This window comes from Amphibalanus amphitrite, unplaced genomic scaffold, assembly GCF_019059575.1.
Source record: "Amphibalanus amphitrite isolate SeventyFive unplaced genomic scaffold, NRLGWU_Aamphi_draft 000004F_arrow, whole genome shotgun sequence".
Taxonomy (NCBI): domain Eukaryota; kingdom Metazoa; phylum Arthropoda; class Thecostraca; order Balanomorpha; family Balanidae; genus Amphibalanus; species Amphibalanus amphitrite.
Window position 1 is genome coordinate 350,315 of NW_024881501.1, and position 71,631 is coordinate 421,945.

Here is a 71,631-nt window from a genome sequence, read left to right on the forward strand (position 1 = left end):
GGACCTAGAGTAAATGGTTTTTACTCCAGAGGGCAAAAACTTTAAAAATTTGACGTTTTGCGGATAGTTTTTCTGTAATAACCTATGGCGTCATGCTTTTATTACGTTGATTTAACCGGAATCGCGTTTCTTTCGTGAAGACGCGTCAAATGAACCATACATTGAAATTTAATTTACAAAAATGATCTCAGGTCAAGCTCATAGAAAAGGTCATGTTGTGCCTATCATTCGATTCCTATCATTGAGCTGAACGCATCGGTGTTTTTCAGCCGTTCTATCATGTGTTATCTAAAGACATTGTCAAAAACTGTTAACCCTCGCCGGCACAGGCCATTTTGCGTCCTTCGACGGCACAAGGGGAGGGGGGGGGGGGGTACAACCCCACTCGCGTTTCGCCCCTGATCAAGCCAGAGCTTTATGGAAAAAACAAACGTGTTGCCCGTCACGAGAGGAAACCGATTATATCCCATTTTTAACCCTCGCATGTGTGAGGCGTTTGCCAGCTTCTAAAGTGTAGGGGGGGGGGGTCGGCTGGACCCCCCTTGCCGTTTGGCCCCTGATCGAGCTACAGCGTCGCTTAACCCTATTAGTGGCAGGGGGGTTGTTTTTATCCACCCCTCAGGTTTTTCGGGAATATCTCCGAAACCGCTGAAGCTACGATGCTGAAATTTTCTGACTGTTCCTAAAACTAAATTGGGCACATTCCCTGAAAATTTCAAGTTCATAACTTTACCAGGGGCGGCTCCAGAGCACTGGGAATTGGGGGGTCCTATTCGTGAAGCGAGTCATTTGGGCGAAGATCACGATGCTGCACCAGTTTTACGAACAGTGAATGAAAGGTATCATGTGATAACATATATACAAAGTTATTGTGCATCCTCTTTTGACACGTTTTTGCTATAATAGGCGGATCCAGGCGTCCAAAAAGGGGGGTTATTTTTTACCTCCCAACATAGGTGCCCTGACACCGCCTATGCATGACCAATACAATTTTAGTCGTTCTCTCATAAGAAAATTGTAACATAACAAGACCATTGCCACCCTTTTTAGAAACAGTACCAACAAAAACCTTATTTACTATACTTTTTGTGTACCCCCAATCTCAATGATCTGTATCCGCCTATGATTTTTCAAAATGCATATTTTTAGGATCCATGTGAATTTCTGGTTCATTCTCTATCGATCGGCAAAAGTTGCGTTAAGATTGGTTCAGAAACCTGGCCGTGATAAACAGTCTAAAATGTATCTGCAATTTGCCCGTTTTTACCCCCCTCTACCCCCCTATTGACATTTTTTAATTTTATTTTTTTTTAGAAATGTAGATCTCGTTGAGCGAAATCGAATGCCGTTTGAATTTTGAAAATCGGCCCGTTAGATCTCGAGATATCAAGGGGGGTCGTAAACAGCCCCCCCCCCCCCTGCCACTAATAGGGGTAGCCAGGAGCCTGCCACTAATAGGGTTAAAAAACGAGCGTGTTGCCCGTGACGAGAGAAAGCCGATGATGCTCAATTTTAAGGCTCTAGGTCATTGGTTTAGTGTCGCTGCTATGTTTTTTTTTTGAGGGGGGGATGCTGATCACGAATATCGTGTTACTTTTGATCACAGATGATGTCTTTAAGCATTTAGACCAGGTCAGGTCAGGTCAGGTCAGGTCAACCAGTAGGGGTCGTGACGGATATTCGTAGTACCTGTCAACCGCCTCTGACAACTTCGTAACATGTTACGAAGGCACCAAAACTACTTCGTAAATGTTCAAATGCTTTCTAAATTCGAATTCATCTCCAAAATCCAGCATAGAAACATGTAAAACTCGAAAAAGTGAACCGAGGTCACCAAAGATCAATGATCTGACCTGGCCTGACCTTCAGGTGACCTTGCCATCCACCCTATTGCATGGGAGCAACACCAAATCACATGTATGAACGTTTGAAACCACGAAAAGCTTGCAAACGCGCGGCTAATGCGAGCCGACATACGCCGAATCGCGCTTTCGGCCAAACATGGCCTCGGAAAGTAGGTCACATGTCAACGGTCATTTTGGTCAGGGTCATGAAATTTTCAGGGTAGATGTGAAATTGATCAATGCGAGGGTACTGAAAGCTTTGTCGCAATCGGCTGCTTTTTACGCGAGTTATTCGCTTGAAGCCTTGGGTGGGGGGGGGGGGTGGGGGGGGGGGGGTGGCGGGTGCATCAACTTCCCCCCGTGCCGGCGAGGGTTACGGAGACGTATCATGATGTGAGATGACTTCAGGGGCATAAAATGGGTCAAGAGTGGAATTTTGTGATTCGGTGTGCCATTATTCACCTGTATCCGGGTGCCATCGCTAAAAAGAGGAGCATTTTGACCTGACTTTATGATGTGACCAGGTGTCAACAATTCCAGACACGATACGAAATTCATAAGTTGTGCCAAGTTTTGCGTCGCTGTGCGCCGCAGTTTCCGTTACAGACACACACAAACATTGGCAAGTGTGGCCAAACACCCCCCCCCCCACCCCACCCCACCCGGGAGAAAATAAACGATATAAATTGCTATAACTAATCTCACTGAGCTAAATGCGATCGTGACCACTTACAAGCATCATATTCGAGTCGACACAGAAAGACCAGCGATTCGCAGCAGGCCCCCTAGCCACAGATACGTGACTGTGAGCGATAAGGCAACCAGCGCGGCGCGTCCCTGACCCGGTCAAACGCGTCTGTAGCGAGTGTGAGGCCAGAGAGATATACTGTGCCGCTGAGCCTGGGTGTGAGGCGGCACAGTCTACCGTTGAGGCCAGAGGGATGTGCTGTGCCGCTGAGCCTGGGTGTGAGACGGCGCAGTCTACCGCTCCAGTCAAACGCTGGGCCGTCGGGGGGCGAACATCACTTAGTAGGTGAGTGTACGTGCAGGGCGAGGCCTGAGGGGCGGCCGGTGAGGCCATGGCGCCGGCTTCAGGGTCCTCGGCAGTGCGTTTGGGAGCGGGTGGCACGGAGCGTGCCGGTGGTGAGGCCACCTTCTGGGTCGCTTTTGGGGCCGGTAGGGGCGGCCAGTCGTCCTCGGTGAGAGGGGCGGCGGCGGTGTCGGTCGGGCGGGCGGTGGCGGTGGCGGCGGGCGGGCGGCGGTCGGGCGGGCGGGCGGCGACAGCGGTGATCTGGGCCAGCGCGGAGCGAGTGGGAGGGGACCCGGTGTCCGACGGCGGGTGAGGGGCGGGAGCAGCCCGTCGGGCCGCTCCTCCCGGAACCACGTGGCTCCGTTGGGCCGACCGTAGCCTTGGGCCCGGTGCTCCGCGCGGCGGTTCTTTACCTCCGCGCGGTGCCACTGCCTGGCGTCCTCCGCTATTGGGCACCGGGGGTCCCACGCCGGGTGAGGACCGCCGCAGCTGGGGCACTTATCGGGACCGCTACACTTTTCGGGGTCGTGTGGCCCGCCGCAGCGGCCACACTTGGGCTCACGCCGACGGCAGGCGCGCTTGGAGTGCCCATAGGCCCAGCACTTTGTGCAGGGGCGCGGGGCCGGGACCCAGGGGTCCACGGGCACGGACAGGTATCCGCGCCGGATCGCCTGCGGGAGGGTGCGGCCACTGAAAGTTAGGCGGATGGTGGGGTTTGGTCCAAGATTTTTAAGGTCGCGGGAGCGGAGACGCTGGACCCGGACGACGCCCTGGGTCTGGAGCTCTTGAAGAAGCTCCCTGTTCGATACCTCTGTGAGGGCGTCGGACGGTCCAATATATGTGTCAATGGACCGGCGGAGAGAGTTGAGGCGGAGAGAGTTGTACTCGACTTGAGTATGTTATTTACTTTACGTTATGTTTTGTTTTCTGGTTTTGTTTGTTCGTAATTGGTAATTGATGTTACTGGCAACTTAAGCTAATGTATTTAAAACTTCTTCAACGGACAGCTAATTAATGAGCGGGCGGGCCGGTGTACCGGTTGCCGCGGAGGCTCCCGACAACACTTTGTATCTAGTATCTCCAAAAATGTAGGAGCTGGAAACAAGTGTCAATGTTCGAACACAACAAATGACAAAGTCGGAGAACTCTGTTTGTATTATCACAGCAACATAACGAGCAACATCAACAACAAAAACATCAACGAGCTAATAAATTACCTTCCGGATACCCAGCAAGGGCCGACGGCGGAGGTCCTCGCCCCGGCTCCATCGCTTGCTGACCACTCAAGTTGGCGCCCTCAACGCCAGGAGCTGAAAATAAGTACCAATGTTAGAACTCAAAAGATCACAATGTTTTCGAACTCGGTATGTATTATCACAGCTACATAAGGACAACAAAATCAGCGACAAAAACATCAAACGAGCTAATAACTTACCTTCCGGATACCCAGCAACGGCCGACGGCGGAGGTCCTCGCCCCGGCTCCATCGCTTGCTGACCACTCAAGTTGGCGCCCTCAACGCCAGGAGCTGAAAATAAGTACCAATGTTAGAACACAAGACTTCACCAAGTTTTCGAACTCGGTATGTATTATCACAGCTACATAAGGAGCAACAAAAACATCAAACGAGCTAATACCAGCATCTGCGATGCTGGGCTCCGCATCGCGGGACCGCAGGTTGTTTGAGCCCACTCAACCGTAAACGCCGCAAAAACGCCCACCGCCAAACGAGAGGACGAGCCTTGCACGTGCAGACCGGAGTGGGTGTGCTATAAACTGACGTGCACAACACTCTACTAACCGCTCTCTAGCGTTGTGCCAAATTTGAGTGCAATCAGCCCGGCCGTTTTCGAGATCTGGAAGCGGCACCCTGCACGTGCGCACGTGCAAGCTGGGTTACAATTGCCTTGTGCACGGCATCCTATTTGCCGGTCAAACGAGCTAATAAATTACCTTCCGGATACCCAGCAAGGGCCGAAGACGGAGGTCCTCGCCACGGCTCCATCGCTTGCTGACCACTCAAGTTGGCACCCTCAACGCCAGGAGCTGAAAATAAGTACCAATGTTAGAACACAAAAGATCACAATGTTTTCGAACTCGGTATGTATTATCACAGCTACATAAGGACAACAAAATCAGCGACAAAAACATCAAACGAGCTAATAACTTACCTTCCGGATACCCAGCAAGGGCTGACGGCGGAGGTCCTCGCCCCGGCTCCATCGCTTGCTGACCACTCAAGTTGGCGTCCTCAACGCCAGGAGCTGAAAATAAGTACCAATGTTAGAACTGAAAAGATCACAATGTTTTCGAACTCGGTATGTATCACCACAGCTACATAAGGAGCAACAAAATCAGCAACAAAAAATCAAATGAGCTAACCGGTGGGTTAGACGGCGGAGGTCCTCGCCCCGGCTCCATCGCTCGCTGGCCACTCAAGTTGGCGCCATCGGAGGCAGAAGCTGGAAATAAGTGTCAATGTTAGAACACAACAGATGAGGTTTTCGAACTCGATATGTATTCTCACAGCTACAAAACGAGCAACAAAATCAGCAACAAAAACATCAAACAAGCTAATAAATTACCTTCCGGATAACCAGCAAGGGCCGACGGCGGAGGTCCTCGCCACGGCTCCATCGCTTGCTGGCCACTCAAGTTGGCGCCCTCAACGCCAGGAGCTGAAAATAAGTGTCAATGTTAGAACACATCAGATCACGTCGATGAACTCGGTTTAGCTTTTTCTAGGATAGTCCATCACCCATGATCAGGTAACTTCCACGTAGCAATGAGTGTCCCACCCACAGTGCCAACGACTACACAGAGCAGTTATGCTTACCTTGTTCAGGAAGTTGCATCTCCAGAAACTTTAGGAAACCTAGGAAAACAAAGACAATATAGTAAATAATTACCAACTGATATTGCTATCAAAATGCCGGGTGTTATCCTAAAGCATATGGTTTATAATAAGGACATTGTAGGGAAAAAAGTGCATGCCTTTAACACACGGTAATTGACTAACGAGTTAGGTAAATGATAAAGCGCAGCAAAAAAAGTTTCCATATGTTCAGCGTTTTGTGGTTTAAGAGAAAGGGTTGCATTACATTTGTCTTGAACTCACAGTCACGACGTCAAGATATACGCAGTAGATACGATGATGCCATAGTTGCAAGTAGTATGTTGCATGTTGTAGGTAACAGAGCCAAATAAAAGAAGCCGGATGATGAGTAGTTGAGATATGGGAGTAGGTGGTAAAACAAAGCATCAAACTTACTGAAACCATGAATGGTGGACAAGTCGATGCAATCCAGCTCCCCTCCTCCATCTATGAATCTCTGATCACCAGGAGCAGAGAGGGATTCTGAAAACACATCCTACGATTAGCAAAAAACGAAGGTGTGCTCAAAAGCCATAACATTGTCATATAAGGTTAAGAATTAGAAAGCCAAGAGACCGTGGCAGCAGACAGGCTGGAGACTACCTTCTGGATATCCCCCTGGGCCCGGCGTTGGCTCGCGTGAATGCGGCAGAGGTCCCCGCCACGGCTCCTCCGCTCGCTGGCCACTCAAGTTGGCGCCCTCAACGCCAGGAGCTGAAAATAAGTACCAATGTAAGAACACAAAAGATCAATAAGTTTTCAAACTCGGTATGTATTATCACAGCTACATAAGGAGCAACAAAATCAGCGACAAAAACATCAAACGAGCTAATAAATTACCTTCCGGATACCCAGCAAGGGCCGACGGCGGAGGTCCTCGCCACGGCTCCATCGCTTGCTGGCCACTCAAGTTGGCGTCCTCAACGCCAGGAGCTGAAAATAAGTACCAATGTTAGAACTCAAAAGATCACAATCGGTATGTATTATCACAGCTACATAAGGACAACAAAATCAGCAACAAAAACATCAAACGAGCTAATAAATTACGGGTGAGACTAAATACTTACTTCGAAATCTAAGCTGTGTTGCGGCATTGGCGGTTATGTGCGGCGTGTATGCCGCATGATTAGTAAGCGGCGACCACTAAATTAAAGACTTAAACGCTCCAACCTGTTTTCAATGAATAACACTGCATACCAAAAATGCCAATCGCTCTCGTCATAAGATATTTAGATTTAAATAACTAAGTTATCTGCATCATCATTTTGAACCAAATTATTGCTTTCAACTGAGTACTCACTCATTCCTTCCTTCGTTGGCTCCAAACAGTCTTTCGATTGTCTGGAAATCGTATGCCAAATCCCGCACCTGTATACGACTGGTGCATATAAAGGCCGATGTAAGAATTTCAATAGGCTCTCGCATGCGATTTCCTGGCTACCCAAAAAGTCTGTTTCAGTCATGCTATCAAAACATGGTGTCAGCCCTGTCACCAGCTTATGACTGCTCTGCTTGTAGTGCCCCTGACCGTCACCGACTCCCTTCCCTCCTTAAAAGCCTAGTTTCCCTCCATCATCTCTACTAGATTTAGGTGATGCTCCGACAAATTCACAAACAAGACCGAACTTGTTCGGAGTTCGGACTGTGAGTTAACCCTCGCCCTTTAAGGGGGGGGGGGGGTCGAACGGACTCCCCTCGGTTTTTCGCGAATAACTCGCGTAAAAAGCGGCCGATCACGACGTAACTTTTAGTACCCTCGCGTTGATCAATTTTACACTTACCCTTAAATTTCATGACCCGGACGCAAATAACCTTTGACCTGTGACCTACTTTTCGAGACCATGTTTGGCCGGAACCGCGATTCAGCGTATGTCGGCTCGCATTAGCAGCGCGTTTGCAGTCTTTTCGTGGTTTCAAGCGTTCAAACATGTGATATGATCTTGCCCCCATGCATCAGGGTGGGTGTCAGGGTCACCTGAAGGTCAGGTCAGGTCATTGACCTTTGGTGACCTCGGTTCACTTTTTCGAGTTTGACATGTTTCTAGGCCAGTTTTTCGACCTGAATTCGAATTTAGCAACCACATGAACGTTTACAAAGTAGTTTTGGTGCCTTCGTAACATGTTACGAGGCTGTCAGAGGCGGTTGACACCTACTACAAATACCCGGCAGGACCTCTACTGGTTGACCTGACCTGACCTGACCCGACCTGGCCTAAATGAATGAAGACATCATCTGTGATCAAAACTAGCATGATATTCGTGATTAGCACCCCGAAAAACCCCATGGCAGCCACACTACGACGTTCTAACAGGTCCTGATTTTCCCGTTTTTTGGGTCATTGACCTGACCTGGAAGTTCAACCGATGACCTAGGACCTTAACATTGGGTATCATCGGCTTCCTCTCGTCACGGGCAACACGCTCGTTTTTTCCGCGAAGCTCTAGCTTGATCAGGAGCGAAACGGCAAGGGGTTATACCTTATACGTTCGCGGCTGGAAAAACACCAATACGGGCGAGGGTCAAGTTGAAAGTATTAACCCTCGCCGGACCTATTGGTTTTCTACATACGCGCCGGCCGAGGGGGGGGGGGGGCGGGTACGACCCCCCCATCGCCGTTTCGCCCCTGGTGGAGCTAGCGCGTCGCGGAAAAAACGAGCGTGTGCGCCGTTACGAGACGCAGAGATTGGTACCCGATTTTAAGGTCCTAGGTCAACCGGTGACCTCTGAGGTCAGGTCAAGTGCCCCAAGGTACGGTTCAGTTTTTGGTGAATAACTTCGCAAAAAACGGCCGCAGAGCGCCGATTTTGGCAGCATCGTGTTCGCCTCGCTCAGGCGCGTCGAATGATATACTTTTTGTTCGGGTCAGGTCAACTTGGGGTGTTGACCTCAGGTCAAGGTCAGGTCAGCACCCCCAGGTCACGAAGTTGGTCGAAAGAGGTCATGTCGCATATCATTCGATTCGGCAGGCCTTCCTGAGTCCATTGGTGGCTTTCCCGACTCGCTAACTCAATTTGATCAAGAGTTATTGACGAAAAACTAATATGACCTTGATGACGTCATCAATGACGTCACGCAAGGTCAACATTGCAAAAGTGACGTATCTAACCTTGCAAGGAGTGCATCAAATCACGATTCTGTGTGCTTGAGATAGTTGGAGATCGTTCCCGGCGCCAGAATAGCAGTTTTCATTTTTCCCCATTGACTTATAATGGTGAGGTCACGAAAATGACCTGACCTCATATGACCTTTAGGAAAAATCCGAGATATACAAGTTGTGGGACTCATAATGGATACTAGATCCTGCAAGTTTCATTTACCTGTGACATCTACTCTGGCAGTGAGGGCGTTGCGAAGTTGCGACATCTGAAGACCGTGCAGAGGTTCACTTATGACGTCATAGGTCAGTGACCTGACCTGACCCAAAAATGCGGTTGGTGTCAAAAGATGCGGCTTGGATCAAAGGTCAGGTATGCCAAGTTTCAGCTCTCTATCGCCAGCGTGTTCGGAGCTATCGCGAAAAAACCCTATGGGGGGGCGGCACCCGCCCCCCCCCCCCCTCGGCCGGCGAGGGTTAATTTGGTTCAAAACGATGATGTAGATAAGTTAGTTATTTAAATCTAAATATCCTATGACGAGAGCGATGGACATTTTTGGTATGCAGTGTTATCCATTGAAAACAGGTCAAAGCTATTGAGTTTTTAATTTAGTGGTCGCCGCTTGCTAAGCATGCGGCATACACGCCGCACATAACCGCCAATGCCGCAACGCAGCTTAGATTTCGAAGTAAGCATTTAGTCTCACCCATAAATTACCTTCCGGATACCCAGCAAGGGCCGACGGCGGAGGTCCTCGCCACGGCTCCATCACTTGCTGACCACTCAAGTTGGCGCCCTCAACGCCAGGAGCTGAAAATAAGTACCAATGTTAGAACTCAAAAGATCACAATGTTTTCGAACTCGGTATGTATTATCACAGCTACATAAGGACAACAAAATCTGCGACAAAAACATCAAACGAGCTAATAAATTACCTTCCGGATACCCAGCAAGGGCCGACGGCGGAGGTCCTCGCCACGGCTCCATCGCTTGCTGACCACTCAAGTTGGCGCCCTCAACGCCAGGAGCTGAAAATAAGTACCAATGTTAGAACTCAAAAGATCACAATGTTTTCGAACTCGGTATGTATTATCACAGCTACATAAGGACAACAAAATCAGCGACAAAAACATCAAACGAGCTAATAAATTACCTTCCGGATACCCAGCAAGGGCCGACGGCGGAGGTCCTCGCCACGGCTCCATCGCTTGCTGGCCACTCAAGTTGGCGCCCTCAACGCCAGGAGCTGAAAATAAGAGTACCAATGTTAGAACTCAAAAGATCACAATCGGTATGTATTATCACAGCTACATAAGGACAACAAAATCAGCAACAAAAACATCAAACGAGCTAATAAATTACCTTCCGGATACCCAGCAAGGGCTGACGGCGGAGGTCCTCGCCCCGGCTCCATCGCTTGCTGGCCACTCAAGTTGGCGCCCTCGGAGGCAGAAGCTGGAAATAAGTGTCAACGTTAAAACACAACAGATGACGTTTTCGAACTCGGTATGTATTCTCACAGCTACATAAGGAGCAACAAAATCAGCAACAAAAAATCAAATGAGCTAATAAAATACCTTCCGGTGGGTTAGACGGCGGAGGTCCTCGCCCCGGCTCCATCGCTTGCTGGCCACTCAAGTTGGCGCCCTCGGAGGCAGAAGCTGGAAATAAGTGTCAACGTTAGAACATAACAGCTGACGTTTTCGAACTCGATAGGTATTATCACAGCTACATAACCAAAATCAGCAACAAAACATCAAACGAGCTAATAAATTACCTTCCGGATACCCAGCAAGGGCCGACGGCGGAGGTCCTCGCCCCGGCTCCATCGCTCGCTGGCCACTCAAGTTGGCGCCCTCGGAGGCAGAAGCTGGAAATAAGTGTCAATGTGAGAACACAATAGATGACGTTTTCGAGCTCGGTATGTATTCTCACAGCTTCATAACGAGCAATAAAATCATCAGCAAAAACATCAAAAGAGGTTATAAATTACCTTCCGGATACCCCGACGACGGGGGCCCCCGCCACTGCTGCTTCGTTGCCGAGTCAACTGAGCTGTTGTTCGCGGCTGCCAGAAGTACCTTCTTCATGTCCTGTGAATATGTTCACATAATATAATGCACGCATTTTTTCGACCGCTGTTGATTTACCGGCATTCAGACAGTAGTAAATTCGTTATTCCGTGCGGCGTATGTATGCACTATGAATAACACCTATCCCGCACATAACTGATTGAGCATGGAGAAGCCATTGATTCCACTATGAATAAGTAAACAAATGAAAAGAAATCGTGAGGGAAATTATCGAAAACGATTGTGGCTCTTTACAAATCACGCGGCGTTGCCAAATTCCCGTTGCTTAAGTTAGTAAATGTGTATACAACTAGGGCACCAAAAAAGTTAGGGCAACTATGGCACCAAAGGCGATAAGTTAATATATTCATTCTTTATTTGGACAGGTGTTCTACTTCTGACCCAAAAGAAGTTACGTAATTACCATGGAAAACGCAAATGTAGTGTACGCACACTCTACATGAAAAGATATATACATTTCGCTATGGTGAAGGAAAATGAAGCCAAATGGATTGCTGTATATATCATAGCCTATATCATATTAACAATCCCTCATTGCCGGCCTTTGTTGGTTGAGTTCTTGGTACCTAGTTGTGATTTATGGACAGAAATTTCAAGAATCCTGTAAAAGTATACATATTATACATCAGATATTAATTGTCCGGATCAAACAGTTTTAAACACAAAATCAGTGAACAGATGCAGGGTGGATATTGGGTAGGAAGGGCGACGACTTCCCAGCACAGTCAATAGCATTAACTGGTACGCTAACGCTGCGAAGGATGGGAGAAAGAAACTCACCTTCAGAAGCTGGGAAGAAGGATCAATTCTCACTGGAAATGAGAATGAACACACTGTAAATGGTTTTAGCCAAGTTCATCAAGCATCATCATCAAGCATAGTGCGACTGTAGGATATCAATCAGCACCACAACAAAATAATGCATTTGCCCCAAGCAACTTCTCTGGCGATGGAAGACGCCATGACCACACAGAAGATCAAGCACACAGGCTCAAGGACCCAGCCACCACACCTTAAAATCACACCTTAAAATCACACCGCATGGTCTCTTTGCTTATCTTTGCTAGAGGAATCCATACTGGAATTCTGAAACGAACAAAACCAACATTGTACATCATGCCAATTCCACTTGAATACTGCAAAAATAGAGATCCTTGAGACGATTCATAAAAATAGTACGCAGTACTCTAGCGAGGAACATCTTGATATATGTATTTATAATTTGAAATGATTTTTTCCCCTCTATAATTAATTAAAAATGCAATAAAAAGCAAAAATATTATATTGTTTGGCAAATTTTCGAACAACAGTTCATTCTCAAGCCACATGAAACAACTGACAACGAAGTTTTTTAACTGCCAGCAAACTTGCAAGCACAAGAACTGGCGCTCCTCTCCAAGGGACCTAACTTCGCAATCACACAACAGATATCCAGCAATATTCTATTGGAGGTGGAAAAGGGGGTCGACCGTTTAGCGTACGCCAAACGCTAGCAAGATGAGATTCAACGGACGAATTCAATAATGCGAAACGACACAACGACGCACCGACCAGCCTCGAACGGACCTCCAGCGACCGGTCAGCCTGCCGAACGGCCTCCTACGATCGGTCAGTCTGCTGACCGACCTCCAGCGACCGGTCAGTCTGCTGACTTGAGGGTGCGCAAAAAGTTCTGGCCCTCTTACAGTAAGCGCTACTACGCGAACTGCGGTTGCTTTTCGGGAAGCCAATAGCCGCACGCAATATCTTCAATGATCCTGCTACAGAGCCAGATGTCGAACAAAGCAGACCATTAACGGCCAGTCATGGAGGCAGGCTAAACGTTACATTGTCGTTGGATACCCGCGCGCGGCGAGGCCGAATCGGGCATGACTGTTGAGCAGGTTGCGATGAAATTTGGAGCCCCCTGCGAAAAATTACGCGTATCAAAGCCAAATACCAATAGGGGAGATCCTGGAATATGCCCCCAGGTCAGACCCGTCACGTCCAGTCAAAACTCTGAGAATGTGACTGCCGTGTCTCAGGCCATCCAGGACAGCCCCACGGCTCGGGCGGCAAAAAGTGCCCAACCGTCTTCATTAACGCCAATTAGAAGATAAATGGGACGATGTATGAGCGTCTGCTTGACAGTGACGTCATCCCATGGATCCTGAAGACGTATCGAAAAATCGATTTCGTTTTCCAGCAGGATACTACACCCGCAAACAACGCAAGTTCCATCCAGCACAAGCAAACAGAGGAGCTCGGGGGAGAAGCCCATTGTTGTCTTAATGACATATTGCCCCCTCAGTCACCCGACCTGAACCCCTTGACTAAAGCATCTAAAGCGTTTTGCAGGATGAGGTCCAGGGAAAGTCCCATCCCAATTTGGAGGCCCTGAAGGCACACATCGTGAAGATGTGGGAGACGAAGGACCCCACCTACATAATCAAGACATGCAAGTCTTTCCGCCTACTTGTGGAGAAGGTCATTGCCGATAAGAGGGTTATATCGCGCATGAGGTGAGTGAACGTATCTGGTTTGGTAATGCAATCCAATATTTGGTGTTAGCATTGATAATATTCACTCCGATTGCATTCGTTTATCGAAGTACAGAAATGGGCCAGAACTTTTTGCGCACCCTGCACTGCTGACCAGCCTCCAGGAATGACGGCAAATGGTATGCCAAGGTTAAAGGCAGGTCTGTCTTTCAGATTCCCTGACACGGACAAAAGGTTCCCTCCACCTTCAGCTATGGAAGTTGAATGTAAGCTAAAAAAGCTAAAAAAATGATTCAGTGAAGTGTTACAAAAAGCATAATGGGTCTAAGAGTAACGTAACTGAGAGTGAAATGCAGTTTTTGGACGAGCTACAGAAAAACGACAACGTAGCTATAAAACAGAGTGACAAGTGCAAAGGTCTTATTATCATGGATAGGACGGAGTATGTCAACAAATCTCATGCTATTTTAGACGATCGGAGCAACTATGAAGCTATTGACAAGAATCCAGTACCTAAAGTCGAGGCAGAATGTAAAAGGATATTCAAGAATGTTCCTAGAGATATAAGTTTCCAGATGGCACGATTAAGGAGTTGATCCCGAATCACAGCAGGACAACGGTTTTCTACGGTGTTCCGAAGGATCATAAGGTCCCACTCAGACCTGTTATTTCAGCTTGCGGTGGTCCTACTGAAAAGATGCCATGTCTTTTAGAGCGCGTCCTGAAACAGCTCCAGCAGGAGAGGTGTTCCCCTAAAGTGGAGCGACCCCCCAGTGAAAGGAGAGGGGCGCACCATCGCAAGCAGAAGAGGGGCGCCCTGGCAGCAGATTGGCGCCCCTCCCCCCAACAAACAAGATGAGCCCCATGAAAATAAAAGGAATGCCCCTGACAGAAAAAAGGGCGTCTCCGGCAGAGGAAGGGGCCCCAGCGCAAAAGAGAGTCGACCCAGCAACAAATGGGCGCCCCATCAACCGTTGGGTGCCCCCAGTAGAAGAGGAGCACCTTATCACAAAAGGAAAATGGGTATATTCTGCATGAGAGGGGCACCCCAGGCAGCGTGAAGGCAACCCCAGCAGAAAGGCGGCGCCCTAGTGAAAGAATAAGTACGCACAATTCCCAGCAAAAGAGGGGCGCCCCAGCAACAAATGGGCGCTCCGGTAACAGATCGGCGCCCCCGGCAAATAAGAGGAGCCCCATCAGAAGAAAAGGAGTGCCCCTGGCAGAAGATCAGCGCCCCCCAGAAGAATAGAGGCGCCTCCATCAGCCCCTCCCCCCCCCCCGTCTAACTTCGGAACGGAACAAATGATCGTAGATACCATCGACAACCATCGGTTGGGCGAGAGTAAAAGGTGGTCGTGTGACATGACATCATTAAAACGTCATTAAAAAAAATCAGACAAATTTCACTCACATTTTCAGGGAGCGTGTCAAATTGATGTATGATAAGGTAGAGAAAGTTTAACGTCGATGGCCTAATGCGTTAGAAGCTGTTAGCGAAAAACGGGAGGGGGCAGTTTCTGCCCCCCCCCCACACACACACCGGGGCGCGGGTTAATGAGTATAACATTTTTGTAACAAAATAATAACATTACTGTATGGTTGATGGCTGTGATTGAAAAATAAACATTTGGGAAATAACAATTTACTAAGTAAATATCACCAACATGTTAAATTATAGATGACAATATAAAAACATTCATTTTTCTAGACCGCGAAATAGCAAATTATGACCTCTCTCCAAAGTGAGGTGTTTCTTTACCATATTTCACACACTAACTTTATTTTTAAACTCACCTTGTTCGTCCCATGGCAACCCTGGCCTGTCCCCTTGAAAAGCTTATTTCAAAGAACTGCCTAGGTTGTTCCATCCTGAAAAAAAGAAAAAATTATTAAGTAGCACAAAGCAACATATAAAAGAATAGTGCATATTGGTAAACTCAATAGTCAATACACATCCATAGACCCTAGGACAAATTATTTTTACCTAAGGTGTGTGACAAAGGCAATTAAGGGAAAGACACAGCATCAACCGGCATTCCTAGTGCCAAAATAACAGTTTCCATATTTCCCCATTGACTTATAATGGTGAAGTCACGAGAGTCCGTGACTGACCTGACGTCCTGACCTTTAGGACAAAATTCGAGATAAACAAGTTGTTTGACTAATAGCAGGGCGGACAGGGCGGGCATGGTTTGGAATGTAGGTACTGTTTGCGTGTATGTGGAAAGGTGTGAGGTGCATGCATGGTTGTTATGTATGTGTATGCAAATAAAAAACGTGAAAAAGGTTGTAAGACCCCTGGAGGATACTACCTCCTGTAAGTTTCATCTGCCTGTGAAAGTTCCTCTGGTAATGAGGGCGTTGCGAAGTGGCGAGTTGCACTGGCGGATCCAGGGTTTCAGCGCGGGGGGGGGCATACCAGGTCACGGAGCCAAACCTAGGGTACCCCCAAATCCTGTTTTCTCATCGGATTTAGGCCACTTATTTTTCGTCATAGCCCTGGCACGAGTTTTTTCTTTAAAAAAAAAAATAAAAAAATAGTAGGACACCTGACCCCATTGGCAGATCCAGGAGGAGGAGGCTTTTGGGACAAATACCCGGGCAGCGCCAGAAATCGACGAGAATTGGTGGGGCCGGTGGGGCCCTCAGAATGACTGGTGTGTAGAGCCGACCCAAGGGCCGCTGGTGTGGAACCTTAAGAGGTACTCGCGTGGGACCATCAAAGGTATCGGTGTGGGTTCCCCAGAGGCAGTGGTGTGGGGCCCTCAGAGGCACTGGTGCAGAAACCACAAAGGACTCACATGGACGCCGTTGTGGTGCCTCAGACACTGGTGTGGCGCTAAGCCCACACCATTTACAGATGGCTGTGTGTGGGGCCCTTGGAGTTGTTGGTGCGAAATGCGAATGCTAAATAACCCAGTAGGGCCTCTCAGAGACCGACAAAGGGCCCTCAGAGGCCGGTGACGGGCCGTATGATGCCAACAATGGGCCTTCACAGGCCGGCAAGTGAGGGCCTGCAGTATCTTCAGGAGCCCTGTGGAGTCCTTAGAGATCGGCATGGTACTCTCAGATGCCGGTGGGGCCCTCGGAGTCACCGGTGTAGGACCTACAGAGTTACCGGTGGCTGGCTGCCAGAGACACTGGTGTGGGGCCCCAGAGGCGCCGGTGTGGGACGCTCAGAGTCGCCGATGTGGGGCCTCAGGAGACACTGGTGTCTCAGAGGTGGCGTTGTAGGGCCCTCAGACGTGTCTGTGTGGTGCCCTCACAGTCGCCGGTGAAGACTTTCAAAGGCATCGTTGTGGGAGTCCTCACTTCTCAGAGACACAGGCATGGGGGCAAAGGGTCTTCGAGAGGCCAGCAAGGGGTGGATGGAGGCCTTCAGGAGCACTGTGGGATCCTGGAGACCGGCGTGGTACTCTCAGGCGTCGCTGGGAGCCCTCAGAGTCACCAGTGTGGGGCCCGCAGAGTTGCAGGTAGGTAGCCGTCAGATGCGCTTGTGTAAGACCTTCAGAGGCGCCAGTGTGGGGCCCTCAGAGCCGCCGCCGATGTAGGACCTTAAGAAACATTGGTGTTTAGGCTGGGGGGATCCGTGCTATCGTAAGTTATATCGGACGTGGCTGCGAAACTTCTCTCGGTACGAAACTTCTCTTGATCGGAAGAAAATCGGAGGGATGAAAAAGAAAGAGCGGCCCATCGGAGCTACGTTGTACGTAAGTTGTTTCGCAGCGTTTAAATGCCAGTTTTACTACGATTTAAATGCCAAGCAGATCAGCTGACCTCGTAGTACCATGTCGATAAGGTCGAATTCCCCATACGTCTATAGTGTAAAAGTGACCCCTATTGCAAATGGGCTGTCAGGGACATCTCCTCCTCTGTAAATTTGGATGGATCATGTGTCGGCATTCCCACGTTCGTTTCGGAGTCCATCTGTTCCATTTGGAGCCCGTCAGTTGGCGTCATGAGTTGGCGCAGCGAGCGCCCCGAAGACTGCGTCTGCGCACGAGGCTTCGCGATGGAGGAGTATTTTGACGAAATCGCCCTCGCTGCAGAAGAAATAGAGGAACTTGTTGAGAAAGAGGAGGCCGCAGTGTGCCGACGACTTTAAACTGTACGCCAACGCCAAGACCAAGGCAATCAGGGGGCGCTCAGATGATCGGGAGGTTTCAATTGATCAGGGACCCACCAGATGACCAGGGAACCCTCTGATAACCAGGGGCCCTTCCAGTAACCAGGGACTCCTTCAATAACCAGGGGCCCCTCAGTAAACGTGGGCCACCCAGGTTACTGCAAGAGACAGGAGTCCCTTATAACCAGGGACCGGCAAGGTCTCTCAGGTCCGTTTTTGACAAAGCTGTTATTGACGTCATATGCGAGCCCTTTGCCACCAGCAGAGGGCCCTTTCAAGCCTTTTTAGGGCCGTTTAACGTCTCTTGAGTTTCCTTTGAGGCTAAGGGCCTCTTCAGCAGCCGAGGGGTCTTTGAGGCCTTTTTGAGGGCCTCTTAACGTCAGCTGAGGACCGTTGGACGCCATCTGAGGACCGTTTGGGGCCTTCTGATGGCCAGTAGATGCCAACTGAGTGCTCTCTGACACCAGCTGAGGGCACGCTGACACCAACTGGGGGCCTCCTGACACCAGCTAAGGGCGCTTTTATATTTGACACGAGCTCAGGGCCCTTTGACGCCCTTTGAGACCTTCTGAGGTCCGTTAGACGCCAGCAGAGGACCCTTTGGGGTCATATGAGGGCCCTTTGCTGCCTTCTAAGCGGCCTTTGAGGCTTTTTGAGGGCCGCTTGACGCCACCTGAGGACCGTTGCGGTTGGACTCCAGTTACGGACCGTTTGAGGCCTTCTGATGGCCATTTTGCGCCAACTGAGGGCCCTCTGACACTAGCTGGGGGCCCTCTGACACCAGATAAGGGCCCTTTAAGGCCTCTGAAGTCCGGTTAACGCTAGCGGAGGGCCCTTTGAGGGCCAAATGAGGGCCCTTTAAGACCTTATAAGGGCTCCTTGAGGCTTTTGAGGGCCGCGTGACGGCATCTGAGGACCGTTGTACTCCAGCTGACGACCGTTTAAGGCCTTCAGATGGACTTTTGGAGCCAGCTGAGGAGGGCTCACTGACACCAGCTGGGGGCCCTCTGACACAAGCTAAGGACTATTTAAGGCCTTCGGAGGGTCGTTTGACGCGAGCTCAGTGCCCTCTGACGCAGGTTTAGGGCCCTTTGACGCCCTTTAAGGTCTTCTGAGGTAGGTTTAACGTTGGCTGAGAGCCCTTTGAACCCATCTGAGGGCCCTTTGAGGCCATCTTGTGGCCCTTCATTTGGTCATCTGAGGGCCCTTCGACACCAGATGAGGGCCATTTGACGCTAACCGAGGGCCCTTCGAGACCATCTGAGGACCCGGTGACCCCATCTGTGGGCCCTTTGAGGTTTTTTGAGGGCCATTGAAATTTCACAATACCCCTGGCTGCGCTACTGGGCATTTATGGACTCGTATGGGCCTGCTGGGGAACGAGATGGGCCCTCCCGGTCTTTTCAATCATTATTTCAGTTCATTTTACATGGTCTTCGGCGGTCTAAAGATTAGGGGCCCCAACTCGAATGGGGGGGGGGGAGGCCCGTGTGCCCTCTCCTGTGTGCGGCCTTGCCGACACTACACCGCTTCCCCTCCCTCCGCCATAAACGCACCGCTGCACTGTTAGGCGCCGACAAATACGGACCGGCGCCGCAACCGGCTCCCCAGTGGCCTGCCTCGGGTTGACATAGCCCTTCCCGAACACCAGTGTAACCCCCACGCGGCCTAGGTATCGCCGCGCCCACCTGTCCGCGGCGCGGCCTCTGATGGCGTATCGGATCATTGATGGTGCGATAGGTACATGTTTTGGTCAAATTTTCGCAATTAACGCGAAAAATTGCCCAAAACACTTTTTAAATTTCAAAATTGAAAAAAAAATAATTACAAAAATGACGTGAAAGTGACCGTTTTCAACGTGTAAATTTAAAACGCTCTAGCGCAGCCATTTTTGAAGAAATCGACTTCAAATTTTGCACACGTGTTCATCAACCATATTTGTTTAACATATATTTCGGTTTTGTGAAAATTTTGAAAATTTCTTATATTTTTCCCTTGAGAAAGAGGTAAAGCTTCGCTACGATCGGCCTTCCGATCGACCGAGAAGATTCGTAAAGTTAGTTCGTATCTTCACCATTTGCGATACAACTTGCGTATCTACTTAGCCTACGATGTGATGGATCCCTCCAATATCTGTTCCGATTCAACTTACGTTTGATCGCAACTGCGAGGTGCCTTGCGATCACATGGATCCCCCCAGCTTAGTCCCTCAGATTGGCGGTGTTGGGCCCTCAAAGGCGCCGGTGTGAGACCCTCACGGCTCACAGACGCCGTTATGGGCCCTCAGAGACACTAGTGTGGAGCCGTTCCATGCGGGTATGAGCAAGGACCATAATTAGAGCTGACGCTTAATAGGTCAGCAAGGTCACTCAGAGGCCAGCACAGGGCCCTCAGAAGCCGGAGTGGGGTCCTTATGGAGATGTGTGATGTGTGGCGACTCAGGAGCCCGTGACTCCGTGGGGTGCTCTCACGAGTCCTGCGGAGTGCGGGTCTTATCTCAGTCGAAATAAGGCACGCTTGGAACCTGAGCGGCCAATTGGCACTGCAGGGCCTCTCGGGCCCATAGGGCACCATGCATCTAATGAGGCGGCACGCACCCCTTGTGCCCCCCCCCCCCCCCCCCCGGTTACGCTGCACTGGCTGCGGCCATACAGGTAAACCATATTCTAACCGTCCCTATTCCCAAGCATAGGCGGCGGCCGATTCCTGGTTTGCGCAATACGAGTGCCATCGTTAGACAACGGTTAAAAGGGTTGAAGCGGCATTACTCCCCTGTGGTAAGAACTAAGAAGCAACATATTTTTAGACAAAATAAAGCAATGACAACTAAATTGAGGTTACTAAAACGACTCTGATCACAAAAGTAGTTACTAGGAAGGCTTCCTAATCCATTTTTATTTAGTTCCTCGTTATAGGCGTAAGAAGTGTAAGTCTGAACGGGGGGGGGGGCATACTTGTACTGAATGCCCTCCCCAGGCTCCTGACGGAGGGGGCATATGCCCCTAATGCCCCCCCCCCTTGGATCCGCCAGTGGCGAGTTGCGACATCTGAGGACCGTGCAGAGGTTCACTTAAGAAGTCATAGTCAGTGACGTGACCTGACCTCGAGACTTTTCATTTCTTTGAATGCACTGCCATTGACAAACTGTCAGAAAGTCAGCCCAAAAAAGTGGAGCCATGGCTCCTGCAGCCCCCCCCCCCCCAACACTGCCTGTGATCATTGTCTCCCTTTAACGAGGAATAACAATAATACTCACTAGTTATAACTTTTAAACACCTCTTGATATTTATGCATCCTTGAACCTAAAGCACCATAACTAGCAACAATAGAAGCTTTGGATTCAGATCAAGCTCATTGACAAAAGGTTGTTCCACCTACCTGTACCTACATTAGTTTTGAGTTGAGATAGCCAAGTTTGTGGCCATGCTCAGAAACCAACCATCATCTACATAGGCGTAGGAGCAGGGGGGCTGGGGGGCATGGGCCCCACTTCTCAGTCATTTATTAATGTATTTTTATTTAAATACAAAACCAAGAGCAGGAAATAGTTTAGCAAGGTGAGATAAGCACAAAACTGCAAAGAATTTCTTCCTAGGGGTGTTGGGGCTCCCACAAAGTGACACTGAAATTTGGCTGCCCCCCCCCATTTTCGTGAGGTTCCTACACCCATGATTCATCGATGTTGGTTGCAGTCACCAGAGCTGCCTGCCACAGGGCTTCGGCCAACGTGGTTACTACTGAGGCAAATGCCCCAGTAGTTTCTAGGAATGCCCCAGCAGGGATAAGATTTTGCCCAACCTCCAAAAAAGGATAATATCTCAATATATGAATGTAGCTTGTTTCACTTGGGAGCAGTTAAAACAGGATTTGATGTTCATATATTTGTTCATGAACAGTTCATGAATGTTTGTTTGTTTATTTGACAGTTAATGAATGTCCTCATTCAAGTTCACATGTTCACGAACATTCATCTGTTCATGAACAGTTCGTGAATTTAACATTCATGAACAAGTCATCATTTCTGACAGCTTTCACCTTATTATTTTCATGCAGGCACTCCCTAATAATCCCTACCTTTCTCAGTCAATACAGAACAAATAATGATCCAACATGTTACATGGCCTAACCTTACCTACACCTACAACCTCACAAGCCATGCTGCAAAATACCTATGGCTCACATGTCAACGAGGCGCACAGGCCCACGTTCAAAATCTGCACCAACCCTTCAAGCCAGAAACTCCGCACCGAAGCGGGCTAAGGGCCTGGCTACACTTTGCGTTTTCTGTGGGTTTGCATGTTTTGCATAATATCGTTCTAGAAAAAGAACAATATTACATTTTTGTGATGTTTTTAGTTTTTATGATAAATTTTGGTTGATATAAGACTTTTAATAACTTTTGTATGTAACTAATGTAAAACTTATATCATTTATCCATTTTTTCTAGAACGATATTACGCAAAACAATGCAAACCCGCAAAAAAACATGCAGAAAATGCATAGTGTAGCCAGGCCTTAATAGTAAAAGGAAACATCTGCACCAAAGCCAAAAATTGGTTGACAACGGCACACTCATTTGGACCTGAGAGCACACTTAATTACATGTAGTAAAAGCTCCATCAAGGATCTTCGATTTCCCTAATCTATCTCTTCTGGTCTCTCATGTCCATCACCAAGCTAAATCCGCACTGAGATACACTAAATCCGCACCGCATCAAGCCAAATCCGCACCACACCGCACCCGATCCACACCAGCCGAACAAGCCCGAACAGACAAGATCTCATCGAAATTGCCATGCTTTGCAGACTGGCTCACAAGGAAGTGTGACACCTGTGTTACAGTTATGATGACCCAGTCAATACCATAAAATCCTGGTATTTGTCAAGATGAGGCCCTGACTTGGCATGCAATAGAAGCTTACCTACTTTTTCTGTTTTTGACTCATTCCCACTAGCAACCACAGAGCAAGTACCTACTTACCATAAAAATCCAGTCCTAGACCTCAAAATTCCATGCACACCCAAGGCAATGTTTAGATAACGTTTGGGTCGGTATGCTCAATCATAATCACTCCGCACTTTCCTTAAAACATACGTGAAATCAAAGTACACTAAATTTGAGAATATTTCTTTTCACGAATATGACTCACCTCACGTCTTAATCTATCCTCAATCTTGGGAACGTCGGGTCTTGCTCCCTCCTCTTTTCGCATGACGCGCACGACGCGCACAAAACACAAAACCGCGAAAAAACCTCAACAGTTGTCAGCTTGAGTCTCCAGTGAGGGTGGGCCCCAATTAAGTCAGTATTTTCCTATTTTTTAGAACTACCACGTAATGAAATAATTGAATGTGTTCTAAAAAAGTTATTAAATGCATAAATCATATATCATGTGTCAATTAGCAATTAATGAACTTGTTGACGGTTAAATTGTAAGCAAACTATTCTACATGACGTCATAATACATAAGCCAACTTCTGATTCCAATATTGGGGTCTTGAACTGTGAAGGGAAGCACATGTGGTGACAATAATGGCGCAATATTTCAGCGGTTTTCATGCGTGATAGTAGGAAAAGCGGCAAAAGCAATCGAGCAAAATGCTTCCATATAGCGTCGGCTACTGGCCACCCAAAACGAATTTGAAGGGAAAATTCACAGAAAACTGAAATAAACGATGGCGTCCGGCTCAGATGCCCAAATCGTTTAATTCCTCATGTCAGCCTTTGCATGGCAAAGGCTGACATGCTCCGATGTCAGTATAAACTCGTTTCTGGGCGTTTCGTATCAAAATACACTACGTTTAATTAAGGCTGACAAAAATGTCAGGTATAATTAAAAATAATTGAAAATCCGGCAAATGCTGACATAATGTCAGGGTAAAAGGGAAATTCAATTACATACCCCGTTGTCTGCGCGTGTTCTTCTTTTGATTTTGCTGATCTGCAGCAGGCTGGGTCGTCGGCTCCGTTGGTCTATGTCGGTGTATGTATACGCTGGCCAACGCAAGCTTAACCATTAACTCGAGGCTCCGGTGTGATTGCGAGGAGGCTCTGGAGCAGATTGAATCGATGCTGGCAAAAAGTGCTTTGAGTTTTAGCCCCGCCCTGATTGGTTGATACAAAGCTGGCAGTCTTAATGATTTGGCTGGCGGTGATATTCAATATTGTCTGGTATCATGGTATGCCTTTTTAAGTTGGCAAGTTTTGAATTAAGTTGACACCCTGCTTGATTGGTCAATATCAAGCAGGCAAGGCTTGTTAAGATGGTAGTTTTTATTAGGTTGCCGACGAATGAATTAGGTTGGAACAAAGGGATATGGTGACACTGGCTTAAGTTGGGATTGTTCTTTTAGGCTGGCACAGCTCGCTAGCTTGGCAGGGCTGAAATTGTAAGATGACAATAATTGAATTAAGTTGGAAACGTGTCGTGACTTTGTAACCGCCCGAACCGAACCATCATCATCATCCGATACTGGGGTCGCGGCGCGGGGGTTGTTTATTGTTTAAGGAGACTTTCCTGAGAGCCCATGGAGTGTCGCGATCTGTTGGACTCTCGCGGCGATTGTTCGTCGTCATCGTTGTCATCTGCTGAGTCGTCGTTTCGAGTGGGTGGAGCCTGGATGGAGGTGAGCGGGGCCTGGGTGAGGTTCATTTGTGTCTCGGCGCGGCTCGGGTGCCCAGAGTGGGCCAGATGCTCCGCCTGTTGGGCGCGCACTTGGTCCCGGTGCCAGGATCTGGCGTCTTTCTGTACGGGGCAGTGGCGGTCCCAGGCTGGGTGGGGGCCGCCGCAGGAGATGCAAAGTCGGCTCGCGCTCGCACCCGTCCGTGACGTGGTCCGCGCTGCACCGGCCGCAGCGGGGGGGGGGGGGGGCATGGCCGAGGGGCGGGGACCCATGGGTCGACGGCTACCCTTAGGTAGCCGCATCGGAGTGCCTGCGGGAGCTGGCGGCCGGTGAAAGAGAGCCCTATGGTTGGATTGGGCCCCATGATCGTTCAAGTTTGGTTTTGTGTAGGAAAACGAGCAGTAGGTCAAGTAGATCTGGATTCGAATCACCAAGAAGAGTTGGGAGCGTCATTGGAAGTCGATTAGTAGTAGTATATCTTTTCATCGGCTGTCTTTCAACGCCGTATGGGGGGCAGTGTGGAAGGAAATGTTTGATTGTTGTATATCTTATATTGCATCTTATATTACATTGTATATCTTATATTACATAAGTATTATCTAATATTACAGCGATGACATAGAGGAGGCGGAGTTTGCTAAAAAATATAGCTGTGTGTGAGTTTCGTGTGGCCGATCCGAAGTCTCGCGAGAATCACTTCTTTTAGTCTCGTATTCTGATTGGATGAGGGCCATGATTTGAGAAGGGGCTTAATTGGGTGGAGATGATAGTGGGGGTTGATGTCCCAATCGAATTGCACTGATTGTTTGAATGCGGCGAATAGTGGATTTAGAAGGTCGGATGCCGGGCATGCGAGTCGTTTGCAGAGTCCTGGAGGGTAACAGTTCAATAAGTAAGCAGGCTCAGGATAAGAAAACACTACATTTTACAAAATCACTCCAAGTACGCGACTTCTTACGCTGGTAGCGGTAGGTCGAAAAATATTGGTTTGACGATTGTTATTAATAAATTGTTTTCTAAACACCAATCGACCTATTGGGTTCACAGAAAATGACGAGGGCGCAATTAGGAGACCGGGCGCAGATTGGGCACTCTCCCCTACACGAACCGGGCGACGAGTGGCTGGCAACCATGCCCCCCCCCCCCCCCCCGCCGGCGAGCGGCTAGTACTCCTATAGTACTCTTATGGCTAGTATACACGAACCGGGCGACAACGAGTGGCTGGCAACCATGAGACCCCCGCCGGCGAGCGGCTAATACTCCTCACTGGACAGTGGGGAGGGGGACCCGGAGCCTGGTCAGTGGACACTGGAAATACACCATGCGCCGTGCACCCATCCGGTGTCCGGACAAATTCCGATGTGCTTTTTGCCTACTTGTCAAAAAGTCGAAATGCCATTTGCCGACATGCCTTTTTGCCGAAATGCTTATCAGCCAAAATGTAAATTTGCCGAAATGTAAATTTGTCGAAATGGAAATTTGCCGAAATGCGATTTGCCGAAATGTCAATTTGCCGAAATGTTCATTAGTTGAAGTGTAAATTTGCCGAAATGTCAATCTTCCGTTTAAATATTCCGTTTTACCTTAATATTGATTTCGTCACCAAATGGGTTATCCCGTCGGCGATCTTTTGAAATAAATAAATATAAATAAATAAATCTGCAAACCTAGGTTAGGTTAGGTTAGGTTAGGTTTAGAGATGTCAATCGGATACCAACTATTTGGTATACCGATACCAAACCGATACCAACTTGGTATTTGGTATTCCAATCGTAATGTGTTTGGTATTTTGTTGGTATCATGAACCCTCACTAATGTATAAGAGGCTAAGAAATCGGTATAAAGTTGGTAGTTCCCTCATTTTCCCAAGTTGGTCTGGTTTCGGTATTTTCCAACGGTTTTGGTTGGTATTTGGTTTGGTATCGGTATTCCGATTTTCCGTAATTGACACCACTAGTTATGTTGTATTTATTTACTTTAGGACCAATCACCAATTTACTTTTGGTGCAATCCTCAAGTACGAAGCGAATCACATGATATCCTTTGACCTCCTGATTTCCTATCTAATAATTATTCATAAAACAAACAAGTTTAAAAGCACCAGTACAGTATGGAAATTAACATCAAAGGCCTGTTTCACTAACAAATAAAACTTGTAATTACAAAGAAAAAGCTTGAGTTTAAAAGAAATAATTACCAACATTTGAGATTTGGATTTCACGAAACCTTTGAACATGAATTTTGAGTTTAAAATTTGCAAACTTTTTTACAAGAAAAAGTTTGCTAGAAAACATAGGAATCGCAAACTTTCTGTTTCACGAAGACCAGAAACTTTAAAGAAAACATCGTAATTACAAACCTGCAATTGCAGTGGTCCTGACGTTCGGAATTTTGATACTTTTTGTGCAATAATGCAAAACAGTCATATATTTAGGACAACTATGCTTTGTTGAGTCGTTTCATGCTCTTTTTTACTTAGCACACACTCTAAGAAGCAAAAATAATCGGTATTAAAATATCGTCAAGTTTTGTCATTTGCGCGCCATAATTGCATTCAACAGTCTTCTGCTGTCAAATGTTTTGCGTGTTATTTTCTTTCAATAATAGGATAATGTGAACTATCGTTTATATCTTTTTCTAACAGCATCATTATTTAAAATTTACATTGACAGCTTTTGACATGAATACTAGACAATTTTTTTTTATTTTATTTATTTTATTTATTTATTCTATCACCAACAGGGCAACCCCCACTTACAGGTGAAGTCACAAAAAACACACACACACACGCACACACCCCCACATACACACACCCCATGCAGACAATAACAACCACGCCCGATAAACGATTGTATGAGCTCGATGTGCTATGCCTTGCCTATATATCTAAAATGTCAAATATGACAAGGATTAAAACGTAAAAAATGAACGGGAAGAGATGATAGGAAAAGATATACTGCAAAAAAGGAATAAAGTAAAATAGTGTTGTAAAAGACACTGCGCTAAATAGATGTTATGTACTTCACAACATGCTTTTTAAAAGCGCCAGGAGCATCAGCAAAAAAATCTGCTTCTGGTGAGCTACGTAAAAAGGAGTTCGCCACGTGTGACAATCTCTCAAACAAACCTCGCTTCATAGTGTTCACACGTGGACAGGGTTCATAAAAAAGTCTGCTGGTGCGGACCGATCGGGTGGGTGCATGCATGCCGAAACTGCTGAGTAAGAGCCCGGAGTCATGACGTGAACCAAAAAGGTTTCGCATGAACATCAAATCGTGCTGGACTCTTCGGGATGATAGACGTGGCAGTCGGAAGTGGCTTAAGAGATCGGCATATGACAGCGATGAGATGTGTCGAGAGGACGTATGCGCACAAAGCCACATCAGAAACTTGTGCTGCACTCGATCGATCCGCACCGTGTGGGTTTCAGCCGCACCCGCCCATATCACGCTGCCGTATTCTAAAATCGAGCGGACGTTGGAGAAGTACGCATAGAGTAGTGCGTTGGTGTCAAAATTTGTTTTTCGGCCGGTTTGAAATGATCGAATGAGCAATCCTAGGCCACGGTTCGCCTTTTTAACAATTTCGTTGACATGTGAGGCGAATGTGAGCTTCGTGTCTAGTGTGATGCCGAGGTCTCTGATTTCTCCAACGTGCTCGAGCTCAGTGGCATTGATGAAATAATGGGTTTGGACGGGTGCACGCCTGAGAGTGATCGTGAATGACTTGCATTTTCTTGGGTTTAGGGCGAGTCCCCACCTGACAGACCAGGCAGCGAGTCGGTCGAGGTCGGCCTGCAGCAGTGGTCCGTCAGATGGCGAGACAATTTTGCGGAAAATTTTAACGTCGTCGGCGTACATAAGGCAGCCGGCGTTAATTTCTTGCGGTAAATCGTTAATGAATAGTGAAAACAAAAGTGGTGCCAAAAGGGATCCTTCGGGAACTCCAGACAGAACTGACGTCCAATTTGACGTTTTGCCATTCACAATGACCCTCTGACGTCTTCCGGACAGATACGAGACGAACCAATTTAAAGCAATTCCTTCAAGTTTGTAGGACTGATTTAGTTTATGAAGAAGAAGCGAATGGTTCACGCTTTGAAAGGCGGCCGAATAATCTGTATATATAGCGTCCGTCTGATAACCGTCCGAAATGGCCTCCCACGCAGCCTTGAGGTACACAGCGAGGTTTGTGATCATGATCTCCGCGGTACGAAGCCATGCTGCTCAGTGCATAGTACCGGGGCAACATGCCTAAATAACTGGTCGTAAATTATGCGCTCGAGTATCTTTCCGAAGAGGGGAAGCAGTGAAATCGATCGATAATTTGATGGGACTTTCTTGTCGCCTTTTTTTAAAGATCGGTATGATGTTTGCCTGCTTCCACCTGTCAGGAAAGACACCCGAGCGAACAGAAATGATGCATATTTTTGTCAGCGGGACCACCAGCTCATCCGCACACTCAACTTTGATAAAAAGAAGCAATATCTTTAACATGCTATAGTTCTTGATTAAAAACAATTTTACTGTTTACAAGTTTATTTGCAAACATTTTCTTATCGGAGGTGCCACTGGCGATGAAGCTTAGTGAAATCGGTTTTTACGTAGTTGGTAAAAATACTTATGAATTGTACACTACAAACACTTGTAATTACAAGTTTTTAGTGAAACAGGCCTCAGATTGCTCGTGGCGAAGCAGTGCAGTGCCGAAGACAATGCCTTATGAGAGATTACAGGCAATGGTAAGAAGACCTGAAGCCAGATACACAACCACTTAACCTAAAAACATTTGACTTACCATTGTATGCAATCTATTCATGTGAGTAACTTCTTCATTATCCATGGGAAGGCAAAAATCAGTAGGTCAGGTTAGGTAAGTTTTGGCTATGTTTTATTTTTTAATTTGGCAGTGGCGCAGCCAGGATTTCGTTTCGGGGGGGTCATCGCCTCCAAAGCGGGCCCCCCTAGTGTGCGGGCCCCCCACCCATTTTTCAGAATCTCTCCATATTTCATACACATTCTGCTGATACACATTCATACACACCCTTTACCTGCACGATAACCCTGAGCGAGTTTGAATCAGAAAATTTTGATAGAACAATAGCTCGGTAATCACCCGATGTTCAATTTTTACGCAAATTGACCACGACAGAAATGTGTTACTATGACGTATAAATTCGTATCTTTCGAGGATGGAATGTACCCCTACCGCATGCATAGCATATATGCAATCGGAACTGTTGCCTGCTTCTGTCGGACAAGTCCCAATGTGCCTGTCCTAAGTCATCTATTGGCTGCTGTAGTAGATTGTGCCTTTATTCTTCTTTATTACGTGAAAATTCATGAACCTGACCCAAATGACCTTTGACCGACCTAATTTTCGTCCTACTGGTACTTTCCTAGACCATGTTTGGCCAGAATCGCGGTTCGGCGTATATGCCGGCTTGCATTAGCCGCGCGTTTGCAGTCCTTTCGTGGTTTCAAGCGTTCAAACATGTGATTTGATGTTGCTCCCATGCATAAGGTGGATGTCATGTCAATGTCACCTGAAGGTCAGGTCAGGTCATTGACCTATGATGACCTCGGTACACTTTTGTCAAGTTATGCATGTTTTTAGGCTAGTTTTTTTGGAGCTGAATTCGAATTTAGCAACCATTTGAACATTTAAGATGAGTAGCTTTGGTGCCTTCGTAACATGTTACGAAGCTGTCAGAAGCGGTTGACACGTAGGTAACGAATACCCGGCAGGACCCCTACTGGTTGACCTGACCTGACCTGACCTGACCCGACCTGGCCTAAATGCATAAAGACATCATCTATGATCAAAACCAACATAATATTCTTGATCAGCACCCCGAAAACCCTATAGCAGCCACATTTTACGACGTTCTAACAGGTCCCGATTTTCCCGACTATTGGGTCATTGACCTGACCTGGAAGGTCGACCGATGACCTAGGACCTTAAAAATGGGTATCATCGGCCCCCTCTCGTCACGGGCAACACGCTCGTTTTTTTTCCGCGAAGCTCTAGCTTGATCATGGGCCAAACGCGAAGGGGGTCGTACCCTCCCTCCCTTGTGCCGTCGAAAGACGCAAAATGGCCTGTGTCGACCGAAATGGATACATAACCCACAGACACAAGACCAACCAAACGCCCACCAATCGAGAATACCCCTTATTCGCGTTGCGGAGCAAGAGGGTCACCCTAGCAGGCCCCATTTACCCGGGGGCCCGGGCCCTATCCACACGGGGGCCCGAACCCTCTCCACACGGGGGCCTGGGCCACGTCCACCTGGGCTCCGGGGCTCCGGGGCCCACCCACCAGGGGCCCGGGGCCCGTTCTCCCGGGGCCCGGGCCCCATTCACTCGGGGGTCCGGGCCCCGTCCACCCGGGGCTCGGGGCCCGTTCTCCCGGGGGCCCGGACCCCATCCACCCGGGAGCCCGTGCCCCATCCACCCAGGGGTCCCGGGCCCGTTCTCCCGGGGGCCCGGGCCCGTTCTCCCGGGACCCATCCACCCGGGGGTCCGGGCCCCCTCCACCAGTGGTTCGGGGCCCGTTCTCCCGGTGGCTCGGACCCATCCATCGGGGGGCCCGGACCCCATCCACCGGGGGCCCGGGCCCTATTCACCCGGGGGCCCAGACCCATCTACAGGGGGCCAGGGTCCCATTAACCCAGGGGGCCCAGGCCCGTTTTCCCGGGGGCCCGGGCCCGTTCTCCCGGGGACCCGGGCCCCATCCACCCGGAGCCCGGGCCCCGTCCACCTGGGGCCCCAGGCCGACCCCTCACCCGTGGTGTCCCAGTAGGTATTTCTCGAAGCGGGCTCGTCCGATTAGATTAGGACCTCTCTCCTCTCTTTCTTTCTTTCTCTCTCCTCTCTCTCTCTCTCTCTTTCTCTCTTTCTCTCTCGAGCGGGCCCCTGACAAAAATTTCGGGGGGGGGGGTCAGCTGACCCTCTGACCCCCCCCCCCTGGCTGCGCCACTGTATTTTGGTGACATGTAGGTAAGCATTAAATCAGGACTTAAGAGCTCAAAAAATGGAGGAATGTGTAAAATTTACCTATGAAAAAAGAGTCGGTCCTAAATTCTAATATTTATACGGGGTATGTTATGTTAGGTGAGGTTAGGTTAATTTCGGCCAATTGGCATTTCGGCAAATTAACATTTTTCGACTAATTAGCATTTCGGCAAATAAGCATTTCGGCGAATTGACATTTCTACTAATTGACTTTTCGGCAAATTGACATTTCGATTTGACATTTCGGCAACTTAGCATTTCGGCAAATTGATATTTTCGACTTTTTGCGCATCGGCAAAAAGGCATGTCGGCAAATTGCATTTCGACTTTTAGCACTTCGCCTTTATGACACGTCGGCAAAAAGACACGTCGGCAAAATGCATTCGACATATTGACATTCGGCTAATAAGCATTCGGCAAATTGTCCTGTAACCCACCCATCCGACTGCCGCGGCTGAACATTGCCCAGTGCCCAGTGCTCAGTACCCCCCTGTGCCTTACCAGTAGTGTGTGTTAGTGTTAGTGTGTGTGTGCGTGTGTGTGTGTGTGTCTTAGTCTTAGAGAAGGTCACGATTAGTGGTGTCTATCGGGTACCAAAATTTCGGTATACCAATACCGATCGGTATTATATGCCAAAAGTATTTTGTATTTTGTCGGTATTATAAAGATCGACTGCTGTCGTAATAGATTTCAAAATAATTTTTGATAATCTTTCTGAACTCAAATTTGGTTTGCTAAACGTCATTCGATGAAGAAAAAAATGGCAGTCATGTCACATTTCTTCCCAATGCATGATGTCATAACAAATGGGGCACAAATGTTGATTATGATATCAAACACATCAGTCTACCAAGGTTAAATGGCAACTTTTCAGTGCTAGCAAATTTCAAAACCATGAGAATAATTATCTCGCAAAGAAAGCTTATGTGCAAGACATAAACAATATGTATCAAAATTAAACTCACTTTATACCGTAGGTTTAGGAACGGGGGGGACGGTGGTCCCCCACTTTTCATAGTGGGGGGGGGCAGTAATGTTAACTGCCCCCCCACTTTTTGCCGAACTTTTAATGTATTTGTAGGTATCACCCCGAAGAACAAACTTGACGGTTCTCCGGCCTGCCCTTCCATGAAGATTTCCATTTGTGCTTCATCGTTATGGAGTGCAATTTTCCTCCACCCAATGAAAGGTAACTTTGTCAGAAGCAATAAGTGGCAGCTTAGGGGCAGCGCGCGCTGCAAAGAGAGACAATACTGGCGCAGCAGAATGCGTAAACGGCGTAAACTAACAATTATTGTTAGGCGGCCTTGCATTAGTTGATCGGTTACTGGCATAGGCGTAGGAACAGGGGGGGGGGGGGCAGGGGACAATGGTCCTCCACTTTGGATTGGGGGCCAGCAATGTTAACCCTTTTAGTGGCAGGGGGGTTGTTTTTATCCACCCCTCAGGTTTTTCGGGAATATCTCCGAAACCGCTGAAGCGACGATGCTGAAATTTTCTGACTTTTCCTAAAACTAAATTGGTCACATTCCCTAAAAATTTCAAGTTCATAACTTTACCAGGGGCGGCTCCAGAGCACTGGGAATTGGGGAGTCCTATTCGTGAAGCGAGTCATTTGGGCGAAGATCACGATGCTGCACCAGTTTTACGAACAGTGAATAAAAGGTATCATGTGATAACATATACAAAGTTATTGTGCATCCTCTTTTGACACGTTTTTGCTATAATAGGCGGATCCAGGCGTCCAAAAAGGGGGGTTATTTTTTACCTCCCAACATAGGTGCCCTGACACCGCCTATGCATGACCAATACAATTTTAGTCGTTCTCTCATAAGAAAATTGTAACATAACAAGACCATTGCCACCCTTTTTAGCAACAGTACCAACAAAAACCTTATTTACTATACTTTTTGTGTACCCCCAAACTCAATGATCTGTATCCGCCTATGATTTTTGAAAATGCATATTTTTAGGATCCATGTGAATTCCTGGTTCATTCTCTATCGATCGGCAAAAGTTGCGTTAAGATTGGTTCAGAAACCTGGCCGTGATAAACAGTCTAAAATGTATCTGCAATTTGCCCGTTTTTACCCCCCTCTACCCCCCTATTGACATTTTTTTTTAGAAATGTAGATCTCGTTGAGCGAAATCGAATGCCGTTTGAATTTTGAAAATCGGTCCGTTAGATCTCGAGATATCAAGGGGGGTCGTAAACAGCCCCCCCCCCCTGCCACTCATAGGGGTAGCCAGGAGCCTGCCACTAATAGGGTTAACTGCCCCCCCCCCCCCCACACACACACCTTTCGCTGACTTTTCACTTCTCACGTTTCACGCTCGCTCGTAATAAAACATGTTTTTGGATGCTTCTGGAATTCGCATGGGTGCCAACCAGTGGCGGATCCAAGGTGGGGTCACATGGGTCATGCCCCCTAGGGGCCCGGGGGCACCGCAGGCCTACCAGGGGCACCACCGACCTATCAGGGGCACCACAGACCTGACAGGGGCACCACCGGCCTGTCAGGAACACCATCGGCATAGCATGAGCACCACTGGTCTGCCAGGGGCACCACAGGTCTTCCAGGGGCACCAAAGGCCTTCCAGGGGCACCACCGGCATCGCAGGGGCACCTTGGGCCTGTCAAGGGCACCACGGACCTGTCAGGGGCACCTCAGGCTTGTCAGGGCCCAGGGACACCGCAGTCTCGGTTTCTTATGTTATCGCAATGGGGAAAAGGCGAATTTTTAAATGAGTCAGTATCATGTTAGGAAGCACGTACGGATGCTTTTAAAACTAAATGCCTTTCAATTCAAATTCCAGAATATCCTTTCGCGGAAATAGCCCTTCTCAGCCTGTCGGCCCATTCTCTAACGCTACAAGTCTGAACAGTGAACGTCTCATGCGTTGCTCACGTATCGCGATAAAAAGGACGGTGTCATATATGTAATCAAATGAACTTTTCTTATGCAAAGAGCATTTGAAACCTCACACCAAACGCCCCCCTTCGTTGTTTTCTACTGCTGCCTTTCACATACCTACCCAATAACCGTTACCTCGACGTTCCTTATCGACTGCCTCACATTCAACGGCCATATCCCACCTACACTGAAAACCAATCGGAGGCACTTTCAATCGTCCCTTGAATAAAATTGCTACCCACACGCATTTAGAGGAGAACAAATAGTATATGAACGAGACCCAGAAAAGGCATGCATAAAATGATCGGTTTTGGCCCCCATGGAATAAGCCAGCAGGTAACATCATATTGATCGAAGAACATTTTCGAGGACATGATATCTATTCGATATTATTTTGCAAAGGTATTGTGAACATAACGTCCGCGTATCGCAGCTCTAAATCTGCTGGTGGCAGTCCCATGCAGCAGCCACCAGACCACCGCCCCGCCGCCTGCCGTTCGCTGATCATACATGCCGGCTGTCCCAGTGTCTCATCAAACGATCACAGCTGACTCAGTATTTATAAAATGCCAAACAAAAACAGACACGCAATATTGTGGATCATGCCAGCTCTTTCAGTCATGCGCGTGGAGATATATCGGTAGTTTTCCTATCACAGATCACCCTGAACACTGAACAGAGCTAAATCGTACACACGCAGCAATACATAATGCATTATCAAGTACACCGATCGATGCATCGTGGAATGCACCGAATAATACATCACTGCTTTAACGTTCCCCCAGGTGGGGGGGGGGCCTTTTTGGCCACACCTGACAATTTTGTGCTTGCATAAATAAAACGACACGAAACTTCGTATAGCTTATGTATAATGCATCGATTCGCATCATTTGTGAAAAAAATGTAACCCCATGTCACCTAAGGTCAGGTCAGCTCACCATGACGTAAAAGTTTGAAACTCCAGCTATTGCATGAGAGAATCAGTACCAACCAACATCTTGAATATCTTTAATTTTGATATCGGTGACCTAGGGTCAGGTCAACTTTGCGACGTCTTTTCAGTCAGTATGAGGAACTCGAAATGCTCTGCTTTTGAAACAAAAACACTCAAACATCGGGATCTATCGTGTGCTGCTGAGGTCATTTCAGGTCATGTAACGTCTCCAACAGTTTATTTTTGTACATTGATTTTAGATGGAACGTGGCCAGAGCGCTAAAAACATCATAATCACAGGCGGCGGAACGGGGAGGGCACCGGGGCACCGTGCCCCCTTTGATTTTGGCATTTTAACATTAGCCCTATGGGCTTTGCATGGAAAGAATGGGACCAAAAGTCGGCAATGCCCCCTTAATTAAAGGTGTTCCGCCGTTACTGATGTTAATCTTATTCTCAATGTAACGAATCGACTGACATGCAATATGGCATTTTCTGCGAGTTTGACCTGAGGTCAAATTTATTAAGTTGACCTTGTTAGGTCAACAAGACGAGAGAAACGCAGTGCCGGTAAAATCAACGTAATAAAAGGTTGGTATCAAAAGTTTTAAAAGAAAAGACGATTTTCGAAGCACGCGATTGTTCAGTTTTTGCCCTTTGGAGGCTTAACCCTATAGTTGGCCTTAGCTCAAATCTGAGAACCTGAAAGATTTTGGAAAGAGCTATCGAATTCGCTTTTCCGCGGCGTTGTAGCTTCTTTGGTTCCCGAGTTATGAACCAATTTGTGAAGTTGTCAAAATCGGGAGCCAAAATTCGTCATCATTTTACTTTTGGTGACCTCCAGTCCAGTGACCTCAGCGATGACCTGATCGAAAATGACCTGTATAATTCTGAAGAAAAATAGCGAGCTATATATATATATATATATATATATATATATATATATATATATATATATATATATATATATATATATATATATATATGTTACGGGCAAAGTGCGAAGTTGGGCAATTCGCGAATTGCCTAGGCCATTCGCGAACTGCCGGCAATTCGCGAATGGCCTAGGCATTTTGCACATTGCCGGCAATTCGCGAATGGCCTAGGCAATTCGCGAATTGCCTGGTGGTGATAGAACATTTTTGAAACGAAAATTCGTAATAGCGCTGCTGAAATGAACATTTCTTCACGTCTACGGTGCCGGTTTTGGTGCCGGTAATAGCTTTGGAGAAAAAGTTGCATCTCTACAAGTGGCACCACCTGACCCGACCTCGGTCGGATTTGTCGGCTGGCCGCTCACTCTGTTTTGTGCTGGATCGCAGGAGGGTCGCTGGTCGCTGTGTGCAGAGGTCAGGTAAGTGGTCCAACGACTGTCTGTGTGGATGTGTTCGTGCAGGGTTGTTTAACCCTCTGCCTGTAGGGGTTACTCATATTACTCATTTATATTGTAGGTTATTTTTAAATGAAGTTACTCCTTTATATTGTAATTGTGTTCATACTTATACCAGTAAGACGTCATGGATGGCGAGGAACGAGCGAGGTGAATTTAACATGCAAACCATATGGCAAAATTTATATTCCCCACGTGCGCATTAGTGGTGAGGCACCTCTTTCGTGACAATTGGAAGTCACTGAGACGGTGGGTTTCTAACCACATACCAAATTTGAGCCCGATCGGTCAAGCCGTTACCGAGTTACAGACGCCAAAAGCGTAGGAACCATGGGTGCAGTGGGTGCAGCTGCACCCACAATAATTTGGCAGTGGGTGCAGGCAATGTATTCTGCACCCACAATAATCTGGAACAAAAGCCCCTTTTCGCGTCAACACTAACTCCCAATAATCCCATGAGTACCACGAAACTACATAGGATATTTTGCCCTCTGCAAGATGGTCTTCAAAGCTTACACATATATCCGCTCAGGTGGAGGAAGCCATAGCACATGTGATATAACACATACCTTATGATGACCCACTCCAGATGGTTTTAGCCCGTTATTTTAACCAACGCCCCGTTGGAGGTCCAGGATTTCCACACTCGGCAGCAGCTGGGATATTTCGTCACCCGCCACTTGCTGGGGGGGGGGGGTAAACGTCCCCAGTCGACAACTCGAGAACCAATAGCCGCAGCGACAAGGGCGAGGCGGCAAACGAAAACTCGTGACAAGACGCTTCCGTTGATGTGAACTTTGACCTCTAGCGCCTAAACGGTTGACCTGAGGTCAAATCTGACGACTTACTTCAGATAGCCCAATTCATTGCGCATCTTACCTTTTTTGCAGATCAAAGCTATCTGTCTTAGTTTGGGCGCGAGACCGGCTAAAGCAAAGCGCTGCACGTTTGACCAAAAAGTGCGAAAATTTTGCATTGATGACGTCATTTGACCTTGAAGATGTTGACCTAGGATCACCAAATTTGCACCACAAAGAGTTCTTATGCGGGCCTACCCACCCCCCAAGTTTCGTGTTTCTAGCATTTCTGGGAGCCGAGATAGCAGGGGGGCAGAATATGCCCCCCCTCGAGGGCGCGTAATTCTCAGACCCTCTCCAGGGGACGTGTTAATGACCTCTGGTGACCTGACCTCTGACCTGAACAAAAAAGTGACCGAAGTGATTTCTTCCTTATTTTTGACGCTCTTCGAACGCCGCCTTTCCGGTATCGCTACGTGGCCCAGGAGCCGAGTTAGAAGGGGGGGGGGGGTGTTCAAACACTCCCCCAGCAGGGCGTGGAAATCCAGGACCCCCAGCGGGGCGCGGGTTAAAGATCGTGTTGCATATCAGCCGATCTGTATATCGTCTAGCCGAACAAAACTAAGGTGTTTTAAACTTTACTCTATCATGCCTCTCCCAAAAGTTATTTACGAAAAAGTTAGATACAATTCCCCACCAAAGATGACCTCAGCTGCTAAAAGAGGTGTCACACGTGCCATTTTTCGGTTCTGTTGTGTGTCGTGCTAACTTAGGTATAATTTGGTGTTTGAAATTATTGAGAATGACGTTCGTTCAAAAGAGACACCTTTTAATTTTCTTCCATTGACCTACAAGAGAGGATGCAAAATTGACCTGTCCTTAGGTCATCTGGTCACCGATTTTTGCCGCTTTTTTTGTAAAAAAAAAGCGGCGTGAAGCTCACCGTTTTCGTTTGTTTGTTTGTTTCTTATTGATATTCAGGGGAAAATAGGGTGCGGGTTAAAAATGGTAAAGTCGGTATATCACATCCAATTGCCGCTTCCTACCCCCCCCCCCCCGCTCAACCAGCTATGGCTAGACTCCTGCAATCTGCACCTATGCGCCCACAATGTTCTAGCCGTTTCTACGCCCATGACAGACGCTGCAGTTATTGAAAATCGAAGGTGGAGTGCGCACGTGCGCGCGCGCGGCACAATCTCCCTTCTCACTCTTGTGGAGGGTTAGGCCTATGAGTACCTAGTAGCATGCCAAATTTCAACACTATCGGCGCAGACGTTCCAAGGCTGTAGCATTGTATTTTTTTCGACACCCCTCACTCTGCACGTGCCACGTGCTAAATTTGGTACCCACATGGTTCGGGGTATGCTCCATTCGTGGCAAAGGGATGTAGCTCCCCATCAATGAAAGCCACTTGTCAATCAGACATGTGGTTGCAAAGTTATAAGCTGTCAATTAGCGTCGTTTGGCCGGGTCGGGCTGCTAATACTTACATTTTTCCACTAAACCACAAAGGACTCGCTCGCACTTCGCGCTCGCTCGTAATTATCATTCTTTGTATATTATATAATATTTATCAATATTTTTTAAATTCATAAAGTCAATTTGTTATTGTAATCTTGCATACATCTCTATCTTTCGCAGGTAGACCGTTCGTCGTTTCTGCAAAGATGTCTCAAAAAGAACAGTTCTATAAACTGGTTCACGAAACCAAAATATCTTCAAACTCTGCTTTGATTACCGATGAAAAGTACGAGATTATAAAGGAAGAACTGCAGGGAATCAGCAAAGGCGCAAAACCGTCGGGCACCGCGAAACGCTATCGCATCTGGCAGAAGTACAGGCTAGTCAAGTTCGGATCAATTGAAAAGGTTGTAGATAAGAAAAGTGCAAAAGAAATCGTGCGGGAATCAGATTTGTTTGATGTGATTAATGAACTCCATTCTTTGGCTGGGCATTGCGGAAGAGACAAGACGCTTATGGAAGTTCAAAAGCACTATGCAAGCGTCAGCAGAAAAGTCGTCTGGGCATTCCTCTCAACTTGCCAAACGTGCGAGCAGAAAAAGCCTAGGCCTGGCCAGAAGGTAGTGACTAAGCCTATTCTCAGCAACGACATGAACTCCAGAGCCCAGGTTGATCTAATAGACTGGACGAGTGAAAGCTCAAAGGGATTCAGATACATTTTAACATATCAAGACCACCTAACCAAGTTTGTCGTTTTGCGGCCCTTAAAATCAAAAAGGGCGGAAGAGGTGGTATTTCATCTCATCGACATATTCTGCCTGTTTGGGGCTCCAAACATCTTGCAGGTAAAGTAGCTTTGTCATATTGTATTTTTTTACCGATATATAGGTGAAAGCAATCATGAACGTTCTCTGTTTTTATTTTTTCTCTGTTTTTAAGTGCAAAAACAGTTTATCTCACCCTCATTGAATGTTAAGGGAATTTCATCATTAAGACCCTACATTTTGTCTATGGTCTGCATCTGTACTATACTATCATGTATTACCGGTTGTTTTAATATATTCCATCTCATCAGCAGCAGCAGCCAGCAAGCGCTTATTCGTAAAATATGTACGGCTCTCCAAGATATTAGGGTGGGGTTGGCCGCTTCAGTCTTTAGAAAATTACTTGGATATGAGCGAACATGCACTGGTCGTTCTTTTGCGCATTATAGCAGATGCTGGAGTTGATATAACTGACTTGATTAGAAGAAAACCAGAGACATACATAGTTTCAGATTAACCCTCGCACTTGTAGGGGGGTCGGATGACCCCCCCCCCCCCATGGTTTTTCGCGAATAACTCGCGTAAAACGCGGCGGATCGCCGCGAAACTTACAGTACCCTCGCGTTGATCAATCTGACACGTACTGTGGAAATTTCAAGTCGATGTCATGTCAGGTCATCAAGTCATGACGTCATATGTCAGGTCATGTTTGGACGAAATCGGCAGGTTTTGCGATCTGTCGCACGATGGTGCGCGTTCTTGCTTCCCAGCGCATGAGTATGCATTCTATGAGAGTTTATTGGTGTTTATGGATGTCTAGACATCGCATACAGTTGACTCAAGGTCAAGGTCACGCAAGGTCACGCTTGTTAGGAGCATCTTCTAGGTCAATTTAGTCGCTTCAATTAGCTGTTTTTTTTTGCGAGTTTGAGCGTCAGGATGATTGCTTAGAGGTGAATGGATGTCAGATTCGAGCTCAGCGCCTATGAATACACTATAGTTGACCCGCCATGTGTCAAGGTCATCCGTGGTCATCCGAGGTCATCTGAGGTCACTGACCTAGGATTACCTTTGATGACCTTTTCACCTAAGGTCAAGATTAGGGTAATTTGAACTGTTCTAAGTCACTTTTACAATGATTCGCTCGTGATTCATGAAGGTAACTGCACAACCACTGTGTGAAACATCGCAATAAAAACATGAAAGTAGTTCAGATAAAGGCTAAGATTGCGTTAAAAATTCGTTAAAACAGAAAACCTAAATGTGTTTCAGAGCGACAACGGACGCGAGTTTCGCAACAAAGTAATAAAGCAGTGCACAGCCATGTGGCCATCGCTCCAGCTCGTTCGTGGACGACCTCGCCATTCGCAGTCCCAGGTGAGCGATTGATAGGTATAAGCCAGATTGGCTATTCACCAATATACGAATTTAGATTTGGTATAGAATTAGCTTGTTGTTCCTACATGGATTTTTGAAGTCTTTAAAATAGATATTCATATTGAATTGATCGTGTGCATGTTTGTGCTGGGGTTTATGGACGGACGCTAAAGCGCAAATAGGCTATCAAGCGCCCTTATTTGATTGCTCAAAAAGTGACTATTCAATATCAATGCCTGCGCAAATAAATAGAAGTGGAAAGAACATGAATAAATAAATCGAGAGTTAAAAGAGGTCAATGCAAACTGTACCATGTAATATTCGCCGCCATGTGCATGCTTGACTTTCTCATGTACGGATATAGTAATATTTATTTCCGCCCGGGGCTGGGAAAATGCATTTTATTTACCAAGGTTTTTTTGCGGAAGTACCGAGTGCCGGCAGGCACGAGGTCTGTAGCAAAAAATTCGAGGTGAATAAATTAAGCATTTTCCCAGCCCAAAGGGTGGGAAGATAGTTACTACATGCCGTTAATTGCTACTTTCATCTTGAATATTCTCTTAAAAATTGTCTGGGAAAATCAAAATGACCGTGGTCAAGAACCTTTTCCCAAATACCTTAAACATTAGCCGTGAGCGGTCCGGAAGCTTTTCCCAAAATCACGTGCTAATGTTAAAGGGATATCTCGGCATGTGGTAAATTGACACATTTAATGTTTCCAGGGATCTGTCGAAAGGGCGAATCGGCTGGTTCAGGAAAAGCTTCGGTGCTGGCTTGCCGATAACCCGAAAAGTAATTGGCCCGAGGGACTACGCTTTGTTCAGTGGATGATAAACACGCAGGTATATAGCCTTCATCTGTATTAGTTACAAAAAATATCATTTGAAATTTTCCTCATTCGTTTAAAACATATGTTTTGAAGAAAAAAAAATATTTCCAATCATTAGCTGTAATTTAAGTCAAAGCGGGAGAAGTGTAAAGTATTAGCTGGTTACGCTTAACTGCACAGTCTCGTATTTTTGTGTGAGCATTCTGTTGTTAATATCTTGAATATGTTCTGACTGTTTCAGAAGAACGACGGGATTGGAACTGCTCCCTACAAAGCGATGTTCGGTGTTGAGCCCCACATGGGCCTGAGGGACACGCAGCTCAGAGGAGCGCCCGCCAGACTGTTGAGGACTGAGCAGGAGCTGGCGGATATGCTGGGACTGGTGGCTGATGGAAGTCGCCAGACGGCCACAGATGCAGGACTGGACAGTCAATCGGGCAGCAGCAGCAGCAGCGACTGGCAGCCGGCTGGCCGCGCCCATGCAGGGAGGAGAAGGAGCGGTCGTGCTGTAGTATGCAGCAGCAGCAGCAGCAGCAGCAGCAGCGACGAGGAGCCAGCTAGCTGCACTCCAGGGAGGAGCGGTCCCACAGTGGCGGTAGCCGGCAGCAGCAGCAGCGACGAGGAGCCAGCTAGCTGCACTCCAGGGAGGAGCGGTCCCACAGTGGCGGTAGCCGGCAGCAGCAGCAGCGACGAGGAGCCAGCTAGCTGCACTCCAGGGAGGAGCGGTCCCACAGTGGCGGTAGCCGGCAGCAGCAGCAGCGACGAGGAGCCAGCTAGCTGCACTCCAGGGAGGAGCGGTCCCACAGTGGCGGTAGCCGGCAGCAGCAGCAGCGACGAGGAGCCAGCTAGCTGCACTCCAGGGAGGAGCGGTCCCACAGTGGCGGTAGCCGGCAGCAGCAGCAGCGACGAGGAGCCAGCTAGCTGCACTCCAGGGAGGAGCGGTCCCACAGTGGCGGTAGCCGGCAGCAGCAGCAGCGACGAGGAGCCAGCTAGCTGCACTCCAGGGAGGAGCGGTCCCACAGTGGCGGTAGCCGGCAGCAACAAGGGCATGCAGCAGTCACCGGTAGCTGCACAGCCTGTTAAGCGAACACTAAGAAGCAGGCGCTGCACTCACTGTTATGGGCCGGCACCTGCATCTGACGGCTTTTGCGATCTGTGTTCTCGTGCTAAGAGGGCACTTGAAGAGCGGGAGATCGCCTCGGCATCTCAGAAAAAACAGGCGAATCTCATGCTGGCTCGGACGAGGAAGGCGAAGAAGATTCTATCTGTGGGTCAAAATGTACGCATTGGCATTCCCGACGTGGACAGGGCGAGGACGCAACAGAAAAATGTTATCGGAGTGATATTGGAGGTGAGTCTGGAGTAATTTTCTTTTTGCAGCTGCTTGTACTATTGGTTGCTCTTTCTCGCCACGCTTTCTATTGCTATATTTTCAATTTTTTATTTCGATAACTTTTTACTGTGAATTAAGTATATAATATGATTTTCAATCAATATGAATATTGTTCTCAATGTTGAAACGATTTAATATCTGTAAAAATAGTTGCTTAGTTATTTTTCATCATGATTTCAAGTGTATAAGGCGCTGAAAGGACATTGTCGGTTCAATTAGATTTGATGTCAACAACAAAACGTTTTTAACACAGATCGAAACTGTAGGTGTCTGGCACTGGTCGCAATAATTATAAATCATATCAATATTATCTGCAGTAAATTAATTGCTGATGCTGTAAAAACTTTGTATCGCTCGTTGACATAGATGACCGTGTTCGCAGTGTGTCGGCGAGTCACAGTATATAATTGGCACGACGAAGGGGAAGCTGTCCGGCGTCTACGGCCCAGAAGCAGTACAACCGTGTGCCGGGCACTTCATCTCCTCCTCCGACGTCCCCGACATCTCGATCACACTTAGAGAATGTGCTCGCCTGGTCTCAGGGGGGAAGGGTCAGGGGATGTTTTCCTGCAAGTGCAGGAGGGGTGTATGTAAAGGCCGATGCAAGTGCATCAAGGCGGGCGTTACTTGTATCAGTCGCTGCCATAAAGGCGCTCACTGCAATAATAAATAGTAAGAAAGTCAGACTGTTGTTTGTGATTTGGCATGGTTTTGTTTTTGACGGAAATTATCGAATAGTTTAAAGACCACGTGCTACGGAACTTGATAACTGCGTACACAACCTCTCTTAACCTAAACACTTTCGCGTTATACAGATACCTCATATGATTAAACTTTTGATCCAATAAAATTCAAATGAGTCATAAAAATGTATCTTCGATCGCATTTATTTGCCACCCCGCGCGCCCCACAAAGGACAATCATTTTCGCACGTCTGCACACCTATTTAAATTAGGATACAAGAGGGACGATGGTAAGTACTACACACCAGCCCCCTCCCACTATAAATGGCAACGAGTTCGGAAGGAGAACCTTAGTACTATCAGATTTATTTGAAAATTCCCTAAAATTACAGAACAGCAAGTTTCTGGCCGCCTCAGATAGACTTAGCCATAAGCAAATGTCCTAATGTTAATGAATATACTCATTTTAGCACGGTAGAAAACTTTTGTGATATAGTTACTCACTTTGCCTGGGCAATTCGCGAAATGCCCAATTACGCACTTTGCCTGTGAGCACAAAGTCAGTCCATTCGCGAATTGCCTAGGCCAAGTGAAAAACCGGACTTTGCCTAGGCCATTCGCGAATTGCCGGCAGTTCGCGAATGGCCTAGGCAATTCGCGAATTGCCCAACTTCGCACTTTGCCCGTAACATATATATATATATATATATATATATATATATATATATGTAAATTTGGGCAGCAGGTTCTCATTGATGCATGTTTGTGTAAAAATGACAGCATAACGGGCGTTTGTTTGCTTTTTTGCCAAGTTCTCTAAACTTCGTACGATCTTCTTGCCATCTGTTTCAAATTCATGTAAAATTGTGCTTATATTGCCGGGTAACGTTTCGTTAATATCACCATTAACATCTTCAGACATACAAAACAGACACAATATCACCAAATATAACATTCGTCTCGTCTCGAAAATCGCAAGGAATGAGTTTCCTATAGACACGGATCTAATTCAATTTGATGTAGCACTTTAAAGTACAAACGCACATGATCATTGCAATGGCACCTCTCGCGATTACATATTATATTGGCCACACCACTACGACCTTGTCACGACGCGTCACTATGCACCTTCAAAATGGTGCCCCCGAAAAACACGTCCGATTAGAACACGGCAGCAAACTCACTCGCAGCATGATGGTTAACAATACCAGCATCATAGCTAGATGTCCCAAAAAACATAAGCTTGCGATTCTTGAAGCCGTCTTCATCAGGGATAGAGACCCAGCTATCAACCGGCAAATGAACATGACGGGTACTCTGTCCTTATACGACGGAAGACCCTTGGCGCCCAGATAGATAGCACTTAGGTTTTAGACTTGTGTGCTAGTTGATTATGTGTAGGCCGAATGCATGCGAAACTGTCATTGAAACATGTGTGGCTTGTCTGATGATTGTAACTGAATGTAACTGAACCGATGATTGTAACTGAATGTTTGTGTTATACGAAATGTGTGTCGGTGTTATATAATACTGAACGAGGCCGGTGTAAATAAATTTTCAAGACCGAGGTCCTTACTGAATTTTTGAACGAGGCCGAAGGCCGAGTTCAAAAATCAGTAAGGACTGAGGTCTTGAAAATTTATCACCGGCCGAGTTTGGTATGTATTTTACTGTATGCCAACGATAAAATAATTGTCTAGACCGAAGCTCTTAGCTGTTTTTTGAACGAGGACATCCCAAAATGTTGACTTGGTAATTCGTTTTTGACCGTGGTCACTTTGCTTACACCAGTTATTACCACACCCCTCAGGCTAATGTATTTGAATAGGCCAGGCATACAGTAAATAATGAATATGTACGTAGAGTGTCCATATATTTGCGCTGAAAATGTAATCGCGAGAGGTGCCATTGCAATGATCATGTGCGTTTGTACTTTAAAGTGCTACATCAAATTGAATTAGATCCGTGTCTATAGGAAACTCATTCCTTGCGATTTTCGAGACGAGACGAATGTTATATTTGGTGATATTGTGTCTGTTTTGTATGTCTGAAGATGTTAATGGTGATATTAACGAAACGTTACCCGGCAATATAGGCACAATTTTACATGAATTTGAAACAGATGGCAAGAAGATCGTACGATGTTTAGAGAACTTGGCAAAAAAAAAGCAAACAAACGCCCGTTATGCTGTCATTTTTACACAAACATGCATATATATATATATATATATATATATATATATATATATATATATATATATATATATATATATATATATATATATATATATATATATATATACATATATATGTATGTAGCGAGCTATATATATATATATATATATAGCTCGCTATATATATATATATATACATACATACATACATCGCTATATATATATACATACATATATATATGTATGTAGCGAGCTATATATATAGCTCGCTATATATATATATATACATACATACATGCATCGCTATATATATATATATATATAGCTCGCTATATATACAATATATATATATATATATATATATATATATATATATATATATATATATATATATATATATATATATAACTCTCATTTGTTTCAAATAAATTCATCTTGGTAGATTCACCATATTGTAAATGCAATTCCCTCACAGAATCAGTACACCATTATTTCTTGTCTTGTCCGCAGTACGCACAAAAAAGGGAAGAGCTTGAAGCATCGTTAAGACATTTAATAAATAATTACCATACGCTTAACTCAAAAGATAAATTAACTATTATACTTCATGGTCCTGGAAAAAACAGTAGCCTGTGTGTGGCTGTGGCTGCTTCGGTACAAAAGTATATCAGGGAAACCAAGCGCTTTGAGTCTTAAATATGAGATACTGTAAAGAAATATGATTTGTTAAAGGTAGGAAAGTGATGTGTGATGTGGGGTGTTTGTTGTCAATTATCATGGACCAGTGTGAATGATGTACCTCGACTTAAGCACGTAAGTGCTTTTGTACTAATTCATACATGCGTCTGGATGTTCAAATACATGTGATTGATTGATTGATTGATTGATATATATATATATATATATATATATATATATATATATATATATATATATATATATATATTAGGTTGTGTCATTTTGGGCACTTTTTTCGCAAAACATAGTGCTCCACTGATTTTATCGTGCCCCAGACACGTAGAAACCGTGTGACATTTTTTATTTCCCCCAAATATTAACACCCATGCGGCGCCGACCGCCGACACTTTGGCCTATCTCTCAGCATTAGCGACCTCAGCGCCCCTAGCGGCAATGTTTTGAACTAACACGCTCGCTATGCTTTGTGAGCTTACGATCATCATTAAATGCATTTTACCGAAATGACGCCTTGCTGTTGGCTTGTCTGGCACTCAGAATGTTGGTAAAAATGTGATGTTATGCATCTTAAAGCACGAAATAGTTCTGTGTTAATGTATATTGCATAGTACTACCCCAGATCCCCGTCCTGGTCTGACGGGATACGTGTGGGGGCGCTTACCCCCCCCCCCCCCCCCCCAACTTGAGAGCCGAGTGGGCGCCGCCCCCTCAACATTGATGCAACGATGAAGGATCTCTGCTCCCTTTTATGGACCTACATGTCTGTTTTTATATAAACATCAGCACAAGGTATTTCTCTTGCATGTGAATGGTTTCTGCTGATTCGGCATCGATTTAAGAACACCTGCTATTGTCATCCCACTTTGATTTTATCTGAACTTGATCATAACTTTGGTAGGTCAGATTTTATATACTGGACCATTTTGGTTCCGGATGGTATTTGATTTGGCGTGATGAGAACATTATGACGTACAACGGTGGTAAAGTCGTTGATTGATACAGGTTTACTCGCTCCGGTGGGAGGCAGTAGCGGCAGAACACCTTCAATTAAGTGGAGGGGGGGGGGGGACACTGCCGACTTTTGGTCCCAGTCTTTCCATGCAACGCCCATAGGGTTAATGTTAAAATGCCCAAATCAGAGGGGGCACGGTGCCCCGGTGCCCTCCCCGTTCCGCCGCCTATGGTGGGAGGGCGGCGTGTGGGACTCAGAAGGAGACTTATGGCTTATGTTGTGCCTTTGGTAGGACCCTCAGTATCACCGATGCAGGGCCTTCAGAGCCTCCAATTAGGGGCCTTTAGAGGCACTGGTGTGGGGTCCTCACAGACGCCCGTGTGGCCCCTCAGAGGTGCTAGTGTGAATCCCTCATAAGCGCCGGTGAGGGTCCTCACAGAATACAGACGCCGTTGTGGACCCTCAGAGACACTGGTGTGGGTCCGTTACATGTGGGTGTGTGGCCCTTAGAGCTGCTGGTGCGAACCCTTTAAAAGTCGGCAGGGGGCCCTCAACGACCGGGGAGGGGGACCTCAGACCGGCAAGGGGCCCACAGAGGCCGGCGGCATTTTCAGAAGCCCTGTGGGGTCCTTAGATACCGACAAGGTACTCTGAGACGCCAGTGCGGCCCTCAGTCTCTGGTGTAGGGCCCTCAGAGTTGCAGGTAGGTGGCCGTCAGATATGCTTTTGCCGAACCCTCACAGGCGCAGGTGTGGGTACCTCAGAGCCACCAATATAGGGTTGCATAAATGGTGTGGCACTGGCTTGGGGGACCCTCAGTGGTGTCCTTATGGGCCCTTAGAACCACTGGTGTGGGTCTCTCAGAGGTGCTGGTTGTGAACCCTCAGAGGCCCTGCTGAGGGCCCTCACGGTCTCCGTTATGGGATCCTCAGAAGCCGGCGTAGACCCTGACTGAGATCTTAGTGTGGCTACTTAGGGGCTCATGAGGTGCTCTTACGAGACCTGTGAGGTCTTTCTCAGCTGAAATATAGTCAGCGTGGACCCTCAGAGGTCAGTTGGTACCGCAGGGGTCTTTATGACCGGGTGGGCTCTCAGAAGCACCAGTGAGGGCCCTCAGTCTCACAGTCGTCGTAATGGGGCCGTCAGAGACATTGGTGTGAGGCCATTACTGATTACAGGTTGGCGTAAAGCCCTAGATATGGCCCCTCTTGGGCTGACAAGGACTCTCAGAGGCACGCTAGCGGCCATAAGAGGCCGGTAAAGGGCCCTCAGAGGCCGCCAGTAGCCTTCAGAAGCCGGCGTGTAACCCTCATGGACAATTTAGTGAGGCTTCTTTGGACTCACGGGGTGCTGTTACGAGCCCTATTCTTTCTGAATCGAAATATGGCCAGCATAGACCCTGAGCGGTAAACTGGTGCCACAGAGCCCCACGGTCGTCAAGTTAGATGTAAGTGAATCCTAATCTATAATCTAAGATTCGGAATCAGGTGAGCCCCTACGATTTGGACCAAACTTGGTCAGTGGATAGTACGTAACGTCCTGATTACGATGCACCCAAAATCTAAGCTCGGCCCGCCATATTTACGAAGTTACGGATGTTTGAATTTCAAGGTCATTCGGGAGAGCCCCTGCGATTTCCGTCAAAATTTGTGTACGGAAAATTTGTGTCTAGATGCTCCTCATTACGAATATCACAAAATTTAAGCTCGGCCCGCCATATTTACGAAGTTACGGGGGTTTGAATTTCAAGGTCATTTGGGTGAGCCCCTGCGATTTCCGTCAAAATTGGTATACGGACATGTTAGATACTCCTCATTACAAATATCATAAAATTCAAGCTCGGCCCGCCATATTTTTCAAGTTACGGAGTCACAAAGTTACGGAATTTCAAGGTTATTCGGAGAGCCCCTCCGATTTTCGTCAAAATTTGTATGCGGACACATTACATGCTCCTCATTACGAATATCGTAAAAGCTAAGCTCGGCCCGCACTATTTCAAAAGTTAGAGATGTTTGAATTTCAGTGAGTTTCAAACGTCAGTAACTTTTGAAATAGTGCGGGCCGAGCTTAGCTTTTACGATATTCGTAATGAGGAGCATGTAATGTGTCCGCATACAAATTTTGACGAAAATCGGAGGGGCTCTCCGAATGACCTTGAAATTCCGTAACTTTGTGACTCCGTAACTTGAAAAATATGGCGGGCCGAGCTTAACTTTTATGATATTTGTAATGAGGAGGATCTAATATATCCGTATACCAATTTTGACGGAAATCGCAGGGGCTCACCCAAATGACCTTGAAAATCAAACCCCCGTAAATTCGTAAATATGGCGGGCCGAGCTTAAATTTTGTGATATTCGTAATGAGGAGCATCTAGAGTGTCCGTACACAAATTTTGACGTAAATCGCAGGGGCTCTCCCGAATGACCTTGAAATTCAAACATCCGTAACTTCGTAAATATGGCGGGCCGAGCTTAGATTTTGGGTGCATCGTAATCAAGACGTTACGTACTATCCACTGACCAAGTTTGGTCCAAATCGTAGGGGCTCACCTGATTCCGAATCTTAGATTATAGATTAGGATTCACTTACATCTAACTTGACGACCGTCAGAGCCCCTCCGACCCGAGGTGTCCTCTGAATGCGATAGGGGGGGGGGGGACTAGATGGCACGTGCCTCCTGGGACCCCCTGACTACGCTACTATTTCATATGCGTCATGTCAGGTATTTTGGGCTTGCACCCCAACTTGAAAAATGTTCCTGGGCCCCTGTGACAATATATTGTGTTCATTATAGGTATTCGTCATTAGCTTGCACTCTCTACAATCTGCCCATACTATTATTTGTCCCTAGACGCGCTTACAGAGAGCAGGGATAAGCCCATACAGTCAACGGCCTGTTAGTTTCGCAAACAGCCGCCAGGGGCGCTAGGGTCGCCTATGTTGTGAGATAGGGCAAACTTCTCTCGCTCGGCGCCGCCTGGGGGTTAAAATTTGCGGGAAATTAACAATGCCACGCCCTTTCCACATGAGTGGAGCACAATAAAATCGATGGAGCACCTTGCATTGCGATTAGTGACACACCCTAATGTCCACTGAACTGTATAATGGTCATGTCATTCGTAGGCCGTCAATGGCAGGTCAAGGACCCAAAACACAGTCGGAATATGTTAGAATTTCTTGGAAACGAAGTCTGTGGCATTTTTTATTTTCATTTCAAATTTTGTCTTTAACATGACACTTGGACTTTGGAAATGCTAAGGTCAGGTGAGATCTGGCTCTTTTTAAGTGTTTTCTACCACTGACAGTTCTGAAATATGGGCTCCAAAACAAGGGCTCTGTTCGATCGCAGTTTTTTATCAGCAGGCTGCGAGAATGCTGCTACTTCTTGGCTCGTCATTGGTCGAATTCAAGTGGTCTATTCGTTAGACCAATGAGAGGCCAAGAAGCGCCAGCAATACCTAAGTTCCTTATATGGGAAAGCCGAGAGCACACTGATAAAAACAGGGACCGAACAGAGCTCTGTTCTCAAAAGCTTATGAGTCCCGAAATCGTGAATCCTATGCTGCGAAACTGCGTGTAAATCAGTGTCCGATGGGGCCCATTAATTTTCAAGCCGACGATGGCGAGGAGGTCTAAACGAGCACCTAACTCGTCCCCTGGACTGTACAGTAGTGACAAGTCAGCAGTGTTGTGACTTGTGAGGGTCGCAAGGATACGCTTTAATTATTTTTTTTTAGTCAAGCAGAGGTCAGGTGACCACACACTTTTCCGAGGTCAAAGACAAATTGCCCTTACTTCGGTTTGGGTCAACGGATAAGCCCCAAAGAGCAAACCCGTAATATGAAACGCTTTGTGCGGGAGTCGCTCATTGAAACATTTTTTTAGGCATGTTTGTTATAGCTTTTCATAGCCACCCAACATCATGTCGCCAAACCAGCCATACCCGTTGATCGGTAGTTGGAAATTGAACAAATGGGCGCCAGTCGCCAAACGGCGACTGAGAGCTGCTACTATACCCATAATAAGTAATGGTACAAAAATGATCCTGCGATCTCGAGAACATGATGCCTGCTAAAAACACCGCAAGCTTCGTCCGAATATAGCTACTTCAATATATTTGAATTCTCTTAACCGTCCGCGAGGCAAATCCATCTCAAATTTATTATCGTCTGAGGAAAAAGCATTCGAAAGCATGAGAAGACAAATTGAAATCAGTTTCTGCCAGATCCCAAGATATACAGTGCAAATTGCAAGATCCCAACGTTGATGTCCAAATCCCAAGTTCTTGGGACAAATCCCAAGGCATGGCATCGCTGCGGCACCGCCTGATACGATAGCGCCATGCCCCAACGGCAGCAACAGTACTGGACAGCTGTTTATCGCCAGCGACTATTTTTCAAAATCGGGTGACATTAGCACACCGTCCTCACCAGCTCTTCAAAGGGTTCTAGTGCGCTGCTTGGCCTGGCCGTATGCCGCAGCACTGGCTCTCTGGCATGGACACGTAGCTGTCGCACACGTAGTTCATGAGAATATCCAGGTAGTTCTCGATGGCGGCGTTGCCCGGATGGAGCGGATCAGCGCAGCGGAAGCCGGCGGCCGCTGGGAACTGCAGCGCTCGGCACAGGTTGTGATACCACAGCGCCACTCCGATGTGCGACGACCAGAGGCGCAGGCCGGGCAGCCGGCCCAGCTCTGCCACCAGCGCGGCGTTCATCAGCCAGCCCAGCTCCGGCGTCATGCGCACCAGCCCGCCGCCGGCGTCCTCCATCGGAGGATCGATCAGCGGCCAGAGGACGGTGACGCCGCGGCGCGCCAGCCAGCTCAGCAGCGGAGCCAGCCGCGCCGCCTGCTCGGCCAGCGCGCGCACGCCCACCGCCCACTGCCGGCCGTAGTGACGCCACATCTCGTGCAGGCCGCCGTTGAGCAGCACCAGGTCGGGACAGAGGCCGCGCCGGCACTGGCTGACCAGCGTCTGTACGCTCTCCAGGTAGTGCTGGTCCAGATGGTGTCGTACCAGGTAGGTGACGTTGGCCAGCCGTCCGCGGCGCGCGAAGCTGCACCAGTGGTCGCGGCCGTGGCGCCGCTCGCCGGCCGCGTAGGTGCGGTTCAGCCGCTGCCAGCAGTTGTCGGCGCCGCGCACCACCTCGTGCACGGCCCCCAGGCGCGGCGCCGCGTACGAGAACAGCTCGCGAACCCGCGAGTCGCCCATCAGCACGGCCTGGAAGGGCCGGCCGCGGGCGCGCAGGCGGCGCTGCATGCACTGCTCGGTGAGCTGCCGGTCGAACCGCTGTATGACGCAGACGGGCCAGCCGGGCTCAATGTTGGCCGCGCCGTTCCGCCAGCGCACCCAGGCGGAGCCCTGCTCAAACACGGCGCTGCAGTTGCCAGCGAGACCGGGGGCGCGCCGCCCGGCCGACGACGGCCAGGCTTTCTTAGCGTTGTAAAGGCCATTGCCTTGGGAAAAGTGAGCCAACAATGTCCACAATCCAATTATCGTAAGGATGACGGCGATCAGCGTCAACGGAAGCCAGGACGAAATAGATCGCATCGTCATTTTCCCTTCACATATCCACTAGCAACAAATGCACAAGGTCTTGAGCCGCCAGATCACGGTCCACCGGTAGCAACAAATGCACAAGGTCTTGAGCCGCCAGATCACGGTCCACCGGTAGATTTCGTCACCGCTGCCGCCATACAATTAAAGCCAAATCTCCGCCATATGTTGGCATTGAGCGGCTCATAGCGTTTCCACTCGCGCTCTTTTGGCAGAGCTAAAAAGTTGTCTTGTCTCACTCATAATCACTAGTATAACCAACAAAGTCGTCCGATGTTCGTGCCACTCCAGCGGAGTGAGCCGTGCCACACACTGGAAAGGAAACTCGCACTACTCTCAGAGTGGTCCGAGCCCACCTCTGATCCACCAGCAAAGTCGCACTGGCCACCGGCGCACCTCTGCACTGGCGTGGCCGTCTACTCTGCACGGGCCGGCGCGGCGGTGCAAAGGGCCACCGACCCCGAGCCGACGCCGGCGGTGACGTCACGGCGCCGGCGCCGCCAGCGGTCCGCCAGCCCACTGCCAGTCCCGGCGCCGTGAGGAGCGGTCCGCCAGCCCACAGCCAGTCCACAGCCAGCCCACAGCCAGCCCACAGCCAGCCCACAGCCAGCCCACAGCCAGTCCCGGCGCCGTGAGGAGCGGTCCGCCAGCCCACAGCCAGCCCACAGCCAGCCCACAGCCAGCCCACAGCCAGTTCACAGCCAGCCCACAGCCTGTCCACAGACAGCCCACAGCCTGTCCACAGCCAGCCCACAGCCAGTCCCGGCGCCGTGAGGAGCGGTCCGCCAGCCCACAGCCAGCCCACAGCCAGCCCACAGCCAGTCCCGGCGCCGTGAGGAGCGGTCCGCCAGTCCACAGCCAGTCCACAGCCAGCCCACAGCCAGCCCACAGCCAGTCCCGGCGCCGTGAGGAGCGGTCCGCCAGCCCACAGCCAGTCCACAGCCAGCCCACAGCCAGCCCACAGCCAGTCCCGGCGCCGTGAGGAGCGGTCCGCTAGCCCACAGCCAGTCCACAGCCAGCCCACAGCCAGCCCACAGCCAGTCCCGGCGCCGTGAGGAGCGGTCCGCTAGCCCACAGCCAGTCCACAGCCAGCCCACAGCCAGCCCACAGCCAGCCCACAGCCAGCCCACAGCCAGTCCCGGCGCCGTGAGGAGCGGTCCGCCAGCCCACAGCCAGCCCACAGCCAGCCCACAGCCAGCCCACAGCCAGTTCACAGCCAGCCCACAGCCTGTCCACAGACAGCCCACAGCCTGTCCACAGCCAGCCCACAGCCAGTCCCGGCGCCGTGAGGAGCGGTCCGCCAGCCCACAGCCAGCCCACAGCCAGCCCACAGCCAGTCCCGGCGCCGTGAGGAGCGGTCCGCCAGTCCACAGCCAGTCCACAGCCAGCCCACAGCCAGCCCACAGCCAGTCCCGGCGCCGTGAGGAGCGGTCCGCCAGTCCACAGCCAGCCCACTTAACTTAACTTTTGACTTAACCCGGCAGTTGCTGGGGTATTTCGCCACCCACCGTTTGCTGGGGGGGGGGGCGTTAAACGCCCCCAGCCGATAACTCGAGAACCAATAGGCGCAGCGAAACGCACGAGGCGGCAAACGAAAGAACGCGACGAGACGCTTCAGATGAGTACTTTAAAGTTGAATTTTGAGGTCACAGGTCGGGTCAAAGTCAGGTCAAACACCTGAAATCCGGCTTTCAGTAGCATGGAATTCAAGACTTCGCAATGAGCGCCTCTCGTCATAAACTCTGTCAAAACGGTGCACAATCCATCATATAAGGCCTACAAGAGTGTCAGCCCATGTAGTGGTCAGTCAAGCATAGGTCAGGTCAAGGTCAGGTCAACCGGGGTAGGCACACATCCCCGAAAATCAAAACTGATATTCGCAGCCTGTGACACATGTTTTATGGGTAATTTGGGGCGTAGAACACGATGGTGACATTCATTTTATCATATGTGTACGTGTTTGGCTCAAAAAGTTCAATTTAAGAAATGTATGTATCATGGTCGTGAAGTAGTCACGGGAAATTGCCAAGATTCAGATCAAGATTTTGGCAAATGCGAAACGATAATCAATAATCGAAGATAGCCATTTGATTGTTCATGGTATTGGCAGTCTAATGCCGTTTACGGCATGTCTGTATGTCTATTCTGTGATTTTATATGATGTTTTGAACATATGCCGTTTTTTGGTCGAAAACTCAGAAATCATGACGTCACTAAAACCTCGATATCTCAAAAATTTCGGACCGATTTTTTTTTGAAATTTTGTCACAATAGACTTCAATCAATTCCCTACAGGTACCCAAAATCTGCGGCGCGCCGTTTTTATGCTATGGCCCGGCGAAAAAAAGTGGGGGCGTTTAACGCCCCCCCCCCCCAGCAACTCGCGGGTTAACACCGGGAAAATGGAATCGCACGTGCCACGTGCCAAGAGGTTTTAAAGGGACCCTCCCACCTTCAAAAAAGTTTACCTATGAATTGGCATGAAAGTGATGTCGCTCGGTTCAGAAAGAGCGAAAACGAATATCTACCAAATTTCACCAAAAAATGTTCACCGGTGTTCAAGATATAAGACTTTTACTTTTGTTTACTTTTTTGGATCTCTGCTGTTCCTAGCGACTTTATTTGGAAGCAATAGTTTGGCAGCTGAAAGTGTGGCACTTGTTGCGCGCAAAGCAGCATATACCACCGCGTGCTACAAAACGTTTTAGTCAAACATTTAAAAATCGTTAGATATCTGCGCTGACGTCACACATTCAGAGGGGTATTCCTATGCATTAGCCCCTCTGAATCAAAATGCTGCAATTTTGAAATTCAATATTTCCGATTTAAGGCATTTCTCGATGTTGTGAGTGCCGAAACCGGTAATTGTGAGCCAGGGACCCCCTTTTGGCTATCTCAACTCAAATTTAATGTTAAGGTGGGAGGGTCCCTTTAAAGGGATTATCTTATTATATCTTGTTATATCATATTATCTTATTATAAGGAAAGGGATTAAAGGGATTAAAGAGATTAAAGGGACTAGTAGATTATCTATCCGACAGTGTTTTAGAAGCTCAAAAATTTTGTCCAGACCTCATAGCTTTCGCTGGTGACTTAACCCGCGCCCCACTGGGGGGGCTATTTATAGCCCCCTCCCGTTTTTCCGCAATAACTTCCAAACCGCTTGACGGATCAACGCCAAACTTTCAGTACCTTTGGCTGCATCAATTTGACACCTTGTGTCAAAATTTGAACTTCGTAGCTACCATAGGTCGGCCGGAAATGACGTCAGAGTGACGTCATGTTCGTCCGAATTCGACGCAAAACATTGAACCACGGCAATCGCTCCCAAGAGCTCAGTTTTTAAGCTAGATCCAATTTCTTTGCATGAAAGGACTCAGAATTGATCGTGCTATCAAACTGCTATCTCGGATTTTCAAAATTTTGAAAATTTTGAAAATTTTATATAATAATATTCAAAATTTATATTTTTATATTTTTTCAAAAAGTTTTTGACTTTTCGAAAAAACCGGAATATATGTGACAGAACGCATGATTATAACTAACTCTAGCAAGTTGTAGCTAAATATCTTCAAAAATGGCTAAGTTATACGCATTATTGCAAAAAATTCACAATTATTAATTTTTCAAATCAATTTTTCAGTACGTATTTGACATCGTACACCAATATAAATGGCACCATCGTGTTCCTGAGATCAAACTGCATCCAATAGACACCTTTTGTTGAAAAATTTTAACTTCAAAATTTGACCTTTTTTGACCTGAAAGTGACCTGACCTAAGCTAACTTCGACTCAAAATGACCTCAAATGACACAGACGACATCAAATTCGAAATCTATGGCCTAAATTGACCATAAAACATGTGTCACGTGACCGACGCATGATATAATATTTCCGTGACCTGTGATGACCTGACCCTGACCTGAAAATCAAAGTACAAGTTTGGTACCCTCAAGGTATCTAGAGCATCTGTTCACGAGTGTGGAAACCAAAAATGAGCATGATCTGACTTGTAAGACGGCGGCCAGAGCCCAAAATGTGAACAAGCCAAAATGCTAATAATTTTTACTTTGACCTGACCTGTGACGTCATCGGTGACCTCGAGGTCAATGAAATTAGGTTTCGCTCCACAGTTTTTCCGGGGCTATCAGACGCCGTTTGAATTTTGACGATCGGCCCAGTAGTTTCGGAGTTAGGAGGGGGGGGGCTATGAATAGCCCCCCCCCCCCCAGTAGGGCGTGTTATACACAGACCCCAGTGGGGCGCGGGTTAAACGCGGGTAACTGCTGGCTGCCTCCCAATGCGCCAAACCACTCCCCTATTACCTCATTCGAGACGAAACTGAAAACCACAGCTGACGCACTAAATCTAACGCAAATTATTCATTCTGCAACGCGCGTGCAAAACAACACTCATAACATCAGAGATTTAGCCTTTGTAGATCAACCCTATCTAGTAAAAGAATCAGCTGCCGCGCCGGCCTTCTCCAATATAGACCATCTGCCTCTGATCATCACCCTTGCTATTCAGACAACGCTTGAAGATCAGCACCCAACAATCACTGTCTGGGACTATGCAAAAACGAACACCGATTAATTTATTACAGCACTTGCAAATATCGATTGGAAAGCTATTACGGACGAAAACATCGATGATTCAGTCGAGATACTGACATCGACCATCATCCATATTGCTAAATCACATATACAAACGAAAACAATCAAAATCCGTAACAACAAACCCTGGGTCTCGGCGGAGCTGAGACGCGAAATGCGTAAGCGTGACCGACTTTTTAAGCGGGCTCAATACACAAGAACAGAGAGAGATTGGGCCAAGTGGCGGTCCCAGCGTAACCTAGTCACCAGCCTCAACAGAAAACTAAAAAATAAAACTATAAAAACTAATGTCAATTTCTCTGCGCCTGCGCAGAGCCGAACGGTTGACTCACCGGAGGCTCCCGTTTCGATCGTCCAGAAATCATTTTTTGTCATTGTATCGCATTACCTCTTGGCACTTTACATCGAGTAATCTTCGCTGATCATTTAGAGCATGTTTTCATGCAAGGCAAGTGAAGTGTTTTCAAGATAAGTGCACTTCTATTCTAAGGTACGTTTTTCAGGAAAACATATTTTGCGTCTATTTTGTCTCCGTGCCGGACATAAACTGCAAAATCTGCCATCACTTTTTTCTCTCATAAAACGTGACGTTTTGAGCCAAACTCTCTCAGTTGAAGTATTTTTTATTGCTGCTGCTAAACTCCATTTATGAAGAAAACATTAGGTAAGGGAATTCTTCTCGGGACGTACCACCATAAGAAAAAAGGAAGAATGACTAAAATAACTATGATCAAAGGAACACATTCTTCCTTTACATTAACCTTCCAGGCGGTGGGGGGGGGGGCATTTTTTTGCCCCCCCTTTAGTTTTTTCGATATATCTCGAGAACCGCTGCGCCGATCGTCACCAAACTTTCAGTACCCTCCCGGGAGCAGCTAGCGCACATGGTGACCAAAAATTTTTCCAAAGGCTATGATAGGTTGGCCGCTAATGACGTCAGAGTGACGTCATTTTTGCCATTTTTGACCCAAAAAAAGGTTTCGCGGGAAGAGCTGTCAGGCCTACAGCTTTAGAGATACAGAAAAATGTTTCAGACATAAAAGGTGTGGAATCAAGAGGGCTACAAAACTGCTATTTCGGTTTTTCGATTTTTTTTTATTTTGACCCCCAAAAATCAAAAAAATAGTTTTTTTGAATATAATAGCCTAAAAATCCAAAAAGTTTTTTGAATTTCGAAAAAAACCGGAATATATGTGATAGCCCATACCGCCTTCTATCTACATACCAAATTTGAGATCGATACCTCTTTTTTTGGCCAAGTTATAGCGAAAAAACTGTTTAAAATTGATGACGTCAAATTTTCAAACTCAATTTTTAGCAATTCTAGACCTCGTAGCGCAAAACAAAGACCACCATTAGACTCCCCGTGACGAGCTGCATCGAATCGATACCCATTTTTTGCAAAAATATCAACTTTGAAATTTGACCTTTTTTGACCTGACCTTGACCTGACCTCCACCAGAAAGTGACCTAAACCGTACCTGATGGTCTTATAACCAACACCATTGAGTTGGAAATGAAAAACTGGCCATAAAACATGCATCGCATAACCTTAGTAAAGTTGGGCTAATGTGGTGACCCTTGGTGACCTTTGGTGACCTGACCTGTGACCTGACCTGGTATGACCAGTGACCTCTAATAGCAACATATGTACTAGACAACTGACGCCTTATCGCTGATTTTCGACAAAATGCGTTTTACTCGGTGTTATAGCGCTTTCCCTAGAAGCCCCGTGAACGGTGAAACATTTTATCTTTGACCTGACCTGTGACGTCATCGGTGACCCCGAGGTCAATGAAATTTGGTTTCCCTCGACAAATTTGACAGGGCTATCGAACGCCGTTTGAATTTTCCGGATCCGTCCAGTAGTTTCGGAGATACGGGGGGGGGCAAAAAAGTGCCCCCCCCACCGCGCGGAAGGTGGCTGGTAGGCCCACCGCCTGCCGGGTTAAGCCAGAATCTGTTGTGTTTCACAATGCAGTCAAAATAGTTGGTGTGCCCACAAGACTTTTTTTTTAACCGACATGGACGGCACGCTCGATGATACAACTGAGCAGTCTCAAGACGTAACATGCCAACTCTGCAGTATTGCTAACAGGAGAAAGCCGCACATCCTATGCAGTTCCTGTGGCCAGGCCTGGCACCTGACGTGTGCGCGCCTGAAACGGAGGGAGGCCGACGCACTGTCGTGTTGGTGGTGCCCGAGGTGTACCGGGATCAGTGGGACGACACCTGCTAGCGAGGCGAAGTGTCATACCACCTCAGTCACCCCAACAGCTGACCAGTCACCAGATAGCAACGAACTGGCTCTCCATCTAGCCCAACTCAGACAGACTCGCCGAGTCATTAGACGAATTCCTAAAGGTGCCAGGATAACCGCAGCCGAAGCATGCACCTCTCTTCTTGAAGCCGTGGTTAAACAGAACACAAACACGGCTTGGGAGCGACTGCTTCTGTTTCCATATCTTGCGCTTCATTCGCCTGAGCATCAAGAAGACCTCCCCAGCAGCCCATCACTCACCTCCAGAATAAGACGACAGCTGAGCAGTTACATAGATTCAGCTTCCACCGAACATGACGCCCACCGAACAAATCGCGCAAGCTCTCTAAAGCCATCGCAACACAGCCCTACCAGGTCACCAAGGCCGAGGTTGAAGCATCCATCGCCTCATTTGACAACGGGTCCAGCGCAGGTCTAGACGGCCTGCGTCCTGCTCACCTCAAAGATATGACAAGTCGGGCCGCCGGAGAGGCCGGCACCCGACTCATTGCTGCTCTCACGGCCTTCATGAACCTGGTCCTCACAGGCGGCGTTGCAACATTCGCACGCTCTGCCTTCTTCGGAGGAGCGCTAACAGCTCTGCGCAAACCAGATGGCGGTGTAAGACCGATCGCTGTCGGAAACACTTACCGACGATTGGCTACCAAACTGGCTCTGAAACCACTCGGTGCCGAGTTGGGCGCTTACCTGCGACCAGCACAGCTCGGCTACGGAACCACAGGTGGATGTGAGGCTGCGGTGCATTCAACGCGCCTTTTCAATGACAGTCTTAAAGAGGATTGTGCCATCATCAAGCTAGACATGCGTAACGCCTTTAACAGCGTTCGAAGGGACCTTTTTCTTCGTCAAGTTCGAGAGCACGCACCAACTATGTACCACCTTCTATGGCAGGCATACAGAGAACCTACGCCTCTGTTCTACGGGACAGCCATCATCACCTCTGCCACTGGACTCCAACAAGGTGACCCGTGCGGGCCAGCCGTGTTTTCACTCGCCATCGATGAAGTTGTCAAGGCAGTGAAAGCACCGTTCAACTGCTGGTACCTGGACGATGGAACCATTGGCGGTAGCGTCAGTGCCATCTGCTCGGACTTGAATGAGCTGATTCCAGCTATGGCCAATGTTGGTCTCACAATCAATTCCAGCAAATGTGAGATCATTTTACCAGCCGACATCACAGACGAGCGGAGGAAGGTTTCTGTCTCAAGCCTACGTCAGCTTATCCCAGGAGCAGCTGTGACCGGCGAACAAGGGCAGACCATTCTCGGGGCGCCTATCAGCGAAGCTGCCACCGAGGCGGTCATGACAGAAAAGCAGGGAGAACTCAGTCACATGATTGAGCGTTTACGTCACCTGGACGCGCACACATCCATCTTCCTCCTTCGCAACTGCCTATGGCTTCCCAAACTGCAGTATCTTCTGCGAGCCGCCCCTCTCTATCGGCAAGTCTTGCTCCTTGAGAATCTGGACGCAGTCCTGCAATCAGCGCTGATCAGTATCAGCAACGTCAGGCTGACAGGAACCAGCTGGCAGCAGGCCGTTCTCCCAACCAGGTACGGCGGTCTCGGGCTCCGGCGGCTGGTGGACGTCGCTCTACCGAGCTACGTTGCTTCGCTCCACTTGTGCCTTCAGGTCATATCTTCCTGTCTGCCTTCTGCAATGACCTCAAGCGCCACAGCTGAGCGCGAAAAAGCTGTTGCCGACTGGGAAGACGCAGCCGAGGGCGAGCGTGCTCCCGAAGGAGAAGAAGCGCGAAAACAAAAGACCTGGGATACAGTGCTTGCCAAGAAACAACAAGAGTCGCTGCTTTCGCAATCCAACCAGTTTGTTCGCGCCAGGCTCCTGAGTGCCTGTGCCCCAGAAAGCGGGGCATGGCTGCATGCTGTACCTGCAGCAACCATCGGCACGCTTTTGGATCCGGAAACCCTGCGAGTCGCTATCGCCCTTCGTCTGGGAGCCGAGGTGTGCCGCCCACATTGCTGTAGGTGCGGTTCAATGGCTGACAGCAACGGCTATCACGCACTCACCTGTAAGTTCAGCGCTGGGAGACATCCAAGACATACCGCGCTGAACGACATTATCAGGCGGGCATTGCTGTCGGCAAGAATCCCCTCTCTCTTGGAGCCAACAGGTGTAGACCGCGGAGACAGCAAACGCCCAGACGGCATAACAGTCTTTCCATTCGCCAGGGGCATGTGTCTAGCTTGGGACGCTACTTGCGTGAACACGTTTGCTGAGAGCCACGTTCTATCAGCAGCTGTTTCCCCCGGATCAGCGGCCCGTGAAGCAGAGGACAGAAAGCGCAAGAAATACAGTGGCCTTGCACAGCGCTTCCACTTCGAACCGCTTGCCTTTGAAACAACAGGAGTCTGTGGACCTTCCACAAAGATATTCATTCGAGAGCTCGGGGCAAGGATGGCCTCCATATCAGGGGATCATCGAGAGACAGCTTGGCTGTGGCAGCGGCTGGCCCTTGCCATCGTTAGGGGCAATGCTGCTAGCGTCTTGCAGACAACGGACTTTTCCGATTCCTCGCCGAAGACACCAATAGACATGGCAGGCAAAGAAGCGGAGAAGAACAAGTCTAGTGCAGCTATCGGAGTCGTAACGGCGCAGAATGGCGGTCCGCTCGTGCCAGGGCCTGCGGTTCGATCTCTGTCACGGCGGCGCTCTGTACATCGACCGGCGCGCGAGAGCGATACATCTTCGTCTCGGCAGATGAGCATCGCGTTTCGTGGAGGTGAAGAGGAGTCTAGCGAAGCCGGTAGCTCTTCTTTCAAGATCACCCAGCATGTGTGTCCGCCACTGCTGCCTGGCAAGTTCGATGAGGGCAGTCAGGTGCTGCCGCAGGGCAGGAAGCCGCAGACTGACAGCGCTGGCGAGTGTGGGCAGGCGCTACAGCCGTCTGACAGAATGCCGCCAACCGACGGCCCTGGCGAGAGCAGCCAGACGCCACAGTCACCCTGCAAGAGGACGCAGACGGAAAGCACCGGCTCGCAGCTGATCACGGCTACCCGGCGGCTTGAGTCGGACACGAGCGCCAGCGACCCGCTCTGCATTGGTCTGCCGAACTACGGCAACTCGTGCTATCAAAACGCCACGCTTCAATCTCTGCTGGGCCTGACTCCGTTCCTGAGCGACATGCTGTCGCTGATTTCCGACCTGAGCCCAGGGGAGAACAGCCTCTGCCGCACACTGCATGGTGTCGCGGAGTTGATGGTGCTCCGTCAGAAGGGGCTCAGCAGATCAGTCTCCAGCCATCTTAACGACCTTCGCGACGTGTTCGCCGACATCGATCCGGCGTTCCGAGGCATCGAGATGCAGGACGCCAACGAGTTCTTGCTGCGCCTGCTAGACACCATGAAGGAAGAAATCGACGCGCGGCGGCCGACCGATAACCTTGTGCGAGACAACTTTCAGTATCAGACCGTCGAGAGCTACATGTGCACCAAGTGCCATGAAACGGTGCTGAAACAGCAAGAGAACATATGCTGGTTTGTCAGCGTGCCGCGCCGCCAGGGCACAGAGACGCCCACGCTGCAGGACGCGCTGCGGCTGTGCATGCGGCCTGACCGGCGTGAGCTGCTCTGTCAGCACTGCCGCCATGACGAGTGCCGCGTCACCACCAAAATCAGCCAGCTGCCCAGGACGCTGATAGTCCAGCTTAACCGGTACGTCTTCCTTGGGGAGGAATCGAAGAAAATCTGCTCCAACGTCGGCATTCCCAAGCTCCTTTCGCTGAACGAGCATGTCGCGGACGACGTCACCCGGCCCCCAGAGTGGAAGTGCACAAAGCCTGCCCTGTGCATCCTATCCGACTTCAAAGAGTCTGAGGCGCCCAGCTCGAGTCCGTCGCCGCCGCCCGCCGCCCGTGGACTGTCACCAGTGCCGGCCACCGCCGGCTTGCCGGAGTCCGCCGCCGCCGACTCGCCGGTGTCGGCCGGAGCCGCGGCACCGGTGCGTCCCCCGTCACCGGCGACCGGTGCCGAGCCGCCGCAGCCGCCGCCAGCGCAGGCCGAGCTGGTGGTGCTGGACGCCGACTCCAAGTTCAAACCGGCGCGGACCTGCGAGAGCAAAGACCGCGAGCTCCAGGAAGCCATCATGAGGTCGCTGGAGGGAGCGCCGGCCGACGCCTCGGAGCAGGCACACCTATCGGAGCTCTGCGTGGAAGACGGCCAGTCTCCCCGCTCAGCGGACCTGGCCGGCGACTTTACCTACCGGCTGGTGGGCGTCGTCAGCCACTACGGCAGCGCCACGCACTCTGGGCACTACGTGTCGGATGTGTACAGCGTCGGCAGGGACAGGTGGTTCCACTACGACGATCGGCGCGTCAGCTGTGTGGACGAGGCCGACGTTCTGGGCGAGGCCGGACACCAGAGGAACGGCTACATCTTCTTCTACCTGCACAAAGACCTTTGCGACCAAGTGGTCAGTGTGGAGGAAGCCGGCGGGGCGCTGTGACCGCCGCGTCAGGGAGCGGCACCGGCTGCGGAACGGCCCCGACCTCCTCCGTGTGTATGGGTGTATGTGTCCTTGTGTGCGTGTGCGTGCGTGTAAATCGCGTTTGTGGAAAAAAATCCTGCGATGCAATATTGTAATGGATCTTACGTGTAAATAAAAAGCACGCGTTAAAAAAAATGTCAATTTACTACTGGAAAGTAGGAAAAGTCCACATAAATATCATAAAATTCTTAAAAGTATCACGGGTTTCAAGCAAAAGACGTCTCTGGCTCCTCTAATAGACGGAGATGAGATTATTAGCGAAGATCACGAAAAAGCCGAAGCTCTAAATTCATACTTCTGCTCCCAAACAAAGATAAACGTCAAAGACCATCACCTGCAGTCACTTGGGACTTATAAATCGAGTCACACCAGAACAACACTGGAATTTCACTTCACTCCTATCACGCCCAGATCGGTTTTGCATACAATAAACAGTTTGGATTCATCTAAAGCCTGCGGATCTGATGCACTTCCCGTAAAACTAATTAAAATGACCGCCGCGTATACTGCCGAGCCATTAGCTAACATCTTTAACAAATCACTTTGCGAAGGAAAATTTCCAACGCAGTGGAAGTTGGCAACTGTCAAACCTATCTATAAGGGAAGGGGCTCTCCATCAGAAGCTGCATCGCATCGGCCAATCAGTTTACTACCTTGTCTCTCAAAAATCTTCGAAAAGCTCGTATTCGCCCAAATATACGATCAATCAAAACAATGCCCTCATAACACAAAAACAAAGTGGTTACCGCCCAGGCCACAACACGGAACTCCAGCTAACATACCTCACCGACAAACTTTACAAATCCATTGACTCCGGAAATGATTACACCATCATATACTTGGACATATATATCAAGATATTTCGAAAAGATATGGCACGAAGGACTACAGGGTGTCCCATAAGTTCGTTCTCACCTTTTATTTGCATGTAAAACATAGTACATTGCGTTTTGATATGTTTATAACCCCTCAATGTGCTCCCCATTTCATAGGCAAACACGTGATGACATGCTGCGACATGCCAACCGGCATGTTTGGCAGCATAGCAGGCTTGAAGTTAGCCCAGACTGACTTGGCATGCGCCGTGAGCTCCTCAATGCTGGAACACCGCTTCGCTTCGACGAGCCTCGATTTCAATATTCCCAACACATTTTTAGGAAATTTGGATCCGATGAGTTGCCTGGGATGTGATCTTGCCACACACGCCTATCACAGTCTCCTGGCACTGCTTTTATGCTTTGCTTGACCTCTGCACTGATGCACTGTCTTGCTTGAAGATGGGCCTACGACCTCCCGGATGCCATTTTCTTCTAAAAAAATGTGGTCATACTTGCGGTTTGAGTTAAGCTAGAAAGCTGAAACTCCTCCTAGATCTTCTTGGAGAAGCATTCTGCGTCCCAAGACTGTTTCTGGAGCATCAATCGCAACGTGATCAGTGTCTGGACGCATATTACTCCACATTACCGTGACCCTGGCCTTATGCATAGGAATAAAGCTGGATGACACAAAGGCCTTTTCCGTCGCCCATATGGGACCGTTTTGGGGTTTGGACGGGTGTTTTATCTCGAGCACGGACTAGGTAGTCCAGATGACCACATTGATGTTATCGGCCCTCCAGTTTTTTTTTGCCTCAGGCATAACGAAACACATGTTTGGCCATTTTAAGACGTTTTTGACTGTTTTGAGCCCTCCAGTAAGTAGAGCTTAAGTGACCTTGAGTTAGGTACCCCGAAATGATACTCTTAAACAGCTGGTAATGCATCCTGAAAAGTCTGTTTACCAACTTTCTAACGCTAAGACCTTTTTGACGGCCATTTTGGCGCCACACAGTTTTGGCCACATGGCTCACTCGTGAAAGCTGACAAAAAAAGAGCATAAACTTGCAGCGATTGACTCCCGACAAATCATCGGCGTCACTTGTTGACTGTGCGTCCAGTTAGCGACAGACATTGGCTACATACTGGATGGCCCCAATCACCCTCAACCGTCGTGAATGGCCCAGTGCGGTCTAAATACCGAGACGTTCCCGTATCAGAGACCTCTATGTTGCGGCGTAAGCCGTCTCCAAAGGAAGTGAACTCTCTGGCAAAAAATATTTTGTCTAGACGAATTATTTACCGTGGAGCACATTCACAGTTGCCATGGCAACCCCAAAAGCTCAGTTACAAAATAAATTAAGCGTGGCTTTAAATAAGAGAGCCTCTAAAAGAAAAATTTAGGTGAGAAGGAACTTATGGGACACCCTGTAGTTGCAAAATGTGACGCTGAGTTTGGAATACGAGGCACAAATCTCGATTGGCTTAAATCTTACCTTCATGATAGGAAGCAATCAGTTCAGGTAGGGGAGGCCATATCCACCTAGCGCACACTATTCGCAGGAGTGCCGCAAGGATCTGTTCTCGGCCCGCTTCTGGCCATCCTGTATTTAAACGGACTTAGTAGCATCACCGACAATGAAATGCTGTTTTTTGCTGATGACAGCTCACTGTATGCCAGTCACAATGCCGACAACGTTAACGAAGTTCAACGATCACTGCAACGTGACTTGGAACGCATCAGTCACTACGGAGATAATTGGATTGTAACCTTTAACGCAACGAAGATTACTCAGCAGACTTTCACGAAAAATAACGGTAAAATTCCCACCCTGGTTTTTGGTGGCGTAGGAATTCCCGTTCGAGATTCCCATAAGCATCTTGGCGTAACGATTTCTACCGACCTAAGGTTCAAGTCACATGTAGATAATGTCCTGTTAAAATTCAATCGCACGCTGAGTCCTCTATTTCCAATCGCACCCTTGATTCCCAGACAGATATTGTTGAATATATATCAAATGTACGTGCGTCCTCACCTCGACTACTGTGATACCATATATGATTGTCATATAACAATATTTGACAAATCACGACTGGAGAAGGCGCAGAACAGGGCAGCACGCCTCATCACTGCCACTCACCGCCGGACACCCACCTCCGGACTAAGGACTGAGCTTGGCTGGACCACCTTACAAGATAGGCGCCGCACCCACAGGCTGAAACTCTATCATAAGATTATCGTCGACGAACGAGTGCCCATTTACATAAAAGATATAATACCAGCAACAATAAATTCGGCGCTAACACGACAATTACGCTGTACGCAATACAACAAACGCACTATTCCAGCGGCTCGTTCCGCGTCGTATGCAAGGTCTCTCGTCCCAGCTACGACCAGAACATGGAACGAACTGCCTGACACCATGCGGACAGAACACAGCATCAGGCAGTTCAAGACCTCGTTGCACGCATATATAGGAATCACGCCACCGCGTTTTTTCTTTAATGTAGGGTTAGGAAACATGTTACATACACGAATCAGACTGAGAACTCGCTTCTAATGACAGCCTTCTTCGTTGTCATCGGCTGTGCCGATGAGTAATGAATGATGATTCCAGAGTGGCTGGGCTTGATGAAAAGCTCTGTCGACAGTTGTCCGTCCTTGTCAACCGATATGAGGGTATCCAGATACGGAATGAAACCGGAATCGAAAGAGTCCTCCATCGTGAACTTGATACTCGGATGGACGGAGTTCATGTAGTCGAGGAAGGCTCGCAGCTCCTGATGAGAATGAGTCCACACCCCGATAGTGTCATCTATGTACCTTGCATATGTTACAGGGAGTATGCGATTTCAGTTAGTTTGCAACGACCCTAGGGTGGTTGTAACCTCCCTGAACGATCAGTTTGTTTGCAACGACCCTAGGGACGTTACAAAATAACTGCTCGTTCCGGGACGTTGTAACGAAACTAGGGTCGTTGCAACCTCCCTAGTTAGTATGCAACGAACCTAGGGTTGTTACAAAATAACTAGGGAGTTTAAGAATTCATCGAGTCTCGTTTCACAGGAGGGCCGTCAACAATCTTGTCCAATGAAAATCTTGTTCAATATAGTTCAGTTTAAAAGAAAAGGAGAACAAAATTTGAACATTCAGCTCAGGAGTATATGTGGTGCCCGGGGCAAAGCACGTAACTGTGATAATTTTGGCTGCATTATATCGCTAGCATATGCGTACATGTAGGAAATATAGTTACTGGGGTAGGTGTGATGGATATCCGTCGCTATCCGTGTGCGGGTTATTCCTCACACTTTTAGGGGTGCGGGTCCGATAAAACCCCTCGTTTTTTTCGCGATTATCTCGCGCTAAAAGCGGCCGATCGTGACGCAACTTTGAGTGTCCTCGAACTTATCTACGTTACTGGTTACACATTCTCCATATAGTTCATGATCCTGAAACCAATGATCTTTGACCTTTGATCTTATTTATGAGACCATAGCAGACCGAAATGATTTGCCGTTTATGTTAGCGCACATAAAATTGCGTTTCAAGACTTAAATTGTGATTACATATAAACGTGCCAACATGTGAACTGATGGTTGTCCTATGCATCTGCATGATGGGTTTCAAGTTGACTTGTCAGTTGTCGGCCAGGTCAAGGTCATTGACGTTTGGTGACTTCGGGTGACTGTTTCAAATTTTACGATTTTAAGGGATTTTTTTTTTAGCTTATTTCGAATCCAGCATTCGCTGAGACATTTGAGAAGTACGTATAGTTGTGGTGCCAATGCAACTTACCACGAAGCTGTCGCTGGTGGTTTAGGTACACCTGCTATAAACAGGTGGTGCGGGTGGGACCCCTACTACTTGATCCAAACTTGCCCAACCCAGCCTAGCTTAATCCTCGCCCCCCTAGTTTTTTTTTTTTTCGCGATAGCTCTGAACACGCCATGAGCAACAGAGAGCTGAAACTAGGATACCTGACCTTTGATTCAAGCCGAATCTTGTGACACCAACCAGATTTTCAGGTCAGGTCAGGTTACTGACCTATGACGTCATAAGTGGACGGTCCTCAGATGCCGCAACTTCGCAACGCCCTCAGTCCCAGAGGAGCTTTTACAGGGGGATGAAACTTACAGTACATGCATCTTCTAGAAGTCTCACAACTTGTACCTCTAGGATTTTTCCTAAAGATCACATGAGGTCAGGTCGGTCACGTGACCTCACCACTATAAGTCAATTGAGAAAAATGAAAACTGCTATTCTGGCGCCGGGAACGATCTCAAACTATCTCAAGTACACGGATTGTGATTTCATGCACTCCTTGCAAGGTTAGATGCTTCAATTTTGCATTGTTGTCTGTTGACGTTGCGTGACGTCATTTATGACGTTACTAGGGTCATACGAGCTTTTCGTCAATAACTCCCGATCAAATGGAGCTAGCGAGTCGGTCAAGCCACCAATGGACTGAGGAAGACGTGCCGAATCGAATAATATGCAACATGACCTCCTTTGACCAATTTTGCGACCTAGGGGTCTCTGACCTGACCTTGACCCGAGGTCAACACCTCAAGTTGACCTCACCCGAACAAAAAGTATACCATTCGACGCGCCTGAGTAAGGCGAGCACGTTGATGCTAAAATCGCGCTCTGCGACTGTTTTTTTTTTAAAGAAGTTATTAATCAAAAACCGAACCCGTGTCTTGGGTCACTTGACCTGACCTCAGAGGTCACCGGTTGACCTGAGACCTTAAAATCGGGTACTAGTTGCTGTGTCTCCTAACGGCACACACGCTCGTTTTTTCCGCGACGCTCTAACTACATCAGGGGCGAAAAACGACGAGGGGGTCGTACCAACCCTCCCCCGGCCGGCGCGTATGTAGAAAACAACAGGTCCTGCGGGGTTAAAGGGACCCTCCCACCTTCAAAAAAGTTAATGAATTGGCATGAAAGTGATGTCGCTCGGTTCAGAAAGAGCAAAAACGAATATCTACCAAATTTCATCGAAAAATATTCACCGGTTTTCAAGATATTAGACTTTTACTTTTGTTTACTTTTTGGGATCTCCGCTGTTCCTAGCGACTTTATTTGAAAGTGCGGCATTTGTTGCGCGCAAAGCAGCATATACCACCGCGTGCTACAAAACGTTTTAGTCAAACATTTAACGGACGTTCGAAAGCCTGATGACGTCATCAGATTCCCGTAATGGTTAAGAGATAGGGACCACGCTGGTCCCACCCTGCAAGTAAAGGGAAGAAATTTCTTGAACACCATAAAGCTGCGGGGGTTGCGACCAGGATAAATGGTGGTTTCTGAGCCTGGCCGCAAACTTGGCTATCTCAACTCAAAACTAATGTTAAGGTGGGAGGGTCCCTTTAACTCTCGCCCTTATTTGTGTTTTGCTAGCCGCAAACGCACAGGGCGGGGTTAGGTTATTGGTTGACCTTCCAGGTCAGGTAAGTGACTCAAAAGTCGGGAAAATCGGGACCTGGTAAAACTTTGGAGAGTTAGGTTGTTACGAGTTTTTTTTCGGGGCGCTGATCACGAATTTCATGTTAGCTTTGATCTACGATGATGTCTTGATGTTTTTAGGCCAGGTCGGGTCAGGTCAGGTCAGGGCAACTAGGGCGTCTTGCTAGCTGTCCATAGTAGGTGTCAACCACCACTGACAGCCTCGTGACATGGTACGAAGGCGCCAAAATTACTTCGTAAATGTTCAACTGGGTGCTAAATTCGAAATCAGCTCCAAAAACTAGCCTAAAAATATATGAACCCAGAAGAAGTGAACTAAGGTCATCAAAGGTCAATGACCCTGACCTGACCTTCACGTGACCTTGACACCCACCATAATGCATGGGACCACCATCATTTCACATGATTGAACGTTTTCAATCACAAAAAGACTGGAAACGAGCGGATAATAGCCGTTTTTACGAAGGGCTTCCTGGCGAATGCCCATCTAATTTGAACAAATCTGCACAAACTGTGTACTTGATGGCCGTCGTGAAATACTCCTGAGCTGAATGTTCAATTTTTGTTCTCCTTTTCTTTTTAAATTAACTAGATTTAACAAGATTTTCATTGGACAAGATTGTTGACGGCCCTCCCGTGAAACGAGACTCGATGAATTCTTAAACTCCCTAGTTATTTTGTAACAACCCTAGGTTCGTTGCATACTAACTAGGGAGGTTGCAACGACCCTAGTTTCGTTACAACGTCCCGGAACGAGCAGTTATTTTGTAACGTCCCTAGGGTCGTTGCAAACAAACTGATCGTTCAGGGAGGTTACAACCACCCTAGGGTCGTTG

General features: G+C 48.1%; 3 protein-coding genes and 2 long non-coding RNA genes across 5 annotated transcripts; 2 read left to right on the top strand and 3 right to left on the bottom strand.

Annotated features, from left to right (window-relative positions):
* Positions 1–4,341: 4,341 nt before the first annotated feature.
* Positions 4,342–5,135, bottom strand: LOC122374106. The gene is made up of 3 exons (XR_006255159.1): positions 5,046–5,135; positions 4,828–4,920; positions 4,342–4,402 (listed from the first exon to the last, which is right to left on the bottom strand). It is a non-coding gene; the product is annotated as an uncharacterized LOC122374106 (long non-coding RNA).
* A 73-nt stretch (positions 5,136–5,208) lies between these two features.
* On the bottom strand, positions 5,209–10,935 carry LOC122370962 (proline-rich protein HaeIII subfamily 1-like). Its single transcript, XM_043347006.1, has 12 exons — positions 10,839–10,935; positions 10,423–10,506; positions 10,208–10,300; positions 9,999–10,091; positions 9,781–9,873; positions 9,563–9,655; positions 6,590–6,682; positions 6,353–6,463; positions 6,146–6,232; positions 5,711–5,749; positions 5,460–5,552; positions 5,209–5,336 (listed from the first exon to the last, which is right to left on the bottom strand). The coding sequence occupies exons 1-12, from the start codon at positions 10,933–10,935 to the stop codon at positions 5,209–5,211; spliced, it is 1,104 nt and encodes a 367-aa protein (XP_043202941.1).
* Positions 10,936–42,080: 31,145 nt separating this feature from the next.
* LOC122374232 (mRNA decay activator protein ZFP36L3-like) lies at positions 42,081–58,277 on the bottom strand. Its single transcript, XM_043352888.1, has 3 exons — positions 58,059–58,277; positions 42,766–42,916; positions 42,081–42,727 (listed from the first exon to the last, which is right to left on the bottom strand). The coding sequence occupies exons 2-3, from the start codon at positions 42,785–42,787 to the stop codon at positions 42,081–42,083; spliced, it is 669 nt and encodes a 222-aa protein (XP_043208823.1). The 5' UTR covers positions 42,788–42,916; positions 58,059–58,277.
* LOC122374306 lies at positions 42,376–43,728 on the top strand. The gene is made up of 2 exons (XR_006255196.1): positions 42,376–43,002; positions 43,427–43,728. It is a non-coding gene; the product is annotated as an uncharacterized LOC122374306 (long non-coding RNA).
* Positions 58,278–62,725: 4,448 nt separating the features above from the next.
* Positions 62,726–64,468, top strand: LOC122371036 (ubiquitin carboxyl-terminal hydrolase 37-like). Its single transcript, XM_043347126.1, has one exon. It carries the CDS (start codon positions 62,726–62,728, stop codon positions 64,466–64,468), a length of 1,743 nt encoding a protein of 580 aa, XP_043203061.1.
* Positions 64,469–71,631: the final 7,163 nt, after the last annotated feature.

Coding starts and splice junctions, on each gene's coding strand:
- LOC122374232 (XM_043352888.1), bottom strand. CDS start 42,787: ATGCAGGTGCCGGCCCATAACA. Junction 42,728..42,765: donor GCAGGTGCCGGCCCATAACA/GTGAGTGCAGCG, acceptor TTCGCTTAACAG/GCTGTGCAGCTACCGGTGAC.
- LOC122371036 (XM_043347126.1), top strand. CDS start 62,726: ATGAGCATCGCGTTTCGTGGAGGTGAAGAGGAGTCTAGCGAAGCCGGT.
- LOC122370962 (XM_043347006.1), bottom strand. CDS start 10,935: ATGAAGAAGGTACTTCTGGCAGCCGCGAACAACAGCTCAGTTGACTCG. Junction 6,233..6,352: donor CCCAGGGGGATATCCAGAAG/GTAGTCTCCAGC, acceptor ATGTGTTTTCAG/AATCCCTCTCTGCTCCTGGT. Junction 5,337..5,459: donor CCTTGCTGGTTATCCGGAAG/GTAATTTATTAG, acceptor ACTTATTTCCAG/CTTCTGCCTCCGATGGCGCC.